The sequence below is a fragment of the Marmota marmota genome, unplaced genomic scaffold (assembly GCF_001458135.2).
Source record: "Marmota marmota marmota unplaced genomic scaffold, marMar, whole genome shotgun sequence".
Classification (NCBI taxonomy): Eukaryota; Metazoa; Chordata; class Mammalia; order Rodentia; family Sciuridae; genus Marmota; species Marmota marmota.
The window spans coordinates 33,309,949-33,382,037 of NW_025999932.1; the positions used below are offsets into that span (position 1 = coordinate 33,309,949).

Consider the following 72,089-nt stretch of genomic DNA (forward strand, 5'->3'; position numbering starts at 1 on the left):
GTATTTGAGCTCTTGCCCTGGACTCCTTTGGCAAAACAAAGCCAAGAAGTTTTAGGAGCCAACAACAGCACTCAGAGCAGGTCCCTGGGGATTCAGTTTATCCTCCTCTTATTGTTCAAAAACATACATATAATGGAGATGTAGGTTTTATTTCTAGTAACACATCTATAATCTTTTACCTCTTGTGGAGGAATGTTGCAAGTAACTGTTCGGAGATCAACTTTAACAAACACATCTATGCAGGGCAGAACCAGGATCAGACCTACAAAACAGAAAATTCATTTAAATTTTTACCTATTGAAAATAATTAAGGAGACCCTCATCACTTTACAAAACACATGTATGAAGATGTGAATTTGGTGTCAACATACCTTATATATAATCAGAGATATGATAGATTATGATATAATGGTGTATTAAGAATTGTAATGCAAAAATAAATAATTTTAAAAAAAATAAAAGAATTAAAACAAATAGTCTCCAGCTATTTGGTACATCATTTTCACAGGGCTGTATATGTTTCTAGATGATCTTCAATATGAACACATTCAACTTTGGGGATTAAAAAAAAATAAACAATTGCCTAAGAATTAAAGTCTTTTGGTACAATGCTAATGATCCTTGGCATTTAATCTTCGATATTTTAAAACAATCTATTTCTTTCTAAGTGTTTAATTTGATGTTGATTTAAAAGGACATTTTGGAAATTGGTTTTCTTATAATAAAGGTACAATATAAAAAATTCAGGAGACAGAATTTTGGTCTTGATTATTAGTGAGTGCCAAGATTCTCAGCATCTTCAAGTGTATTGAAGGAATAATTGAACTAAAATTTTCCCAAAGCTGGGCATGATTGTGCACACCTATAATCCCAGTTACTTGGTAGTCTGAGACAGGCGGACAAGGCCAAACTGGAAAACCTAGTGAGACCCTGACTCGAAACAAAATTTAAAAAAAAAANTCAGGGTCTCAGATTTCCTGAAACCAATGCTTGGCAAAACAGCCATATTCTGGTTCGAGGACAATAACATTCTGTGATTGTAAACACTTTTCCTTCTCTCTGCATTGTGAAACATTGGGGTTTGGTGTCATCAGGTAAGCGTGGGTATAAGAAAACTCATTAGAGGACCCTGTAAATCCTCAGCATTACCTTGAGGATGTTCTTTCTTTATTATAAGAATTACAAGGATTAGAACCACAAGGCATGTCAGCAGGATGGGGACGCTAATCCATTTCTGCTTATCAGGAAAGTTCTGTATGACTGTTTTCGTTCTCAGGTTAAGTAAGCACCATGAGAAGGAACAGCAGCACAGGCAGAGTACACTGCTGGAATGTTCTCTTTCTTTTGGTCTCTAAACATTTCTGAGACTTGTGGTAAGAACGACTGCCCTATTTATTTGCTTTTTTGGTATCAGGTCTCTGTGGTTAAGAGCATGGCCCTGAGAGCTTCTGGAGTTAAGTCCTAGCCTTGCCACTTTGTACCCTTGTGACAGGGAACATGCACTCAACTTTTCTGAGCTTTGGTGGCTTAATACATACAAGATGGTAGTAATAGGTATGTAATAGGTGCTCAAGGAGTCAAAGTTCTTATTGTAAATACTTTTTATTATTGAAGAATAATTTGCAATTTGCAAAAGTGGAGAAGTTTTCCGTTAGCAATTTGGCTCGTCTCCCTTTTGTCCTTATGACATGCTGAGGTAACTCATTAGCCCCAGAGACACGTATGACGAGGTTGGTTATCCTGGGACATTAAGTAGCGAAATCTTCTGGGAAAATTCATTTACAAGAGACACATTTTTCTCCAGAGTCTTCCAAGTTGTGGCTTTTCTGCCTCTTTCACATCATTATTATAATCTGAGCACCCAGGAACAGGATAATTTTGTTATATTTTTCCTCTGTTTGATGATTCTTACATTTGCTGTCTTGGCAAACTCATAAGAACATCCATAATGCATAATGGATGTTGCTCTCTTTTCCTTGGGTTCTTTATGAAATTCGACAAGTAAGATTATATTACTTAAAATAGCCAAGTGTCACTCACAAGTTTCACCTTTTGAAGCATCTCAGGTTTTTTTCATGTAGCAGATATCTGACCAAATACAAAATACACAGAATATCACTATGCATAAAAACCTTTCTAACCCCAGAGATTTTGTAGTGTAGATAGAAAGACAAAACTTTTACTTAAATATATCATAAGAGGAAGCCAAAAACAAATGTTACCAGAGAAATAGAGCTAAAAAATCATCTCTTAAGATGCTTTTTGATAGTCTTTTAAGAATATTAAAATTAACCACATGGAATTGCCATTTTTGTGAACCAAAACAAATAACAGCAATTTTGTATGGTTCAACTAAATATACACTGAGACTTTGTGAGAATTAAATCAATATCGAAGTTTAGAAATAAGATATTGAACTGACGCCCTCACCTTCACTCTGGTCAAAGAAAAAAAAATCTTTTTATAACATGAACAGTTTGGAATATTTTTCCTTCCAAAGTTTTAGAGAAAAGATGAAAATGAAACTATGCTAGATATCAAAAAGCCTGAAAGTTTATCTTTACCTCCAACTGTGAGAATGATCTTAGGTAAACCATCAGACCTATGTTGGCTTCAGTTTCCTTATTTTAAAAACCAGGGGACTGGACAAAGGGAGTCATAGTATGGCCTCCAGCTCTGTTGGTCTGTTGGTCTACTTGCCATGAAAGGAAATTACCTTTTACTCTTCCATTAGCCCTTTTCAAAGAGCAAGAATCAAATCCCAACCATTTGAATGTTGGCTCCAAACACCTTCATGGTCTATGTTGGCCATTTACTCTATTTTGGGGGAGGGGAGTAACCGCGGGTTGAGCTCAGGGGCACTCCCCCAGCCCTATTTTGTATTTTATTTAGAGACAGGGTCTCACTGAGTTACTTAGTGCCTTGCTTTTGCTGAGGCTGGCTTTGAACTCACCATCTTCCTGCCTCAGCCTCTGGAGCAGCTGGGATTACAGGCATGTGCCACCAGTCCCAGTCATTTACTCTTTCCCCTCGTTGTCCTGACATGCTCTTATTGGCCCAGGTAAGCCGTGTCCAGGGACATAACCACCAACTTGGCTCACATTCACAGCCCCTCTCAGGGGAAGAGTTTGGAAACAGATCCAGATTTCTAATCTCTCAAACTGGTGGCCACTCCCAGGAGGGCACATCCTTCTATTATACAGAAGAACTCCAGTTTCCTGAGATTTTGCTTTGACTCCCAGTCCGTGCCACCAGGAAAAATAGTGGTGGTGGCAGCAGAAGTAAGGGATGCCCGTGATCCACAACAGGAGTAGCCACTGTGTCATACCTGGTCCCTTGGCTTTGTCGGCTTGGATGCGTCCCAGTCGGAATACCACAGCACGCTCGTACTCCTTAATGATCTAAGAGGTTAAGGGACAGCATTTAGTCTTAATGGTTTGCTGGCTAATATGGAGAGCCCCATTTAATTCCCAGGGTATTACCTTCAAGCACATCCATATGGAGATGGGGAAGGTAATGATCATCAACAGGAAAGAGAGGGAAAACAGGATCCAGCCACAGACACCCAGCTGCTTTTTGTTGATGCCTAAGAAATGAGAAAGAAGCAAGCCTGTGATTGGTGCAATTCTTTCAGGAGGCCTCCAGCCGAGTAGGTGAGGAAACTATCCAGAGGGCTGGCAACGAGGAGACCCAAATCCATCCACACCCTTGAATGCAGACAAGCACACAATGTTTTCAGGTTTTTAGAAACTGAAACTGATCTGTTCCTTCCAAGAGAAGTCTCATAGCAATCAATAACAATAATTATCATTGTATTTCTATACAGCTGACATGGTTTATTATTCTCAAAAGAAATAAAATTGCTTTTCCCAGAATATGGTCCAATGGATCACCCACATCAGAACCTTCAGATTCTTGAGCCTCATGAATTCTCCAGGTGAAATTCAAAATAATTTATAGGTAGGTAGGTAGGTAGGCAGGTACTATTATCCCCAGAGGGCAACAATGTAGCACACAGAAAAACTTTTCTTATTTTTTTTTTTAACTAGGGACTGAACCCAGAAGTGCTTAACCACTGAGTTTATACCTCCAGTGCTTTTCATTTTTTATTTTGAAACAGGTCCTCACTAAGTTGGTGAGGCAGGCCTCAAACGTGCAATCCTCCTGCCTCAGCCTCTGGGGTCACTGGGATTACAGATGTGTAGCGCCTGGCTGTGGAAGTATATTTTGAAGAGCCTTTAGGTATCAGTTTCTTGCATAGAAATGCAAGTCTCTTAGCAACTATATGACCTTACATAAATCACTCAATCTCTGTAGGTCTCTATTTCTTCATCTGTAAGATGGGGATTGAAATTACCTACTTTGGAAGATTTCATGACTAATTAGATAACTCGTCATGCATTGCCATCTCCATTAGTAAACTTGGATTACCACTACTACTCCTATTTTATGGATGGACAGGAATTCCAGGGACTTGTCAGATCTTGATAGCTGATATTTTTCACTTTTCATGGAACTTTGTTTTATTGACTTATTGCATTAAATTTCTTTTGGTTAATCACACATTATGATGGCAAGGGTACTTTGTCTTCATGAATACTGTCTTGCAATGAGATGAAACTGAATTCAAATCCTACCTCAATCACCTAAAACTGTAGTTTTAGTTACATCAATTACATAATTTTTCAGATGTTTATTTGGAAAACATGTGTGTCTGATTGATCTTCTTATTTTAGAATTCTCTATGCTCACCACTCTGTGCCCTGCCCCCGCCCCCTTTCTTTTTTCTTTTCTTTTTTTTTTTTTTTGCACCAAGGATTGAACTAAGCGGCACTCAACCGCTGAGCCACATCCCTGGCCCTATTTTGTATTTTATTTAGAGACAGGGTCTCACTGAGTTGCTTAATGCCTCACTTTTGCTGAGGCTGCCTTTGAACTCTCCATCCTCATGTGTCAGCCTCCCAAACCGCTGGGATTATAGGCCTGCATCACTGCACCCAGCAAAGTTTCTCCCTTTCAATCCTCATCACCCCCATTCTTTTCTCCTTGACAACCATCCCCATTTTCATCCCTACATTTCTCTCCATTGAGACACATTCTCCTCATGGACAGGAGCACAATTATATTGATTAGTTATCTCCACCCAGGAAATTCCTTAAATACCATGTTATCTCCATCTCAGTAAAAGCTTTAACAACCCACCTGATTGCCCAGGTTAGAGACTCAGGGCATCATTTCCTCTTCCCTATTCGACACCAAAGTCTCTGAGCCTAAATGATATCTCCTCAAAAGCATCCCTACTTAGCCATTTTACTGCTATTGATTCATTGGGACCTGAGCCATATTTGTTAATCCTTAGAAGAGTCCTAGGCTTTTGCTCTTGCAAGCAGTGCTATGATGAATGTCTTTAAACATCTGTTGTTGTTTTTTGTTTTTGTTTTTGTTTGTTTGTTTTTGTTTTGTGCCCTGTGTAGGATAAATATCTAGCAGTGGAGGTGTTAGGCCAAATGAATTAGTATTTATGATTTTGATCCGTGGTAAATGTCCTTCAAAAAGTCTGTACCCACCTGTATCTGCACTAACAGTGTAGGTCTTATTCTTATAAGATAACTTTGAGTTTCTCAATTGTTGTATTCTCATAGGTGAAAAGTATCTAAGTTCTAGATACATTATTTCAGTACTAAAAACTTTTGAGTAAAAATATTCTTTTATAGGGTTCCTTTTTAGACTATTATGATGTGGGATAAAAAAGATACTTTGTGCATTCTCAAAAAAAACCAACTTTGTTGTATTTTATGGATTAGCACATTTTTTACCTTTTGTAACATAGCCCATATCTTCTCATTGAAAAAAAAAATCTAAAGATATAAAACTAAAGACTTCCCTACTTCCTCCTTCTCAATTCTGCTTTCATCTAGAGAAATTCCATAGTTATCATCAATTTGGTGTATGTCTTTAAGGACCAATCACTATATATTTGCACACTATATATTTACATTTAGAAAATATTTGGCTTGATTTCCAGATTTATATATTTATTTATTTATTTATTTATTTTTGATGAATGTACCACACTGTACCCAAGCAAATTGGTGCAGCCAATTTGGAAAGCAATATGGAGATTCCTTGGAAATCTGGGAATGGAACCACCATTTGACCCAGCTATCCCTCTCCTCATTCTATACCCAAAGGACTTAAAAACAGCATACTACAGGGACACAGCCACATCAATGTTTATAGCAGCAAAATTCACAATAGCTAAACTGTGGAGCCAACCTAGATGCCTTCAGTGGATGAATGAATAAAAAAATGTGGCATATATACACAATGGAATTTTACTCAGCATTAAGAAAGAACAAAATCATGGCATTTGCAGGTAAATGGATGGCACTGGAGAAGATAATGCTAACTGAAGTTAGCCAATCCCAAAAAAACAAATGCCAAATGTTTTCCCTGATATAAGGAGGCTGACTCATAGTGGAGGAGGGAGGGAGAGCCTGGGAGGAATTGATGAATTCTAGATAGGGCAGAGGGGTGGGAGGGGAAGAGAGGAGGCAGGGGATTAGCAAGGATGGTGGACTGTGATGGACATCATTATCCAAAGTACATGTATGAAGACTTGAATTGGGTGTCAACATATCTTATATACAAACAGAGATATGAAAAATTGTGGTATATATGTGTATTTAAAATTGTAATGCAAAAATAAATAAACAAAATAGTCTTCTGTAAAAAAGGAAAAAAAACTAATTAACTTTTATATCTTTCCAAGTCATTACATACTCATCTACCTTAATCATACTCTCCCATCTTAAATCTGTGTTTTGGCTCACTTAGCCATTCTCCTGTGGATTGACATTCAGTTTATTTGCAGTTTTCCCCCTTACAAACAAAGCCGCAATAACTGTGCTTGTACCTGCCTTGCCGGTCAATAGGCATTTCCATGGAATCTTGATAAAAGTGCTGAGAAGGCACATAGTTCTGCCATCCTTGGTGCCTTTCCTCCCTGCTGACACTGCAGTATTTGGTATTCAGACACCTTGGGTGATTCTGGGGTCTGATGTTACCAGCACAGCACAGTCTCACTGTGTAGCTGAGATTTCAAAAAGGATACTGCCTACATTTGATGCCTTGAGCTAAATTCTGGATATTTTCCAAAGAGCCTCAGTCTCAATACCAAGCTGCATAAGAATTTATCACAGAGAAAACTACAGGGCTCCCCAGAGTCCTAGCAAGCCCTCCCATCATTACATGTCCACTGGAGGCTGGACTCCGTTAGGTAAGAAGCATGCTGAGAGAGAAAGGAGATGACAATGTGATTAATTTTCTAAGATTTACACCTGAGCATTAGAATCATCAGTGCCTCTGCTGCTGGGAGCACTGGAGGGGCCTCCAGGTATTATCAGCTGTGCTAAAGTGGGGCTTTGAGCCTTTGTGCACCACCCTGCAGCCTCCCAGCTCAGCCTGAGGAGCTTTCACAGGCCTGGGGGAGACCCCAAGGTACTATCTTTGTAGCTTCCAAGGGAGCAAATCTTTCAGGTAACCTTTCCACCCCCTACATCCATTCCCACCAGGAAGTTATGCTGAGAACTGGATTTGAGGATTATAATTCTGAATGAAATGAAATGCTTTTGCTAGCTCTGGAAGACCTTCAGAAATTGCCCTACTGCCTTCAGGTCAATCTAGCAAGGCTCCTGCCAGAGCCCTCCCTAGAGACTGAGAGGATGATGGAAGAAAATACCAAAGCTCTGACCACACCCAACCGTCTGCTTTATCGAAATCCACCAATGTCTGTGCACTTTCCGCGGACAATTGCCACGTAACCATAAAACCATATTATCATATGCTTACTTCCTGGAGAGAACTAGATTTTGCTTCCTCCAACAAATTGCCTCTAACTCATGGATTCACTTAGCAAGTATTTTACCAGATATGTGCCAGGCACGGTGCTAGAGCTGCGGACTCTAAGAAGAATAAGCTATGGGACTCACTATCTGGAATCCAAGTACTGTGACAAAGAACAGAAGAGTTTTAGTCAACGACTTCCTTTCGGTCTGCAAGGAGAAAGGTAGAGCCACCACACAGGAGCTGAGGCCCAGGGCCATGACCCTGGGGAAAGGGACCTGGAGCCTCCACTGGAAGGACTTCAGAGGTCAGCAAGGCCAACCCTTTGCTTTGGGCCTCCTGGCAGCATTGTCACCATCATTCTGATTTCTCTTTAGGCAAGATGGCACCCATAGTTCCACAAACTGACAGCAATTCACGTCTCCTTTTCCTGACTTAGGCCGCGAGGCAAACCCAAGAGGACCAGCAGAGATAAGCTCTGGGCTCTGTCCTTGGTGCTTAGATACAGCCCTGTGTGCCAAAGAAGTAAGTACCCCCAGGTCGCAGGGTAAAGGCTCAAGGCAAGATTGGGTGCTGGCCTGAGGCTACAAACTAGGGACAAATATTCCAAATCAGTAGCCCCGTTGAAATGGCATCGGAACTAGGAAGGAATTACAGTAAATAAGCAAGTGAGGTGACCTGGTTGCTGGATTCTCAACTTTGGCTTGGTCAATGATATTTAAATATTAGATCGATACTACTTACGACATTGGACCACGAATCTGTTGCCGTGATCAACCTATTCAGATATTATGACATTATTTTAAAACGTCAAAACAGAGTGGTATACATTATATGTCAGGAAAATGAAAATTAAAGCCACAGGAGATATTAGCATGTAGTTCTCAGAAGAGCAAATATTAAAGATGACAATACCATGTTTTAACAAGATAATGGAGCAACTAGAACCCTGAGATATACTATCGGGAATGTGCATTGGTATAGTCATCTATTGGAAGTATCTACTAAACCTAAATATATACCTACTTTATGATCCAATGTTCAGCAGATAATACCTGAGAGAAATGAGTGCTGAGGACAGGAAAAACATGTTCTAGAATGTTCATCACAATTTCATAAAAGCCAAGAAACCAAGAGTCATTCAATTCATCAGCAGTAGAATAGACAAAGTTATAAATAAAGCTGTGGCATATTCATACAAAGGAATACTAACTACTCAGCAAGTAAACAGATAAAACTACTTTCTGCAAAATGTGGATGAATCTCCTAAACACGGTATTAGGCAAAACAAACCATATGCTATGTATAGGATCTGACTTATATTCTATGATTTATTCAAGAACAACAAAGTACTACTATGAATGAAGTCCGAGGAGTAACTATCTCTAAGAAGTGGGGTTGGGGAACTAACTAGAAAGGAACATGAGGGAGACTCTTGGAAGACCAGATGTGTCTGTTTATGTAGGCATCGAAAACATAAACTTACACATTTATGTGATAGTAGGAGCAAATGTGACTCCATTTTGTTTTATGACTTCATCCTGTAAAACAACCATGCCAAGTAGAAGAGTCATGACTGGGGCAAGATGTTCTTTTCCTTTTGCTATAGAAACCTTTAAGAACATGGAACTACCTAATGGGGCATTGTTTCTGTAACTAGGGTAACGGGGCTCTGTTTCTGTAACTGGGGTGACTGGGCTAACTGTGATTGGTTAGGCTTCCCTCCGCTTGACTGCACTGTCCCGCTTCTGTAACCTGGCTTGCTTGCATTGGCTAGACCCCCTGAACATCCCTTTTGCGGTTTTCAGGCTTATAAGGAGTGCCCTTGCAATTGTTTGGGGCTGATCAGGGGAACAGCTTTATGTTCTGGTCAGCCACCACCGGTGTGCTTCAATAAAGGCTTGATTCGATTATATGTGAGTGGTCTGGAAGTCAGTTTATGAAACCCTGGGATGAAGCTTTAACCATAACATTTAGAGTGTGTAGAAATAAATGAAGACCAGCCAAATGAGAAAAGCAAAGACTTTTTACTCAGAGCTTGCCATGGCAGGGACTCAGCCACCATCACCTGAAGAGACTCCAAAGCATCAGGAGTAGGAAAGCTATCAAGTGGGAAACAGGGAAGGCTCAGATGTGCACCCAGATGGAAACCATTGGTTTAGGAAAGCCGTAGGCGGCCAACCAGAAGTGGAGCATCTCTGGGATCGGCTATGGATACATGTTTGGATTTCTCTGCTGCATCCTAAGTTGGAAGTGAGGGCAAAAAGTAGGCAAGCTGTCAGTTTAAGTCCTGGCCACTTGGGGCTGATTCTTACAGAAGTTGTTTGGCTTCCTGGATTAGAGATAGCAATCTGGCTTTCTACAAATCTGAAATATACAGGCCGGCTTCCTGGGCAAATAGCTGCAAATTACGGGCCAGAGTTCCATGTTTATATATGGCCTGGCCATTGTCCCTTTGTACATTCAGTCTCCCAAGTCAAACACTCAAGATATATATGTCATGTTCCAATAAATAATTCAAATAAAAGCCACAGTGTATAATACTGGGCTAGTTCTGGGGATGGAATTTCACTACTTGCTCTGCATCCTTAGAAAGAAGAGAATAGAATATACTCAGTAAAGCCAGCCCGTGGGCAGACAGGGGACATGCAGAGCAGGGACGAGAAGAACAGGCCAGACAGCCTCTTATTCTGTTCCAGCCCCTCTCCTCTCACATCTTGGTTTCTTCTCTGTAGCATGACCATAATGACCATAATGACAATAACAGCTAGTTGTGAGGATTAGGTAAAACAATGCATGGGAAGAACTATTAGTCACATGACTGGGCTCTGTTGCCATCCCTACCCAGGATTTTCCAAGAGGTTGTGCTTTGAACCAAGACAGCCTTGGAGCCCCTCGGTTCCATTCAACTTTTGACAGGCATCTTTCCTTTCTTAGAGCATTTCCCCCCAAAACTTGTCAGTGTGAATTCTTCCTATGCACCTTTGAGATTTGATGTGAGGACTTCAAAAATTCTCTTCCCAGTTTTGCAATCTGAGACTCTCTTTCAGGATTTTTTTTTTTTTTGCATGTAAGCATCAAAGAAATTAGTGCATTTCTCTCCCAGTTTCTGTGGGGAGTAGGAACTCAGTTTCAGTGGGCACCTTTCTCTCCATCTTATAAATGTCATATTCCAATAAAGACCTGAGAAGCATATTAGTGAACTCACATGGCTAAGACCCCACCACCCACCCCCACACCACACACAAAGTCCTTCATAACTTTTCTTTTATCTCACCCCAACCTTTAAAATCCCAACCACTCTTAGTTTTAGTGAGTTGGGCTCAGACAACCTTCTGGCTTCTCTCCTCTGCTGAGATAGCTTTAAGTAAAATCTTCCTTGTTTGATTAACTGCTCAGTCAAGTTTTTCTTTGGCAATTTATATTTTATTCATTTATTTATTGTTACCAAATAAATAATATATTTATTTTGAGGAATTTATTTCACTAAGCCATATAATTCATGTGCAATAAAACTGACCCTTTGAAGTTGTGTACTTATGTGATTTTTCGTAGATTCACAATGTTGTGCAGCCACACCAATATCTAATTCCAGACTATACTTCCACAGCGTTCCCCTTTCTCAGCCCTTGGCCTTCTCTGTGCCGCCGCTTTCTCTGCGGGGTAATGGTTCTTATGTATGTGCAAGAACTAAATTTTCAATAATATACAATGAAACATTTAGATTGCTGAGGATTTTTATCCACTGAAGTAACCTAGCTACTGACATTTCAACCACTTTCAGAGAACTTTTGGAACCTTAAGAAAGAATGCAGAGAGGCAGTGACTCAGGAGGCTGAGGTAGGAGGATTTCAAGTTCCAACCCAGCCTTAGCAACTTAGCAAGGCCCTGAGCGACTTAGGAAAACCCTGTCTCAAAAACAAAACAACAACAACAACAAAAACAAAACAAAAAAACAGAAAAGAAAGAAAAAAATGCAGGAAAACCAAGTCTTTGGTTCAGAGCTACTAAATCAGAGGCGGATGGTGATCTTATCATCCAGGCTAGCCCTGTGAGAGCACAATATGATGTTATCCTGAGAGTCTTCTAAAAGATGTACATTTCAGTTCCAGAATCTGTGCTAGGCAGTTGAAACATACGGTTTCACAGTGGATGAAAACATATCATCCACTGTGATTGCCTTTCACCATTTGGTCTCTTTATAAAGAAATACTTAGGATATATTTTGAAATAGAACATTCAAAAAATTATAAAAATAATGTAGTTAATGCCTTACACCCACCACCCAGCTTAAGAATTTAAGCATTGTCCACAAAGTGCAAACCCCCTCGTATAGCCCGGTCCCCAGCACCCGTCTCCCCAGCATCCGTCTCCCAGTCATGCCCCACAGCTCCCTTTTTATGATGTCCATTCTTTCCAGCCCAATGCAGCTACAACCCCAAGGCTGCCACTTAGAGACCAGGCTTGACACACAGGCTCTTAGCACAGCAAGAATTCAGATTCTCAGGTGGCAGGGATCACAGTGGTCTCCATTATGGGTCCAGTGACCCAGCTAACATGCTAACATGACTAGAGAAGGACATTGAGGTTTTCGCACATATTTATCCTTTTGCCTTTGGGTCCCCAGCCCCCCTCTTGCATCCCACATTCTCCCCTATGTCACCTAGCCTCAGGGCTCAACTTACATCACTTTCTTTCCTAGGAAGGTGACTCTCATCCCCACCCTTGGATGCCCCCTTTTAATTTCTGAGCCTACCTCTGTCATCCCTTTTCCTATTTCATTGTCATTTTTCGTTAACTCCTGTGTCTTCCCTATACATTTTTAGTGCTTTGAAGGTAGGTGTTTTATTTTTATGTCTTCCCCTCCTCACCCACAGTAGATGCCATACAAGAGAAGTGAACGGTGCCCGTGTACCCACTTTGAAGTCTCAGAATAACGCTCAGTAACATAACAGAGTTTGAACTGCTCTTGTCTGGAAATAATGATCCATCAGACGAGATTCTGTTTTCTCCCAAGAGAGTCAATTAAGCTGAGAACCGTATGCCCTTGAATTTTCTCCGTCGTGCTTTCTCCCTCTCTGTCCCCGCACCCCCACATCATTATGAGAAGACAATAAAGAGAAAATGTTTTCCTTGCATCATTCTCCACTGTCCCCATGCTCCCCACACTTCCAGTCCTCTCTAAAATAACAGCACTGCTAACAACAAGTACAAGCACTTTGTCCTTAAGATTTAAGCTTAAATATTCTCATGATGGTGTCATTTCCACCGGCAGTAAAGTCGAAAACACCTGGAGAGCACAACAATGGTGGGATAATTAAGTGACCCCTGACACACACACACACACACACACACACACAGTTTCATGTTATGCATAATTGCTTTAAAGTTTTAAAAAAACATGGGAAAATCATTATGGTAAAATGTTAAGAGAAACATGTAGTAGAATTTTAGGTAGTAAGATTTTATGGCCAGTAAGACCCCAATTATAGCAATACATGCATGCATAGAAAGAATTTTAGAAGAAAATTAACCAAAATATGAAACGTGGTTATTTTTGAGTGGTGGAAATACAGTGATTCTGAGTTTTCTTTCTTTCTTTCTTTTTTTTTTTTTTTGAGTTTTCTTAATTTTTGATAGGTTTATAATTCTGAATTTTCTGGGTTTTTAATATAATTTTTTAATATTTATTTTTTAGTTGTACACAATGCCTTTATTTGTTTATTTATTTTTATGTGGTGCTGAGGATCGAACCGAGGGCCTCACACGTGATAGGCGAGCGTTCTACCGCTGAGCCACAATCCTAGCCCTTTAATATAATTTTTAAAAGTAAATTCAAAATAAAAAGCATGTCAAGTGAAAAAAAAATTTGTGTGTGTTTGCAGAAAAGAGAAGATCAGATTATTTCCTGGAGAAAAATAAAAAGTGTTCAGAGTGAAACAATCACCTTCCCTGGATTTGGGAAGATGTATTAACAATTCTCTCTATTCACCTTCAATCCTGTGAAGATTAAACTGGCAATAGAATTCAGCAGCTTTCTGGTTCTTTCTGCTGAGAATCAAGGGTTTTGAGCATCAAACATAAAATCTAAGTAAAACCCTAGGGGTAAACACTTTCTTTTCATCATCTGAAATTCATTTTCCCTCTTGTGTTTTTCTCTGAAATAGGTATGAACCTATTTCAAAAAAAGAACATTTTTCAGGAAAGTTCAAAATTGCTTAAAAGAAATACAGTGGTCACAAAGCATAGGCTCTGGCAACTTCTCTGGAGCTGGTTTAGTTGCAGGATCTCAAACCCAGCTGGACCTAGAGTACTAGAATTTTTAGGACGGAGGGACCAGTTTGCATTTAGACAAGCTCCCCAGGAAGTTACTTGGGTATTCTAGATTCCAATTAATTTCACTTTGAAAAAAAGGGGGCAGGAGTGAATGTCAAAAACTAGTGAGTAGCAGTGTGCTAGGAAATGTTTAACAATATGGTTACTGGGAGGGGGCAGCCTTCATTTGTAGGCACTTCTATTCATGTAAATGACACCTTCACCCCCCAGCCCCCAAGCACCAGTTGATTCTAATGCACCCTTGTGATATCATGAACTTGAAGTTAGAGATGTGCATTAGTGTTTTTTTTTTTTTATTGTTGTTTTGTTTTGTTTTTAGTAGGGGGTACTGGGGATTGAACTCAAGGGCACTTGACAACTGAGCCACCTCCTCAGGCCTATTTTGTGTTTTTTATTTAGAGACAGGGTCTCACTGAGTTGCTTAGTACCTCACTTTTGCTGAGGCTGGCTTTGAACTTGAGATCCTTCTGCCTCAGCCTCCCAAGCTGCTGGTATTACAGGCATGTGCAGTGCACCTGGCATGGGTCGTTTTTAAAGCTGGCACATGACAGCAGCAAACTACTGGTAAGACCATTGCTGGGTGCTGGGAGCCGTTAGCCAAGTAGGTATGACAATTTCCTTGCCAGCGTACCCCATGTTGCAGTGACATTGAATGTAGGTGACCTTGTTCAAGGACCAAGGCGGATTAGGGCGTTCCTGGTTTAGGTTCCAGGTTTAAGGTTTAAGATTATTCCTGCTGGGAATAGGGCATATCCTGCTGCCTGAGTGACCCTTGAATTCTCACGGGATTCAGACAGTATATTTTGGAGATAGAAGCCCAGTGGAGGTGGATTTGGGCAGAGAACGGGGATTTGGGCAGAGAACGTGGATTTCCCCAGAACGTGATTGTAGATGGCTGGTGTGAGTTCAGGAATAAAGAGTTGCTGTTTGAATCTACAAGCTGTGTGGTGGCTCGTGATTGTGTGCCCAGCCAGACTGCGGCATTTGTGCCCAGCCAGACTGTGGCAGCTGGGGGTGATGACAAGGACTCAGTTCTCATTTAATTCCCTCATCACCTGCAAGTAGGAATTTCCGTACTATGTAGAGGACTGTCTAGTGCATCCTAGTTGGAGGAAAGTGAGGGCAAACTTATTCCACAAACCTCAGAGAATGGTCAAATGATCCAAAGCACAGGAAACTGTAAACTGTAAACTAGAAGTCCTAGTCCTGGTTTTTCTGCCATAGTGCAAATTTTTCATTGTATTAAAAGATCAAAACCAAGAAAACTTACAAATGCTTTCAAATATCTCACTGGTGATGCAACTTCAATCATGCAATCTTCCCAGCCACTGTCTTAACCTGTTAGAATGGAAGTTTTACTGTCTCAAGGAACATCTTGTTTAAAAAGATGACAAAAGTTATCCTGGCAGAGACCTCCACCTCCACTACCATTTCCAGGTGGTATCTGCTGCCTGCAGCATATCAGTCTAGCTATATTTACTTCAACAGCGTAAATGTCTTTTTTTGTTTTTTAAGAGAGAGAGAGAGAGAGAGAGAGAGAGAATTTTTTAACTATTTATTGTTTAGTTTTCGGCGGACACAACATCTTTATTTGTATGTGGTGCTGAGGATCGAACCCAGCACTGCGCGCATTCCAGGCAAGCGCGTTACCGCTTGAGCCACATCCCCAGCCCCAGCGTAAATGTCTTTAAAGTATACTTTTTCTTTTATAAATTAATAATAATAAATGTGTTCTCAATTTCTGACTACGAATTTTTGGTCACATAAGGTATAGAGTGTGCATTAGATACATATGTACATGTGCACACCATCAACACCATCATCATGGTTTTCGGACCTTCAAGGTTTTTCTGGGGTTTTTGGTACCACAGATTGAACTCAGGGGCACTCGACCACCGAGCCACATTCCCAGCCCTATTTTGTATTTTATTTAGAGACAGGGTCTCACTGAGTTGCCTTAGCACCTTGCTTTTGCTGAGGCTGGCTTTGAACTTGTGGTCCTCCTGTCTCAGCCTCCCAAGCCTCTGGGATTATAGGTGTGCTCCACTGTTCCTGGTTGGACCTTCAAGTTTTTAAACCCTCTAAGTCTCAGTCTTCTCATTTGTAAAGTCAGATTATAAGAGGATCTACTTCAGAAGTACTATAAGATTTGAAAACATAACATAAGCAAACTATTCTCTAATATTTAATAGTATGTAAGGTAGCAGTTGGTACTTAGGGGCTGGGTTTCATTTTCCACAACTTCTCTCCATTTATCAAACATGATGAAACTCAAACCAGCATTTTCTTAATCATAGCATCGCCAGATGTATTTGACTACATCTTTAATATATCTTTGCTATTTAATGTGAAAAAAAGGAATGCAAAGACAAACATCAATTCCATCTCAAAATGAAGAGAAGGGGCAAATTATAGACGGTCACTCAAGAAGCAAATAGAACCAACATAAGCAAGGAATCCAAAATCATGGGCTCTAAATGGAATTGGAGCCAATTTCAATACCTATACCCCATGCTTACTCTGTAACTCTAAGCTACAATTCCTGCTTTCCTTCCTCTGTAACATTAACGTGCTTAAAACAGGAGAGAGGAACATACCCACTAAATTGTCTTTATCCTGCTTCTCAGGCGAAGACATCCCAGCATCCATCTCATGCTTGGGAAGCTTTATACTTGGCAACTTTTCATGGGTGTAGAGCCAGGCCTGGACTGTGGGCAGCACGTCAGATGTGCTTGCGAGAAAGCAGAACAGAAAGAGTGAGAGAGCCAGGGAAGTTCCTGCTCTTCAGTGAGCACCCTGAGGACTAGTTACCCTGGTGAAGGAAGCCCAGTAACATAAACAAAAGACTTATTTCATGAGTTCACAGTGTCTTTGTTCATAGAGGAAATCCAAAAGAATATGAACTTCTGGTGGTCGTGTTTCCTATAAGATATAACTGTATATTTTCTGTGTCATTTGAGTTTTATGAAATGTTTCTGTGTACCTTGTGGAATTGGTCACTCTAATGAAATGCCTGATACACAAGGCAAGTATATCCATCCTTACGTTTTAAAAAAGGAAGCTTAATCCAATTCATTCAACACAATACAGTGAGACATCTTTTAAAATTTATATCTAATCCTATTATCTTCCTTCTTAAAATAATCCAAGATGGTAAACTGTTAGGACAGTAAAGACCAAAGTCCTGAATGTTCTAGAAGATCCTGCTGGTCTGTCCCTCCCTCCTTTTCCAGCTTCACTCACATGACACCCCATTCATTCCCGCTACCAGTCCTTCTAAGACTTGATGTGTCTTCTTGCCACAGGGACTTTGGACGTGGTATCATATACATAAATATTTGACTTGAATCTGTTTTTTTTCTTGTATACCAGGGATTGGCAAACTACAACTTGCCTGCCAAGTTGGCTCTACTACCTCTTTACTTTTTAAAAAAGTTAATGGTTACTGGAACACAGCCATACCCTGTATTTCTGTATTGTGTACAGCCACCTTTGCACTGTATCAGTAGAGTTATTTGCGACAGAGACCATCTGACCTGCAGAACCTTTAAATATTGATTAGCTATCCCTTTGCAGGAAAAGCCTGCTGGCCCCATCCTACACTGCACATTTCCTTGAGGGTAGTGATTAGTTTTGGATTATTTACCAAAGCATCTGCAGCATTTAGAGCCACACAGGCCCATAGCTGATGTTCAGCAATTTTTGTTGAATGAATGAATGAATAAATAATTGGTCAAGGATTATGGCTCACAATGGCAAACCCTTTTCTTGAATCCAGAGTTAGGCTCCTGGCCAGGACTCTTTCTTTAATCACATCACATGGAATCAAGAACCATGTCAAGCTTATTTCAATACCAAAAACACCAGTTTTCCAATTTCCCAATATTTATCTTTCTCATAACAATATCCCAAATATTGTGTCTTCCTTTCTGTAAAAGCAAAACAACACAAAACAGACTCCGATCTCTCCTCATTTTGTCTCTTCTGTTTTCTTCCTAGCAAAATCATCTTAAAATATTTCCCAGAGTCTGAGTTACTTTCAACAAATACTTAATGATCTGCAGTGCGTTGTCCACTAATTCAAACTGCAGTAATAATGATGGCTGCCACTGTGGTTTTAAGAGCTAATGTGGAGCTTGGGAACTTCAGGGAAGGAGACTGGGGACCAGAGACAGATGAGAGTAGACACATGCGCATGGTCAGTGTGTGTCACCTTTCTACACTTTCTTCTGAATTGACCTTATACACCCTTGGTTATGGCTCAATATGGAAATGATGCCAGATGCATGGGGTAGGGGGTGGTAAGAAAGGAAGCTTTGTGCTCACATCACACTGCCCCATGGAGAGAAATTCTTGCTCCACTGTGAATCCTTGAGGTGACCTTGGGGTGGTTATATAACCCCTTTTTCTTTCATCTTTCTCATCTGTACAATGGAGATAATAATATCTACCTGAGTTGTCTGAGAATCACATAAAATGTTACATAGAAAATTCTCAGAGTAAAGACTGGCATTCATAGACAGTAACCATCATTACCCTGTGTGGGAGCTGAGCTATATATCTCAGGGTTCAGTTATCACCTAAAATAGGAATATTGGGTTAATTTTCACAATGTCTCCCTTTCCCCCTGGTTTCAAGTGAATGCAAGATTGGTAGTTGATTCAGAATGTCAATACAGTCAGCATCTCTTTGCTTCCTTCTGTAGTCTAGGGTTATTGTTTGCTACAAATTTGAAAGCGTGAGGCCCATTCCCGGCCTGCCTGCCTGTCAGTACATAGATCCCATCTTGTTTCTTTCTAGCCACCATGTCATCATCACTTTGTGATGAGAGCGACAGAAAAGCTTCCTGTTTCCAGCATTTCTCATGAATGGGCCATGCCAATCTTCCCTGGAATGGGAGGGCCCTTTGCCTTTGAATCAGATGCCCCTCCACAGCCCTGCTGCGAAGGCTCTAGGTGAGCTCATTTCTAAATACATTTCTCCTTCATATTGGCCAAATATCATTTATGCTGGCCCTGCCAGTCACTGAGGTATAAGGTTCAAAACAACACAAACAATAATTGTTCCCAAGGGACAGCTGGAAAGAACCTCAAGGGACCTTGCTACATACATCCCCTTGGAAGATGGCTAAGCAACTGTTTTTCTTCTTCCTGCAAAATGTTCCAATGTCTTGGCCTAGAAAGCATGAGAGGTTTCAACCAGTAATGAGCACCAACAAGCTGGGTCTCGGTACAGAAGGACCTGGGGAAATAACACCCAAGCCATTCTTAAGTTGCCTCCTTCTTTGTCCATAAATATCCACAATTACGCTTCAGATGATGAAGCTTTATGGAATTTTTCCCCACTTCATCTTGAAGGAGTGATGGTGGTAGAATTGCTGGAAGGTGCTTTTGATGAAGATTTTTCTGTCCCTACACAAGTCCATTCCTACACTAGTGAAAGTCCTGAAATGAGGAGTTTCCCCTACCTCCTCCAATGTTTGTAAATACTGTGAAGTTTCTACTGTCTTGATAGCTATATCTGCTGAACTTTCAATAACAATAATTGCTCATATTTACTGAGCTGGTTTTCTGTGCCATTTACTGTTTCTAGCTCTTTAAGTGCTATCTTTTATTGAATCCTTACAACAATCATGAGAAAAGCATATTATAAACTTTTTCCCTTCTTTTGCCTGTGCTGAGGATTGAACCCAGGACCTCATGCATGCTAAGGCAAATGTGCTACACCTGAGTGACATCCCCAGCTCTTTCTTATTTTAAGAAAGGGTCTCCTTAAGTTGTTCAGGCTGGCCTCAAATTTATAATCCTCCTGGCCCAGACTCCCCAATATCTGGAATCAAAGGCATGCACCGCTATGCCTGCAGACAGCTGTTTTTAAATGTTCAAATTCTAATCTCTTTTAACGCATAGGACATCTATTCCTAAGTATGAATATTTGCTTTTCCTTAAATGATCATCTTAGGCAAAACTGTTGCTTGCAACAATCCCTTTTATCCCTGAGTCTTTCTCCTTTCCTAAGCATCCAGTTTCAGGAACATTTTTTGGCCAGGTGTAATTCACTATGATTTCTTGCTAAAATGCACACAAATATTCCAGGATATTTGCTACTTCCTTAGAAAACTTTCCCTTTTCTTTAAATGAAGAAGTTCTCTGATTTCATTAACTCTTCACCATACACACCATTCACTGTATCTTATTTCTTCTCATTTCTTTTGGAGGGAGGGACTTTTTCTTAGTTTTATATATAATATATACATATACACACTTCATACATTATACTTAATATATAAATGATACTTGACAGTTATGAGTGGCAAATATGCTTTCCAAATTCTTTTTTTTTCCTTTTACGATGTACCTAATATCAAATATGTGAAGTTTCAATGTATTCAATGTCCAATATACTTTGTTTAAAAATCCTCCCCTTCCTAAGGTTTTAATCACCTAAACCTCTAAATATCAGTCAGGCACAGTGGCATACACTTTGAAGGCTGAGGCAAGAGGATCACAAGTTTGAAGCCATCCTGGACAACTTAGCAAGATTCTGTCTAAAAAAAAAAAAAAAAAATCTGAATGTTGGGGATGTAGCTCAGTGGTAGAGCACCCTTGGGTTCAGTCTCCAGTACCAAGGGTGGGGATGGGGGCTCTAAATATTGCCTTGATATTTGGTACAGCAGGTCCCTCCTCCATTCACTGTCTTCAGAAGTGTTTTGCTTTCCATCCTTTGGCTGTGGACATAAAATTTAAATTAAGCTTGTAAAGCTCTGTTGGGATTTTGATTGAAATTGTGTTGAGTTCCAAGGTTGAGAGATTTGATATCCTAAGTCTAGACACTACCGGCAACCATGATCATTGTATATTCTCTACCTTAAATAGGTTTTCTTTAATGATGTTCAGTTTAAAAAATCCTCCTTGAAGTTATCACTCATCTCATGTTGGATTTTTTCCTAGGTAACATGTCACAATTGCCTTTAAAAATTATTTTCTGGAGTTGCTCATGTTTGATAATGCAAACTGATCTTTGAATATCTGTGAATCCATTAAACTTTGTTAATTATTTGTCACCTCTTGAATATCGTCACATCTGTATTTTGCTTTTATACCTACCTACATTAGTATGTCTTGTTCAATGGTGGATTGCACTTTCCTTGATTTCTGATTTTATGCTGATATTTCTAATGTTTCATAATTAAGAATAATGTAAGCTATAAATACTCCATATAGATTTCCTTTAGCTGATAGCTTCCTTCTTTTCCTAGTTTGCCAAGTTTTAAAAAAAACTATGGTGAAGTTTATTACATGCTTTTATGCCTACGCTAACAGCATTTTTCTTCATTTGTTAAAGTGGTGAATTGCACTTTCCTAGTGTTATTTGACTCTTGCACTTCTGATACAACCCTAACTTGATAATGGTATGCCATTTTAAATGTTTGCATTTCTATATTTATTTATTTTACTATTCTCTTGAGAATACTATTCTCATACCATTCTTCTCAGAGTTTTGGTTCACTTTCTATTCTCTTGGAGAAAACCCCAATTCTTCTGATCCTGCTGCTTCCTTTGCATTTAGAAAGGTTGTGATCACTAGTAAATGGGAAGTTCAGCTAACATCTTCCTGTGTGCTTATTTCTTCAACTTGTCTGGGCCTTTCTTCTCCTGCCTTCTTTGGACTTTTTTTTTTTTTTTTTCTTATTTCAATATTCCTCTCTACCAACTAGGAGTTATAAACACCATTGATTTTTAGCTATTACCATACAATTTATTAGAAGTATTTAAATTTTAAAAAATCATAATGCACCATCTGAATACAAGGACCTTTGAGACACTTTAATTTTGATTACCCTTCCAAATTTACTGGCTAATCTTGTTCAATATTAATGTCTTAACTAAATTAGACATTGTTTAGTACTACGGTGTCACCTTCAAAATAAAATTGGAGGAAGGTCTTTTCTAAAATTGACATCAATTATATTTTATGAATACACAGGTTGAACTTATATGGGAAATCAAGTAGTGAGGATTAAATTTAAGTTTAACCAATTATATTAATCACCTTTACTTTATATGGACTATAGGACTTTACATTAACACTTCTGTTTTCTTTATAGAATGCCAGTCTTACAATTTTTATTTTTGGTTTTCTACAATAACCACCCAGTCTATCACCACTAATCCAACCTCCATGTTGCAGCTTACGTGAGTTTATATATATATATATATATATATATATATATGACCTTTATTTTTATGTGGTGCTGAGGATCAAATCCAGTGCCTCACGCATGCTAGGTGAGATCTCTACCACTGAGCCACAACCCCAGCCCTCTCTTGTCTATTAATTTTGAACTGTATATTGTGCTTCCTCATATACTACAGTCTATATACTATAGTCCCTAGTAATTAGTGTGAGTGTTCCAAATGTTTCCTTCACTTTTATATAAATCTCTGAGTGCCAAATATGTGCAAGATGCCAGAAATACATCTGAGATGAGGAGGATACAGTTTCTCTGCTCAGAAGCTCATAGGATAACAAAAAAACACCTCGCAGTAGCAGCACTCTATAAAGATCACTCATTCAATAACTATTTTCTGAATGGTCAACGTATATAAGCAATAATACAATATCATCTTTAAAAGTTTTATGAACGTAGACTTAAAATGAAAAAAATGATAAATTCTGGCAACTGGTATCATAAACTGTAGGAAATATATGTATTCAAAGACAATTCAATGTATTTATTCATCTGTTTCAATTGTTAGTTATAACTTTAGCATATTATTTAAAGGGTTGGGTAATCAGTAGTATAAGTAGGGTTTCAAATAAATTCAGACAAAGACTATTCAGTATGTTCGTTCAAGCACATACACAAAAACCCAAAAACCCTATCCAAGCATTTAATAAAACACAAAATATTTGTCATATCCATAAAGTTTATTTTAAAAAATTGTTAAAAACTAACCATACAGGAATATTTAATATACTTAAAAAGTTTGTTCCCCATGTTGAAGGAAAATACATTTGCAACATCTTCCAGACACCATCTTTATAAAAGTAAAACTTCTAGATGCTGAAATGTACTACAGTAGATTCTATAATTTACAATTTTAATCACAGGATTAGAATTCATTCTTCCTACGCCCCCCGCCCCCAATGTGGCAGTTGTTATTCTTAAATTAATGACATTCAATCATGTTATACTACCACAGGTCCTTAAATAGAGTACACACTGCATTACTAACAGAGCAAGTATTCTCTATTTGCTGTCACATAATTATTTCAGATAAGCATTTGACTTTAAGTACAAAGAGAAATACGACATCCCATGATTGTAAACATTCACCAAGAGCTTCCAGAGTACAATGAGTAATAGAGGTGGCCCAAGAGTCAGTCAAGTGTTCCTCACTCATTTGGATACTGCTGAGATTGGGAAAAATGTTTTGAAGGCAAATATTATCATAAGCCTTCCTTACTTATATTTCCGTAAGAAAGTAGTTCTGGATATATATTTTTAGTCGAAAACCTGAAAGTCATTCTAAAGACTACATTAAGCACCATTTTCACTTACCTGAAATATATTGAGTTAAATTCAGCAGTATGTATGATCATTAATATCAGAAATAAAAAATAATAGTGGGTGTCAAGTTCCCTTTTGCGTATACATGTGGAGTATTGAGTTCCAACTGATGCTAATAGGAACCACTCATGCATACCAAGGGTAGTAAGTCCCCCAGGGCCACATGCAACCCATAAGTCTGAGGCACAACTATTACTTCTGTCCATGGATGCTATACAAGCAGATTTAAGGCTGTATTCGGCTATAAGGAGTTCAGTCTCCTGCTTAATATTCTTTCTATGTAGATCACATACATGATTCAAAATTTTGTAGACTGGGAGGTGAAAAGTTCCCAAATACTTTTTAAATACTATTCTCCATACAATTTATTGTCAGCATATTTACATAAAGAAATGGGGAGTATTCATACTTAAAACCATTTTAAAAAATGCAACCAGACTTTTCAAATTCTTGCCACAACTTTCCTAGGATTATCCTCATTTTCATATTCTGACTTTTGGCCAACTTCACATTTGTCAGATTGTTCACTGCAGTTCTTAAGAAAATCTCATGTTGCTCCCAAGAATAATAAAAATTAAAAAATATTCACTGCCATCCACTTTGGGACAGGCTTGGCTGCAAAGAAAATGGAGTTCCTGGTGTTGAAGGATAGCTAGGAAACCCATCAGGCTGAGCTGGATAGCTTTCCAGAGCTGAAGCTGAATGCACCTGAAAGAGAGAACACACATGCAGGTTAGCACAGGGCCAAGCTCAATTAAACCTGACTTGCTTTGGCCTGTGCCACACTTCAGATAATCAGAATAGGAAGAACATATTTTGGGCAAAAGAACATTTGCTGAATCTTTTAAAGAAATATTCAGTCTTCTTCAAGTGGAGGAGAGACATAGAAATGCCAATTAAATAAAAAATATTCTTGCAAAGAAAGAGTAACAGGTTTTCTACAATGTGTTTGAAAGGCCTATTATAACTTAGAAGACAAGTTAAAATTTAATTTTCAGGAATAAAGATTATATTTTATTAAGTGAAATCTCCAAACAGATTTTTAAAAATCTGTTAAGTGGAAAAAACAACTCATACAGATGGACTTTATCCTACCCTTTTGTTATTCTTCTAAAAGATGATAAGCATAATTTGCAAGTCTGAGGAGAACTACATATTAAAACTCTAGGCATTCTGATAAGAGGCACTTTTTGCCAATACTGGGATGTCACAACATCAACACTACTAATTACCATTATATGGGTGACCATTTTATTCATGCAAGACATCGCCTGCCTACCTGCTGTAACAATGCTGACTGTGCCGCTGCTGCATTATGCTGTAATTCTTGCAAGGATGACTGTGAAGGATTCTGGGAAAACCCAGGGATACCTGGGAGGGACAGGAGGCCTGGAAAAACAGAACTGCCTGCAGCTTGAAGTCCAGACGATAAACTAAAACAATTGATAGAAAAACAGGTCAAACTGCAGACAAGATAGCAAAGTTCTTCTTAGATTTACCAAGTAGTATCTTAAGATATGGAAAACAAAACAAAAACTTAGAATTTATTCTTCTGTTGGAAAAAACCATAAAAGTCAGCCACTCACTAATGTAGAACTTACTGTTACGAAGTGTATTATTCTGAATTCATCAGTCTGTGTTTTACATATAATTCTTCCTATTTTGAAAGCAAGTTAAATTACCAAATATAAATTCTACAACTTTGCTAATAAGTATTAATATTTTATATGCATCTAAACTAACAGTCCAAGAGCCATAAAACATTTTTTGAGCACTGACGTTTTGGCCCAGAAAGACATAATTCAGCACGACTGAATGACTACATTTTGACTTTCATTTGAATAACTTAAGACAATGAATTACATGTTAGGTGAAGAATGATTCAATCCTATTCCCACATTATTCACATACCCGGCTTGTGCAACAAGAGCAGAGTTGAAATTAGAACTAAACGCTGAAGCGAATCCCGGGAGGACAGGAGCTGGTGATGGGGCCGTGGCTGCGACAGGTAGTTGTGTGACAGCTGTGACTGTGGAGGGCGCCTGCAGCCCCGGGAACGAAGGGAGAGCAGGGGTAACACTTGGGGTATTGGAGACAGAAAAGCCAGGATAGGAGGGATTTGAAGGGGGAAGAGGTCCTTGGGTAACTGGAAAAAGTGAGGGGACGGCAGTGGATAAGTTGAGGGGGAAAGGTGCTGCCGAGACTGGTGCTGAGGCAGAGAGCCCTGAGAGAACAGCTGCCGTGGAGCTAGGAGGAGGCATAGCTGCGGAGGTGGCAGTGGTAGATGAGGTGGCTATTAATGACCCTGGAAGAGACACCGATGGATTAAGAGACGGGTTGCCAGGTAAAGGAAAACTACTGGTCAGAGAAGTAAAAGGAGGAAGAGCAGTAAACACGGGAGCAATAGGAGTGGAGGAAGCATGAGGTGGAAGGGAAATAGAAGAAAGGGGATTTGAGCCATTTAAGGGAGTACTCAAACTGGAGAGACCTGATAATGCAGGATTAAGGCAAGTAGATAAACTGACGGGCACTGACGCCGAAGTATATGCACGACCCAATGTCCCTGACAAACCTAAAGTGCCATGAGAGGGAGTCACAGAATGAGATGGGCCTTTGAAGGCCGAGGGAGTAGGACTTGTGGGCTCTGTTTTGATCATTACAGGAATGGTAGTAACTGCAGGGGTAGGTGAAATATGCAGGTCTGAGGTACCTGGGTGGGGGCCATGCAAAAGGGAGGCTGAGGAGCCACAGCTAACGGGCACTGATGTTGAGGAGGACGTAGCAGTAGCCAAAGGAGACTGCACAGGCAGCGTAGGGGGAGTGGAAGTTGGGTTAGCCACAGGGGACGGCAGGCCTGGGAACATGGCCAGCCCAGGAGTGGAAGACCCCTGCGGGGTGGGGACATTTGGGGGTGCATAGCACTTGCTAGGCGCTGAAGCAGGAGAATCAGAGTTTCGCTTAGTAAGAGAGGATAACGAAGCCAGCCCACTCGTGACAGCAGATGACAAAGCAGAGGAGTTGATTAAACTGGTGTCATTTGATGTCAGAAAGCCTTTTAAAGCAGACAGAAGAGGACTATTTACACCAAGTGGACCAGCAACACTGGGGGCAGAACCACCCGCAATTACAGAAGGAGTCGGGTTGGATATACCTTGGGAGGTTGGCGTTAAGGGCAAAGGGAGACCTGCAAAAACCGATGATAATGAAGCCGAATTTGGATTGTTGGTAGAAGCAGCAGCAGAGGTGGCAGAAAAGGAGAGGCTAGTGAAAGGAGCAGAAGTAGAAGCAAATGATTCACTGGAAGCCAGAGTAGCCCGAGGAGTGGTTGTGGCCTGAGGGGCTGGGTTAGGAGTAGCAGAAGGACCTGGCAGTGGCACCAGGCCAGAAAAAACAGAAGGAACAGGAGCAGATGTTGTACTGTGGATGGAAGTAACGGGTGCCGTAGGCAATGAGAGGGTCCTGATAACTGTAGGGTTTGGCGTCGATGGCTGAGGTGTATGAATGGCTGCGGAGACCTGCCCTGGGAACACAGGGAGGACAGTATTGGGCATGTTCATTCCAGAACCGGTGGCAGCTGCTGAGGCTGATGGATGGTTTACTGTCTTGACTGGGGATGCAGTAGGGACGGGAGTCGCAGCAGGTGTTGAAGGATTAGAACCATGGGGAGAAAAGAGTTGACTTGCTGGGGTAGAAAATGCTGTGTGAGGAAGAGAAAAAGGCAAGAATTTATTATGTCGAAATGCCCAATTTGAACTCCAAAGAAATGTATAATGATTTTTGTCATATTTCACAAATATATGACATCTATAATCAGCTCTTGTAATATCTAAATTTCTAGATTCCACTATCCTATCTTCACTCTGAAGTCTCAGTCAGATCCAAATGTCTTCTAGACAGTGCCCAGAACATCCACCAAGTCACACTGAGGAAGCCTTGAGAAGCTAAGAAAATTTCATATTTTTCTACTTTTTTAAAATAAAAATAAAAAATCATTTAATTGTGATTAGTGTTAGTACATTGACTTTCTTTCTTTCAAATCACTTAGAGTAATAATAACAAACCAGTCCTCTTCTCAAGAGCTTTCAGGACACCACTTCCCTTTCAGGGACATACTAGGTCTTCCAGGATTCACGTCCCTCTCTCTCAGTATTGTTTGCTGCCACCCAGTGAGGTGAATTTAGTAGTACATGTTATTAATATGTACGGTCCCCACTTGCTGCATTTGCTAATACTGACCAATATTGCACTCATACTATACTTATACTATTTCAACAGGGAATGTTCCTTCTGCAGTGATAATCAACTGAAATCATTTTTATGAACTAAAACAGACATTTAAACATCTACGCATACGTAAAACTATTTGATATGAAGAGATGACATGTTAATGAAATAATGCCATGTTAATCACAGGGGAAGGACATCCAAGGAATAATAGAGGTAAACAAATAGACCTAATTCATTTGTAATGGTCAAAGAGTGCACTGGGCTGAATAAGCATTGCAGTTGTTTTACAAAAGAAACATAGGAGGAAAAATTCACAAACCATAATACATAAATGCATAAAACTGCAAACTCAAAAGGCCAAGCCTAAACCATAGTCATGCCTTTGTTTTTTTGAGGGCAAGCTTTGAGACTGAACTAAAGCACACATTCTACATCTGAACTATATTCCAGTCCCACCGTGTTTGTATTGTTAAGTAGTGATTTAATTTCAGGAAAGCTAGACTATCATTTTAGAGTACCTATGAAAATGGATTTAATCTTATTTCATAAGAACTAGACACATAAGAAATATACTTCTAATTTTGATTTTGTAAATAATGTACCAAAAAAGTATTTAAGTCTACAGTGGTTGGAATTTGAGAATCCACTATCCGATTTAACTATGTGCTGAAGACTATACAGTCAATGATAATCTCAAGAGAAAACCAAGCTAATCCTAGAGTGATCTTTATAGCTACTTCTACTAGATACTTTTTAATATAATAAAGCACAAGCTTTGCCCTATTAATAATTGTGCCTACAGTTAAAAATGAAACAAAACAAGGTGCCAGGGTTGTGGCTCAATGGCAGACTGCTTGCCTGGCACAAGATCTTTATTTTTTTTTTCTATGTGGTTCGATCCTTAGAACACATAGAAAAAAAAATAGAGATATTGTGTCCACCTAAAATTAAAATAAAAAATTTTAAAAAAAGAAACAAAAACCCCTATAAAATCCCAACTACATACTATGATAAACATCAATTTCTGCTATATAATTTAGTTAATAATTAAAACACTATCTGTCACAACCCCTGCTAGTAATCTATAGCTATCATTTCATTTGTTCCCAAATTAATCCTGAGATAGACAGTAACACTTCCATTTTATAGGCTTAGAGAGGCTAAGCAAGCTATTAAAAGATCATGCATCTATTAAGTGGTAAAGCCAAGATCTGAACCTAGTCCTGTCAGATCCTTACTCTTAACTATTACATTAGTTTGTCTTTATTAATGTTTCCTAACATGGTTTAAAAAAAAAATAAGAAAAAACTCCTAATCACGTTCACATAACATAGCATAGGAAATCAAACTATGCTACTCCTACCAATGGTATTTATGACACCCTGGTTACCTCTTTCCAAAAACAGATTCATGAATAAAGCTGATCATAAAGGATGAAGTTTCCCTAATCATCTTTCCATAGAAATTAAATGAGTCAAGGTCACAAAACCTCGTGGTTCCAGAGACAGGATGAGAAACTAGGTATCCTAACATCTTACTTGGTGTTCTTTTCACCCCATTTTGCTCCTTCCTTTAGAAACCAGCTCAAAAGCATCCTTTTTACGTACTGTTCTCAGGGAAGGGAATTTCCCCACTGAAACCATCTGCTATAGTAATTAGATTCATATGCTACTCTGCTACATAAGAACTTACTCCAGGTCTCATAGCTGAAACCATCTCATATCCTCCAAGAAAGGAAGAATACAATGGTATCAAGCTGCTGCCACAGGACAACACTGTCCTGGCCACACTTCAATTTACTTTCTGCTTTGGCATTACTTATTCTTTTCTACATTCAGTTATGTTTAATAATACTGAAATAATTAAAAGTAGAATCCAAAATAGCACTTGTCAAAAAGGATTTTTATCATTCCATGTGTTTATATCAAAAAGAAATGAGGCTTTCAAAATCACACAATGTATATATGGATCCACATGCTACACAGCACTTAGATTTCATTACAAGTTTTGCAAATAACATTAAAGTAATATGATTAATTTTAAATGTAGTTATTATATGCATTTCATTAAGCCACTTTTAGTAAGTATCAATTACATTCTTTATCCAGGAACTTTTCTTAGAACATTCCAAATATAATCAATTCAAACTGTCCTCAGTGAACAACAAAGAGCAGACAACCATGACAGACATGTTATCTCTGGATCAGATCTGGTACTTACTTTGATTTTGTGTAGGTTTTGACTGATTGGAAAGGTCTTCATTTTCTATGTAAAAGTAAATAAACAGAAGTTGATTTCAAACTTTAATCAAATTTTTTCACCACCATAACAATCAGAGATTGGTATCAAAATGAGAAAAACAAAGGACATGAACATACAAACACTAAGTTAGAAAACACAATGAATACCTATGGAGAAATAAAGGAAATACACAAAAGTCATAATGAATCTGAGAGGATTATAAATGATTGTTCTTTCCTTTCTCGTAACTCATTCTCTTCCCCTGCTGGTCTCCCCTGAACTTGTCAAGGTTTAAATTCACATTGTTAAATTCACATTATTGAAAAGGAGCCAGCCTGAGTGTAAATGCAGGAGAGAGTGCAGACACCATTTTTATTGGCTAAGCTACCAGCAGGCCCCTCCGCACTGCTGCCTATAGGAGTGGAAGACTAGGAAGACCGAAGCAGGAGGCGGCTGCTGGGTGAATGAGAGCAGAATCCACTGAGTGTAAGAGGGCAAGTAGAGTAAAAGCTACATATTTAAAAATCAACATTAAAGTAACGTGAGAGTATACAAGATACTTTCATACTTTTGGGCTGAGGAAGGGTGTCCTGATCAAGGCACAAAAACAAAGAGCTAAGTAAAATATAATTAATCCAAATAAAAACTAAATTTTTGTCACACACACACACACACACACACACACACACACTACAGTCTATTACTAAATTGGCAAAATTAGAAAACTGATTATCTACCATGTTGAGAAGGTGTGAAGAAACCAATTCATATATGCTCATGGGCAGAAGTAACTGGTACAGGGTTGCTGGAGAACAGTTTGGCAATAAATGAAAAAATATTTATTCTTCATATACGGTATGAACCCTTCTCATCACGCTTTACTTTCTCTTTTTTCCCCTCGATGTTGGGTCTCAAACTGAATGCTCGCACTACCTTTTCAAAGTCCTTGCTCCCTATGGTAGGAGAAATTTAGCCAAACTGTACACTGTACCATTAAGTTAATTACTTCTTCATAGTTTGTCAAAAGTTTATCACCCATGAGAAATGGTTCTTTTTTCTATAACAACCTGCCCCTGTTCAAACATGTGGCTCAAAGGCACTCAAGTAGAACCCTTGTCATTAAAGAATGAGTGGGCACAATCATGCCAACTGGCAGCAGAGCTCAGGCTACAGGAGGACAGATTCCAACTCCCTTCCTGTCCCTCTAAGACATGGGGTGTCCAACTCTTCCATAGGGTTTTACCCTTCCAAAATGCACAAAATAAATTATCTTAGGGCAGAGTATCCTCTGCTACTCCACCCTCTGCTCCACATACCAATATCCATCAATTCTGGTTTCCCTCTCTATCACTCCTTTGGCAAAGCAGACAGGCATCTGTCCTAGTGTCTGAAATTTTCAAAAAATGTTTGGAGGCAGAACACCCTCGGTTCTCTTTAACTTTGCAGTTAATAGACAGTCTTTTAAAAAAAACCCTGATATGCTGATACTTTGGGAATTCTGTGTGCACAGATTCTAGTATTTCCCAAACATGCTTGAAGATAAGAATCACTTGGAGTCATTGGAAAACTGAAGATACCACAGCACCACCTCTCATCCACTGAAGCAGAATCTCTACTGAAGATGTTTTTAACTGTGCCCCAGGTATTTCTAGGCCACAGAGAAACTACCTTATTGTCACCTTGTCATTCCTCTCATAGTATTTCATTACCAGTCCGTTTTTACCTGTTTGTACTTCAACTTAGGACATTACTGAGTCAACAATGTCTACTGATACATGACACAAGCAACTCATATTTATTTTAACAAGACTGGTTTGGATGCCCTTCCTCTGAGATTGCACACCACCTGTACTTTTTCACAGAAATAAACATTCTTCTATCTCAGAATCTAAGCTGCTATTTGCTATAAAGCACATTCCAATTTCAGAGAAATTAAACTATAAAAATGTGCAGTTTAGAATGAATGAAGTAAAATAAACTGAAATTGTCTTCTCCTTCCTCGCCTATATTTCTCATTGATTGCAAATTCTTTGCAAACAGGACTTTGTTCACATTCTTTCATTTACATATATATAGCACATTGCAGATCATCTCTCTAATGTTAATTGAATGTTACTAAACAATAGTTTTTAAAGTATTATTCTGTATTTCAAATGGAGAAATGGAAGTCATTAAGATTATGAAAACTGCCCAATGTTACCAAGGACTCACACCACACTGGTAAGGCTCTTGAGCTCATGCTCCCATTGTTAGGACATGCCATGTCAAACAACTGTGCCTGCCAAATGTATGTTTGTGAATGACTAATTTAGTTACTTTTAACACTCCAAATATCATGACTTTACCTGTTCCTACAGGATTCGGAGTATATGAAGATGGAGGGGGTACACCTGGAGCTATCATGTTGGCTAACGGTACCAGACCTGCATTGTTGTAAGCACCTAAAATAATAGAATATATGTAATTTAGTATTTCTCTGTGGTTAGGAGTTCAAAGTATATTAATGCAGCTATCTCATTTATTATTTGAAATTATTTATATAATGGATTTGCAACTTATAGATTTGGGTCTAGGGTTAAATAAAAACTGAGATAATGAGATAACAGGAGATGGCTATTCCCATTACATGTTCATTTCAGGCATAAGTTCACTGAATGGCATGGCAGGCAGAATCTGCCATACATTTAATTTAAATATCTATATTTGACAATATTGTAAGTTAAATTACCAAAAAAAATAAAAAAGATTCAAGGTCATTTACCACAGTGAAAACCCATAATAAGGAATGATTAAAAATAATCTGCAACTAACTTATAGTAAGAAAAATAAATATAAATAAATATTAACAAATATAAATAAATACCACAAGGAAAATAAACTCTGCCTGATATAGTATTGCAGACCTAGAAATTGGTAGCTGACTGTGAGCAAACTCTCAGAGAACTTCATAAGTGCTGCAGGTTTCCCAATTACATAAAATTAGAATTTACTCTCAAATTAATAAACAGGAAAAAAGAAAAAGAAGTAAAAATAAGAGAACTCCTTACTTGGTGCAATGGTTGCATGTGGCCGGCATGGAGGTATGGGATAAGGAACAGGTTTATGTGGGTTGTATGTCGAAGGAGGCTAGACGGGACAAGAACAGCAGTTAGAAGGAAGCCAAGTAAGATGTCTCCTGGTAAAACAAAATACAACCTGCCTTTTAAAATGTTTAGTTCTAATAGGCTAAAAATGTCCCCAAAGATCAAATGCTACTGGCCTAAGAAATGGCATAAATGAGGGAAATTTCTTTGCTTTAATAAAAGTAGTTTCTAGGTACTCTGAAAAGTAAATTCTGCCAAAGATGGCCAAGTATTTTTTTTTTTTTTTAATTTCACTACCCAATCATCTCCAATGAAGGGTCAGAACTTATCCTAAATAGCAAACTACCCTCTGATCCAGACTAAATTAATCCAAGGATTCCTCTCCTCTTATATTAACTAATGCAATAAATCCACTAGGTTTTAGAATCTCAGCTACATAAGAACCCCAATGGCCATATCCTCCTCAATTGATTAGGAATTCATCCTATAATTCTTACCCTCTTTTCTTCTTCTGGAAGATAAATGCACTGTTTGTTTTAGCATTTGGCATTTTGACAACTTTCATAAAATGTATACTAGAACTAGGAATTGAATATTTCAGGGTTTTTTCATTTTCTAAAATTCATAAATGCACAAATATTTTTATAGTTGATGGCATTACATAAATAACAAATATTCAAAGAACGGGTTTTTAGAGAACCGCAAGTATTTGAAGCTAAGGCAAATGCTGTACTTTTTACCTACAGAGAGGTGGGCGAGCATGAATGCCTTTAGTGCAGAAGGGACCCACTGGGGGAAAGGGACCCAGTTTCTTTCTAGCTGTCACAAAAAACAGCCACTGGCATTCTTGTCATATGGATGGGCAGAGATTACAAGGTGGCTGAGTACAGGCCTCTAATACTTCAATTCTAACAATACTTTAAACCCATAGGGCTACCTCTGCCTGTTCAGTTTACATTCTAATCACCATAATCACACCCTTGAAAAGACTCTCAGTCTCCTGGTGTCATTCTTGTTTCACTAAAATTAACCCCAGTTTTGTTAAACCAGAATCTGTTAAAGCAGACATCACACTTTGAACTGAACAACTGAATGTGTCCAGAGAAAACAATAAAAATAATTAACTCATCTCACTTTAAAATAATGCTTAACCTCAAAAAGGGTCTTAACACTGCTGATTACACTATACTTCTCTAGGCTACTCTCTCTTACTCTTCCAGCATTTCTAACATAATTAAACTTTGCAATACAAAAATTTAATAGAAAACTACTAGGAGTTAAGAATTATTTTCTCTTTTATTTTCACACATACTGGCTTGGATGGTCCAAGAATCCGTGCAGCTATGCCTTTGCCCTCATTTGTACATTCTTCACCATCCTTTTTCAAAGGGGTTCCCTGTGTTATTTAAAAAAAAAAAAAAAAAAAAAAAANGTTTTGAACAACCAACAATAAAAAATTTAAAAAAAATGAAAAAAAAAAAAGAGGGGTGAGGTGGGGAAGAAAGGTAATTGAGATTTCAAATAAACCCAAGCCAGAACAACCACACTGTATTATACTAAAACAGAAAACAACGATAAGAGATAAAGCTGGTAAGAATAAGACTTGAATTCCAGACCCAGTTCTGCCCTGGCTGGCTGCATGATCCTGATGAAGTTCTTAAACTTCCTCTTTGCATGCAAAGTTTCCCAAACATATTTAACTGTAAAACTGAAAATTACTGACGATTTGAGAAATTTTCCTTTATTAAATGTAAATCAGTACTTTTAAAATATGGAAACAAAATAAAACAAAATCATCATCTTTTTTTGTTTGGCTTGAAGATTTTACACAAATGTTAATGAAATTTACACATGAACTTTCAATCAGTGATGAATCCATGAATTATGCTGATGACATGATGAAATTCCTTTCCTTTGCAGAAGCATCATCAACTGGTATTTTCCCTTAAATATCATTAACTTGGGTTATATTTCACACTTAGTCATGAGAAGTTTCATATACAGTCATAAAAGTATGCTTACTGGGAAAATTCCATTTATACGACTAGGTCTTCCTTTGGGATATGGATTTCCTGGGATTGTTCCACAAGAAGATATCATAGCGTGAGGAGCTTTGCAGCCCCCCTTAAAAGCCTGTAATATACAAAAGAGGAGAGTGGTTAAAAAAAAAAAAAGTCAAACCCATAAAAAAATCAAATATTTTGGATACTAGGAATCCCAGCTAAAAAACATGAATTAAGGAACAGCATCACATTCAATCTGTTAACACATCAGTCAGCACTTGCAATGATTAACATGTTCAAAGGCAATATGCAAAATCACTTTATTTAGGTGGAATTATTAAAATGGTATAATATACTTAAAATTGCAACTAACAGACCCTTAAACAAAGAAATCTTCACAATGCATTCTGTAAATTATGTGCAAAAAAAAAAAAAAAAGTCTATTTATTATCAAATCTGTTCCATTTCACCAACCAACAAGAAATAATACAGTCCAAATCTCTAAACACCAAGCTCATTAAAGGCAAGGCAAGAAAAACACAGGGGTGAAAGAGGCAAAGTCCTTGCTCTGAAAAAGTTTACATTTTAGTGGGAAAAATGCAAACAAATAACAGAGGATGCTACTATTCAAAGAACTGCATTGCTCAATACACTTGACCACATGATGTACAGAATAATGTTACACCCTTGAGACACAGTAGCAGAAGGGATTTGGGTCTAGGCTTTTCATTACTAGATCTCTGGCTTCTAAAATGATGCTTCACATATACAGAGTTGGAGCTCAATATTTATTAGATGAGGTCTGGGAATGTGGCTCAAGCGGTAGCGCGCTCGCCTGGCATGTGCGGGGCGCTGGGTTCGATCCCAGCACTACATAAAAATAAAATAAAGATGTTGTGTCCACTGAAAACTAAAAAATAAACATTAAAAAATTCTCTCTCTCTTAAAAAAAATTATTATTAGATGAATGATAAACACTGTAGAAGGCAAATATATTCCAACAAGACTATACTGTATTACAGGAATATTCAGTTATATATAGACATGTAAAATATAATATATATGTGATTGTGATTAAATGGTTTTACATATATATAAAGATTTTACAAGTATGCATGATTTTACACACATTTTTATAGTTATATCGGTTTCATAAATTCATCCACAACACATATCATATCGGTGATATAATCCAGCCCCCTACTAAACACTTTAGCTCTAAAAATCATCCCTATTTTTGGTTATTATAAATTTATGTAAAAGCATTTAGATAAGACTGTATTTCTAGTTGTTCCACTGGAAAAAATTCTTAGACGTGGAACTTTTGTGTTAAAAGGTAACATCAACAAAACACTTTGTAAGGAATAAAACTACAGTGGCAGAGGCATGATACCATAAAGATTTCAGTCAAGAAACCCAATGAATTAATTAAAAAGTAAAAGAATTGTAGGCTCAGACCTTATCTCTACTACAATAACATAGGACTAAAGCAAAGTTGCCTACCCTCCCTAAGCTCAGAGGAAGATATAAGAATTAAATAGGACAGAGTTACAAGAGCAATATGCATCTTCTTCAAGGAGGTTCTGAATTATTAATTCAATTTATAGACATCACAGTCCCAGGAACTTACTAACTTAGATGACCTATCAAGTTTTCTAGGCTTGGACAAGAACTGCTTTTCCCACTTTGGTAGGTTTAAATAAACCGGAACTTGGCTTTGGTATTAATCTCTTAGGAATCTAATTAACATAAGCCTGAAAACAAAGCAAATTTGAAAAAATCAAGTTCCTAAATACATAAAATTAAAAACAAAAATCTGCAGCAATGGCAAAGCTATCAAAGGACCAAGACGTAACAGCTTCATGGGGCACAATGTGATGCTTTTCACTCTCAAGCCATCTCTCCCTGCTCTACTATCCCCTTCAACCAGATCTATTTTAGTCCATGAGCTGCAGGAATGTACACTCTTAACTCATCACATACCAGCATTCGGGTTATTCTCAAAGTTAACAGAGAAAAAAGACAGGTGCTTTTTTCATCTGCTACCATTCAGAAAAAACGGCACAGCAATCTTGAGAACAATTACCTGTTCAAGTACTCTTTTGCATCGTTTCTTCTCAGACATATTTATCCTGAACAAATCTTCAATGGGACGAGAATTCTGCGCATCGACAATGTTTCTACCAAGAAAATACAATTTAGTTTTTCATTTAAGAATACACACAGAGTTCAGCAGCTTTTGGTTACCACACAGACAAATCTGAGTAAAGCTTTCCCATGACATAGGGAGAAAATGTGATTATTTACTTTTAATAGGTCAATTTATATTATAAAGATAAATATAATAACTGAACTGAGGTTTATCTTTCTGATTACTGGAAAGCGACAAAGTAATACTGTAAATAAAATGATTATTTTGAGAATCTTGAAAATATGCCCTCTCTGATGGTGTTGAACGTTATTGCAATAGAGCCAAACCATGTATTTTTTTTTTTTTAAAGAGACAGTGAGAGTGAGAGAGAGAGAATTTTTAACATTTATTTATTTATCTATCTATTTTTTAAGTTTTCGGCGGACACAACATCTTTGTTTGTACGTGGTGCTGAGGATCGAACCCGGGCTGCACGCATGCCAGGCAAGCGCGCTACTGCTTGAGCCACATCCCCAGCCCCATAAACCATGTATTAAATGCATAAAAATTACAGTTAATCTAAAAATGAAGTTTTACCTTATGTTTTATTTTAATTTTGTGTATTTATGGACATGCATAAAGACATTAAGGACTGTAAAATATATGCTCCATAAATAAACAACTAATACATACTTTTCAATCATGCAAAGAATTAGGTTAGGTCCTCTCCGTTTCCCTTCATGCTCACATTTATCATGATCACCTATCAAATGCTGCCCTAGGTAGAGACATTTTAAAAGCTCTTCAAGTTTACCTTCCAGATAAGTTGTACTAATTTACATTAATCAGAAGGACTATTCCACAGAATACTTAAAATATTTACATATTGCTCATAGTGTTTAAAGTATCCCCAAATATGCTATGGGTGAGCAGAGAACCTCTGCTGTAAGTTGTTTATTCTATTGACAATTCTTAAACTCCTATGTCTTTACCAACTTGCCTGTTAAGTCACTCAGAATATGAAGGCAAAACAAGCTACTAAAATGCAGAAAAGTCAAAGTAAATAATCTTGATAAGCCCCACTATTTTCTAAGTTACAACCATATGTGTAATAAGTAAATTGAATGTTTATCCAAAGAAATCTGAATTCATCCCTATGCTTTCAGACTATATTTTATGAGAGATTTGTTTACTTATTGTTATATCTTAATGTATTCAAATTATATAAGTTAGAAGAATTAAAAAGCATCCAAATTTGAAGTAAATAGAAAAAAGAAATACTTACGAAGCTAACAGTTCAAGAGCAACTAGCTTATCTTTACTGAAGGTGAAACAGTTGAGTATATTGACCACTTCTGCTGGGTGAACAGCTACCATTTTCTATTAATATAAAAGATAATTTTATTTTCAATGTAAAATCTTCATGCTGGAAATTGCCATATATATATATATATATATATATATACACACACACACACACACATACATACATATATATGTATACATACTATATATATATTTGTTTCAGTTGTTGATGGACCTTTATTTTATTCATTTATTTATATGTGGTGCTGAGAATTGAACCCAGTGCTTCACACACGAGGCAAGTGCTCTAGCACTGAGCCATAATACAAACCCAAAATTGCTCTCTTTTTGAAATAGTTAAATACTCTTAATGTAAACATTTTAGTTATGTGAAATATTGTATATTTTCGGTGAAACTTCAAATGAAAGTTCTGAAAATATGTGAATTATCCTTACTTTCTTTCAATGTAACAATTTCAGATCAAGATCTCAGTTCTCTTATGAGCTCTCTTTTAATCCACATTTCTCAATGTGTTCATTTATAGAATAAAGAAACTAGCAAGTACTACCTTCTCAGAAAAGTACATATCTAGGAGGCTCAATTGGTCAAGGAGTAAGAAAAAATTATATTCCCGAGTTGGGAGGTGGGAGCAGGTATGCCACAGATCACTTGCCAAAAAGCTGTGCAAGAGGCTAGTGTTACACAGCAAAGGACATACTAGTCACAAAAGCTAGACCAAAACTTAGCTAAACTGGGCTCCCTGTTGAACAGCCATCATAAGATTGATACGTTAAGCATACATTGTGACTATCCAAGATGATGTGAGATGTTACATAATTATTTTTCTAGGGTATCTCTATTTCTGAAGAGTATTCAAAAAATTTGAGCTGGGCACAATGGCGCACACCTGTAATCCCAGGGGCACAAGAGACTGAGGCAGGAAAATCTCCAGTTTAAAGCCAGCAACAGCAGGACACTAAGCTGTCTCTAAACAAAATAAAGTAGGGCTCAGGATGTGGCTTAGTGGTTGAGTAACCCCAAGTTCAACCCATAGTACCAGAAAAAAAAAATTTTTTTTTTTTTTTGGTCGATTCATAGTTAGTTAACAGTTATGGAAATTCAAATACAAAAATCAATGAAGAACTAAGATTGGTTAGGATTAATACCCTAGCTCCTAAAACTCAGAGCAGTGATTTTCAAACCCTTTTATAAATGTACTACCAAGGAATTGATTTATGTACTCCTGATAGTGTATATCTGTAAAAAATACAGAACTGCTAATTTAGCTCATTTAGTTTCTAGAAATGTTCATTATACAACCTTTTTGGCAAAGTTAAGTCTTCAGTGTGAAAGCACCAGTAAAATCCAATTTTTTTTTTTTTAATCTCTCCTTTGTTAGAAAAGGTGAGATTTAATCTAATTCAAGTAAGTGTATTGAGTTGTCCCTGCAATGTACTTCTCACCTCTAAATTTTAATCGTAAAGTAGGTAGACAGGCAAGCAGGCCTCAGAGTTGTCATGGGTTTGCTGTCCTGATAAAACAAGGCAAAGCCCTCCCAGATATTTCTTGCTGAATAACTGTACTCTGCTTATCTTTTTGGTTCACAAAGATTTTCACCCTTTCTTTTGTAAAGTAGAAAACAAGCAATTGTTAAAGAGGTAGATAGAAGCATAACACACCTAAATTCTTTCTTAGGCAGATCAGTTTAAGGAAGTTAGGTCTTGTAAATTGATTCTATTAAAGTATTCATGCCAATCACTTCTTAGAAAATCTTCCTCTGCAGCCAGCTAACACTGTATAATCTACATACTGTTGTTGATCTAGGCTCCAGGCTATGTTATCTCATACAGTAACCACAAGGCACTTGTGCCCATTAAATCTAACTACAATAAAATAAAACTAAAATAGTTCCTCAGACTAAGTGTTCAATAGCCACATGTGACCAGTGGCTCCCAAAATGGACTGTGCAGATATAAAAATTTGCATCATCACTGAAAATTCATTTGAACAGTGCTGATCTAAAGAATGTAAGTGTAACCTGATGACTCTTCTAAGACTAAATACAAGCAGGTAAAGATAAGTATTGAACAATAGAAGAAAGTGCATAAAAATACTTAAGAATTCAAATCCTTTGTTTTGTTTGTCAATGTGCCACTTAGGACATTGTGGCTTACAATTTAATGATACAGTATATGCAATTTAAATTTCACACTTTAGAAAATTTTGTAACATAGTTTTGAATAATCAAAGTATAAAATTTAAGGTTAACTTTTCTAATTCAAACATATTACAAGTTAAGATGAATCCAAGAAAACTGGGAGAAGTAAAAATACTTAAGATCTGTATTCTAAGCAAAAACAAACTACTTACATGCTGTAATGCTTTCATTGCTTTCAACTGAGGCTCAGCCCAGGAAAAATATCTCAGTAAATCAACTACCTGAAAGCAGAGAATTAATTACAGTGTGGTTTACAAACATTTCTTTAAGATTTATTTCAATATGTGAAATTCAACACAGCCCAAGTCCAGGGGATGAGCATGCACCAGAGTCTCCACCTGCTGTCAAACACAGTTAAGTGTGGTTGTTCAAATTTAAATCACTTAAAAATCAAAATTTAAAAATTCAGTTCCTGGCTGGGTGCAGCACAGATCTATGATCCCAGTTACTTAGGAGGCAATGCAGGAGGATCCCATGGTCAAGTCCAGTCTGGGCAACCCTATCTTAAAATAAAAATTTTAAAAGGGGGATGGGGACTTAACTTAGTGGTAGAACACTGGAGTAGCATGGACAAGGCCTGGGTTTATACCCCAGTATCCTCCACCACCACAACAAAATTCAGTTCCTTTTTAGTATAAGCCACATTTCAAGTGCTCAACAGTCATACCAAATTTATGGCTAATATAAGGGACTGTAGCTGAAGAACATGTCTATCATTACAAAAGTTCTATTGAATAGCACTGGTCTAGCAAGAAAGGAAGATATTCAATGGGGGGTTATCCTAATGAGGGATATCTGAAAAGTACTAGATAGAGATAAACATGACAGCTTATGAACACAAAGATGTATTTGAATGAAAAACTTTAAAACAATAATGGAGAGTGGCATAGTTTTAATCATTCACAATGGTGTGACAGTATGATTCAGCGTAAGTCCACTAACTTCTACCTTTTTATTTGGATCTGTAATACTCGTAAATCATGTAAGAACCACCAAGATTTACTCTCCCAGTTCACAGTTCAGAGAACCAGGCTACCATCAATTCCCACCACCACAAGAGAACTTCAAATGAATGAAGGGGACATTGTGAGATGGGCAGTAAGAGGTGAGCAGGGCTTCAAGATCACAACTTTCAAGTCTCAGCATGATCAATACCACTCTGGTTCACAGCCTCTGAGGATACTCCAAAAGGGAGAAGAATTAAATAGGAAGAGTCTTAAAATCTGAGTTTTTTTACCCTGAATTCTTGAAAATGTGCTAGGAATTTAATTATTCCACAAGAACCAGTCAATGGTGTAAACTAGAGTGATATGGGAAGAAAGTGAAAATACTTTTTATTGCTTATAGAGAGATGCATAAATAACATATTAGGCATACTCTCCAGTTACTTTGGGAAGAGTTTATGTCCTTATTTTATGGGAACAGTGTTCTTACTATACAGTGAAGGCTGTATTTTACAAACCATAAAACTTAACTATCAATCTTCAATAAGGTAGACTCAGAATGTCTCAGTGTTTGATAAAGTTTTAAAGGATGTCAGCAAAGGCATCACTAAAGGAAGATATTTTCTACAAAATGTCACATGCATGTATGTGGAAAAAAAAAGCTGTTAGTTGTAAGAAATCATAAATCTTTCAAAACATTTAGATTTAAAAAAAAGAGCATAAGGCAACTTGTGAAGCAAAGGGAAAGCTGAAAAACTATCCCTAAAAAGGCACTAACAGATGCAAATCCTAAGAAGAACTTCGGGCGTAAAGTTATTCAAGCTGACATGTATTCAAACTCTGGAGAAATAAAAAGTTGGTACTGTCTCTGAGTCTGCAGATTCATCCATGATTCACCCTTTCCCAACTTCTTTCTAAATGTACGTTTCTATGTCTGCCCGATTTTGCTATCAAGAATTTTCCTAGTGCCCTTCAGAAATCCTTCTTCTGTGTGTTTATATACATACACAATTTTTTTTTTCTTAAATATGATCAAAGTTGCCCAGCACACTGGCTGCACTTCTTCTAATCCTAGCTACTGGGGACCCTGGGGTTGGGGGAGGCAGGGGGATGATGGGCTAGAGCCCAGCCTGGGGAATATGGCAGATACCATCTTGAAAAAAGAAAAAAAGAAAGAAATCAAACTCCTAATGTGGGGTTAAAGTTTTCATTAAACTATTATGCTTAAAATACTAGTCTTCTGGCTATGACAGAAACTACTTATTAGACACAGTGTTTATATTTCCTTATTGCTAAGATTTTTATTTAGTGGCTTCACATAAGAACACATTTCATCACTTTTTCATGTTTTCTTTTGAATTTTGCAATTACTGACATTATATTGTAAGTTTATCATTAAGGTTATAACTTTTGATTACTGTGTCCAGACTAATTCACACTTTTAACTACTTTCAGGCTCTGTCAAAACCACAAGCTTCTAAAGTTCCTGAATAAATATAAAAACAAAGTACAAGCAATTCTGAATTTGAACAGCTGGTAAGTTGGTATTAACCAGAACAATGGTGTAAAAAAGTTCATTTAAACAAATAATTAAAAGTACCTGTTCACTAGAGAAGTATCCATGCACATATTCAATTGCTTTTAATTTATATTCTGTCAAAACAGCCTAAAAAATAGAAAAAACATCATTAATATATGTAAGCAGCACAGTAATATGCATATATCAAAACTGCCCAAGCAGCTCAATGGTGGCAGGGCTTCTTTAGCCCTGGCACACAGCAGCAGCTAAGGTCATGTGGTGACAGTCTATCCTTTCAGGTCCCACATTGTAGGGCCTCCCTACTCACTTTTACAAAGAAAGGGAATAAAATTGTAATAGGCAGATTCCACATTAGTAGAAATTACACAGATAATTCCTGAATATGGAATCAATATCTGAAAACCAAACAAATTTTCATTGTTTAAGAGTAAATGTATAATTTATCTATTATTTGTCAAGTACCCATTATGTGCTAAGTTGTAGGTAAACAAGAGGACAAGGTCTAGCTGAGGCTTGGTATTTCACCAGGGAAATGAGAAAACAAAAAGCCCCAAAGTCCGTGAATTCAAGGTCTTTGCTAGGCATTTTAATTCCTTTAGGGCTTCCTCATTCACAAAAGGGAACAGAATTCACCACCTATTTCAAAAAGTTACATTTAGTTAATGGTTCCTTTTCTGCACAGAAATCTATCAGTAGGTGAAAGAGATGTTGGTGGCCTTGACCTCTACTATCTAGAGCTCAATTAAATCAAATATCTCCCCTTGCAGGTATATGCAGAGCTTAAAGATGGAAACACCAGGTTATCACAGCTTTGTGGCTCTAATCATTAAAAATAACTAATCCTTTTGCTCTTACTACAAAACAATTATACACTGATATCCTGTATCATCCAAAAATAGAAATCTGCTGGTCTAGAACTATTTTCTCATAAACAGTATTCACAAATTAGCTCATGAACAAATTGTGACAAACTCTAATTTTACACAGTTAGCAAATTGGTATTTGTTTCCAAACTTGTGGACAAACTAGATTTACAAAAGTAGAAATTTGTTTTAAAAAGAGCATTCAAAAGTATCAAATATAAAAAATAAAACATGTCAATTAAAAAAAGATTTTATAAAAAACAATATGAAACAGCAGCTCCAGAAACAATTTTAGTAAAAAACTCATAAGCTGATATAAATAATAAGCATGGAAGCACGTGGTAACAATTCCTTTGGTGTCAGTTAATGAGCCACAGAAGTGCTCAGAAGGCCGAAGCAAGGCACTCAGTTAACAGAATAATGGTACTAGAAGTCCTTTAAATTCTAAATGGGTAACTAATTTTTGAGCTTCAGATAATGCTAGGCTCAAAACTACATTCCAAATTTTTTCCTGTGTTCACTCCTAGAGGCAGGATACCCAACTATATCTCAAAAAGAATCACGAAAATAAGAAAAAAATTGAAACTCAAGTTATCGATGGTCAATTTATCAACACAGTAAATTTAATCACATTTAATCATCAGAACATTAACTTTGTTCTGGCCGAGGCAGATATATTCTGCCTATCTTTAGATTTGGGGGGGGGGGGACATAATTGCCGTAATAGAAACTTTCCACCGTGGTACTTCTGGTTTTCAGTCACTTTCGTGTTACAGAAAGGAAAAAAGTAGCCGCAGAAATATTAAATTACTTATTCGAAAATACACAGCTGTTAAGGATTTGCACAGAAGGCTTCACAACTGAGGAGTAATACAAATTCCACAATGCCGCGCTGATTCTCAAACTGGGATAACATAATTGCTATCCGTACGGTGAAACCTATCAAGGCACAAGCTCCTGCACTACACGTGAAAATTCAAACCAATTTGGCAATGCTCTGATTCTTATTTTGTGCAATCTACACACAGTACCTCCAAGAAACTAAACCACGATGATTTCTACTCCGCAGATTAATTTAAGGCATCAAGTGCAATTACCTTTCTAATTTCATCCAGCACCGTCTCGAAGGACTTTTTGTCCATCTTGACTATACTATTTCGACGTGGTTTTTAATGGTTACACTTTCAATCACAAAACGTTCATCTCTGGTTTGCTCCACTGATAGTAAAAATGTTTACAGCTGAGGAATAAACCACTCCAGGAGCAGGAGAAAGAAGGCGAAGAGGTAGAGTGTAATGCAAACTCCGCGAAAAAATTCTAAAAACGGAGACTTAAAAAAAAAAAACTTTATTAAAAACAAAAATCCCTCCTGTAGGCTTCTCCAGATGCTTCACACAAAGCTTCGGGGCACCTCGGGGAAGAGCCAGGTCCTCTGTGTCCTGCAGAGAAACCCGGGGTCTCGGGCCGGGGCTGAGCGCCGTTCCTTTGCAGCTGAGGACCAGGAGCTGCCCGGGAGAGGCCGGGAAACCACTTTCCCCAGTGGAGCGGCCAGGAGAGCAGAGGCACCAGCTCCGGAGTGCCGCAGGCGGCGAGGAGTGGAGCGCCGGCGTCTCGGCCTGCACCAGCGCCTCGGCCGCCGGCCGCGCCCCTCACCGCAGTGATCTTGGACTCATGGCTCGGCTCGTGGTCATTCCCAGCCACTCCTCCAGACTTCTGGGTCCCCCAAACCGGGCAGCGGGCGGCCCAGCAGGCTCTTTGTTACCAGTTTCTGTGGCTTCCGGGAGCGGGCCGCGACCTGAGAGCACCAGAAGCCGGGGAAAGGGGGACACGGCCTCGCACAAGGGGGCTCGCGAAGACCGCAATACCTACAGCGCCAGGCGCCCTGCCAGCTTACCCCTACAGCCCCCACCGGCTCCTAGGGACCTTCAATACAGCCCGTCGCGCCCGAAGAAACTCAACTCTGCGCCGCCAGCAAGGGCCTCACTTTTCTGGAAGCCAGTGAAGGGTCCTGGTGTGGGAATGTAGGCATCCACAGCGGATGCCTGGATATTTTGGAATCGGGTGTAGCTTAAATCTTTCTCGGAGCCTAAGAATCATTTTTTGAGTGAGACTCCTCCCTTATCACTCAGGTGTTTGGTGTGAAGCTTTGATCGTTAAACCTGAATTAAAAGCAATCAACGACAAGAGGATAAGGCATATCTAAGGGAGCCGCGATATGGGTGGCTGGGAGAAGTCAGATGCAGAGACCTTCCGGAGGGCGGGGAAGGGTGGTCACTGGTTCGGCCCTCTGGGCACCTGACATGGGGCGGGAACCTGGAAAGTCGCTACAAACCCGGAACTGGTCTTCCTGGACTTGAGTTTCTTTTGCCTTGTGTTTCCTTGTACCTCTGGGAAGGGGGTAGGATATAAGGGTCTTCAGCCGGGGCATCCAGACTGACGCTCTGCAGCTACCAGCCTCTCAGGCTTGGGGGGTTGTCCGGCACCCCTCACCTGTGGACCCTTCCCTCCCGTAACTCTGGTCATGGCGAGATTTTGGGTCTGCGTGGCCGGTGCCGGCTTTTTTCTTGCAAGTCTGGTTTTGCATTCGCGTTTTTGTGGCTCCCCGGTGAGTTGAGTAGTGAGGAAACGACTGTCAGTGTTGTGAATGGCACGGTTGGGATGAGATGGTGGGCCCTGGCTCCTGCACCAGCTTGTCCCCCAAACCTACACTTGAGGCTGAACCAGTCGCCTCTTGATGTTAAAAAGGAGTGTGGATGCTATTTTCGCCTCTTCCCCAGCTCTAGAGTTTTATTATGTTCGTTTTGGTCTTTCGATGCATAACCTCATTCTTTGGAATCTTAAAAAAACAAACAAACAAACAAACAAAATAACACCTGGAGGGCACACTGAATCTTTATCTTCTAATTTGACTTAAGGTTTTAAGGAACTTTGCTTTTCAAATTTCCTGGAGATCAGAGAAAGTTGCTTACCGGCTGGATTTGGATTGGCCTAAGTATTCAGACTACTTTACAGGAACAACCTTTTGTGTTACAGTTGACTCACTCAACGGATTGGTTTATGTAGCCCAAGTAAGTAAAATGAGGATTTTTTTTTTTTTTTTATGACAGAGGAAACGGCAGACTTCCTGTTTCACTGCACTAAGTATACATGTACACGCATATTATTCGAGCTATGCAACTTTTTAAAGTTGGCTTAAGAAAATATTTTGGTTTTAAATGTGATATATATTAATATTGGTGGTTTTGAAATTGGTTTTTTTAAACATTACTAAATTTCTCAATTAACTTCATTTTTGTTTCTCTCCGACAAAATAAAGATTACCATTCCTTAAACCGATGCCATCTAAGCAATTATTTTTGTATACCTTCAGAGAGGGGATAACATCCCAAAGGTATTAGTGTTCACAGAGGATGGATATTTCCTACGAGACTGGAATTATACAGTTGACACACCTCATGGTATGTTTGCAGCCAGTGCACTACATGAACAATCCGTCTGGATCACAGATGTAGGAAGTGGTATGTGTAGTAATATCTATTAAATTACCTTGCGGAAAATCACATCTTTGCCCATGTTCTTGCTTGTACATTTTAAAATCAGAGTTGCCAAATCTAATCGAAATTTCTTTTATAATTCATTGAAATCACTGGTTCCTAAAAATCTTTATATTGTACTCCTGCAGAATCAAGAAATTAAGCAAGGAGGCTGTAATCATTATGATCTTTTAAACTTGTCAAGGTCCTTTCCTCTTTAAATCATTGGTGGTTCGTCTCAAGTTAAATAAGACTACACCTTTTAATGAAGCCCAATAAGACAGTGATCCTTAAATGGAATGACTGGAGTCCTTAGCTCTTATTTTCTTGCGCCAGTTCTCTTTCAAAAGAGGTTGTGCTAAGAAGTCTTAATTACTTTGTTGCCCAGAGTACAGAGATTTATAGAAACTGGTGTTAATGGTTTTGAATTTCCGCTGACTGAAGCATGTCTGAAATCTTCTGTCTCAAATATTTTCAGTAGACAGTGCAGAAAAACGAAGTAAGCATAATTTAATTTGCAGCTATGAAGAAACTTTTCAGAGAAAGCAGTTCACTTGGACTGGTGGCTAAGACCACACCAGAAATAGCCTGTCATTACCTGAAGAATTCAGGAATGCACGGGATCATAAATAGAATATTTCTAGTGTTCCTGGGCCCAGTTATGTTCTTGACTTAAGGGACATCCTGTTTTCCCATGCTAGCTAGTTTAGATATTAGGTTTTTTTTTTTTTTTTTACTTTTTCCCCCTATTTATGTCATTCTTTTTTTTTTTTTAACATTCCTTATTTTTTTTTTTAACATGACTTCACTTGTTCCCAGAAATAAAAAGAGCAGATGAGCTTATATTTCCATAATTTATTTTGCTACCCATGGATCTGGAAAGCAGGTTTTTTTGTTATTTCCCCTTTTTCAAAGGAGAAGATTTCCTCTAATGAAAATGTGACTGCAAGTCAATCATTTAAAAAAAAATTTACTAGTATTCTATCCTTTTTGTCAATTCTTGAGAAATTTTGAGGTTTGCTTTCTCTGATAATACTGTGTTCTCTTATTGCGGCAAACTTTGGCTCAAGGATCCAAAACATGCATTATACTAAATGCACTTTTTAAAATGGAATGCAAGCTGATATGCTTTATTTCTGGTAAGCTTAGGGTATCCAATTAGTTTGTTGATTACCAATCCATTAGTTCCTTCTTATATGCCTTCAAGTTGATTTCTGGTAACTGCTTTATGATTTAACATTATTAATTAATGTTCTGCTTTTTTCTTTTGCTTATCAGATCATGTTAACTCAAATTTCAATGTATGTGAGAAAATAAGATGCCAGTGATTTGGAAAGATTTTTTTTTTTTCCATGGGAAAAAAAATCAGTGGGTTCAATTTTTAATTTGTATAAGGAAAATATGTAATTTAAGAAATCTGTGTTATAGGGGCTGGGGCTGGGGCTCAGCAGTAGTAGCACACTTGCCTGGCATGTGTGAGGCACTGGGTTCGATTCTCATCATCATATATAAATAAATAAAATACAGTCTATCAACAACAATAAAATATTTAAAAAAAAAAAATCTGTGTTTCAGAGAACTTTTTCTTGCCTACTGAAATTTAAAATCTGTACATTTATGATTGAAATAACAGTTTCCCATGTAAATTGTACATTTTAAGTTCCTTCTGATTTGCTTTTATATTCCATCTTTTTTAGGTTCCTAAGATAAAAGAAAATAGTACACATAGTTTGTTAACATTATGAACATTCTTTGTAGTGAGCCAGTGTTTTTTATTTTTTTGAATTTAGAATTCACTTATGTTGGAATAACTAAGATTTTAATTCATGAACAAATTTGTAATTTATAAAGAAGCGCTATTGCTTATCAATTATAACATTTAACTATTTCAGCCATTCAACCTTGAATTACTGTTTAATTCTATCAGGGTTTTGCCCCCAGTTTATTTGAAAACTGAATGTTGTACAGTAATTTTATTTGTGAGACATTCATGTGTATCTTTACAGGATCGTATGGCCATACTGTTAAAAAATACAATACCTTTGGTGATCTTGTTCAAGTCTTGGGTACACCCGGGAAAAAAGGCACTGGTTTGAATCCTCTGCAATTTGATAACCCTGCAGAACTCTATGTAGATGACACAGGAGATATTTACATTGTGGATGGAGATGGTGGATTGAATAACAGATTGATCAAACTGTCCCAAGGTACATGGCCTTGTTTCTCTGGTATTAAAATAATCTCATTTTTAAATTGGATTTGTTTGCTATTTTGTATAATGTTGTAATAATGGTGGGTATAAAGCTGCTTATAAAGAGCTAAAATGTATTTCTGGGAGAAAACTAGAAAACTACGGGTGGCATTATCAACAATAAATGATTCTACTATAGGTCTACTTGTTCTTCATCAAGGATAGGGGTTTTCTTCAAAAGCAACTGGAAGTGAAATGGGAATGTATAATGGGTGCAAGAGATAAGTACAGCTGGGTGAAGTGGCACATGCCTTTAATCCCAGTGGAAGCTGAGGCAGGAGAATCAAAGCCAGCCTCAGCAATTTAGTAAGACCCTATCTCAAAAAGAAAATAAAAAACCAGGCTATGGATGTGGCTCAGTGGTTAAGCACCCCTGGGTTCAATCCCTGGTATCCCACAAAAACAAAATAAAGAGAGGGCTAAGTGGATATCCTATTCAATTAAGAATGGAGAGTTAGGAGCCTGGAATACCACAGTCTGTTTTAATGTAGAGTAAAAATTAGGAGATGGAGAAACTAAATTGGTGAATAGGACAAGATTTTCTAAAGAAGTAGTCCATCAACTAAACTGGTTTCTATGGGAGGCAAATAGAGGAACGGGCAAAAAGTTCTGGGAGGCTTTATTTTGCAAATCCACAGGTGGTAGATCTCAGCAGGAAAGGAGCTTTGTGTTTCAATCAAATCTCCTCTTCCTTTCTCTTGCAAACTGTGAGAATACATTTCTGTTGGCCACCTGTTTGTAGCCATTTTTAAAGGGAGCCACAGGAAACTAATATACCCATATTCAATCTGTCTCTTAAATTTGGTTGGTTGGTTTTTTTCATCGGATTTTTTAGATTTACCACGCCCTATTTTCCTTTAACTGTTACTGAACAAATTTACTACTAAATGATAAAATGACTACATAATCTCCAAATGATAGAGCTCACTAGAAATATATCCTGATATAGTCCTTCTCTAAATTCAGAATAATCTCATTTCAACTTAATTGCATCTCCAGCATCCCTAATTCCAAAGTCGGTTACATTCACAAGTAAAAGAGATTAGGACCACAGTTAATCTCTAGAGAATTGATAGTAAAGGAGACAAACTATAAAAACATAATGTTAATTTTTAAGCTCAGTGAAATGATAATATGAAATAAAAGTTGGGAAGGGAACATATTTGAGAGAGAATGATATGAACCCTTAATGGTGATTTTGAAATCATTAAAAAATTCAAATGGAGATAATGATTAAAGAAGTAGATTAATTGCTTGAAGCATTGTAAAAATTAGGCAAATTGATGATAGAAAGCCAGGAAAGCATAGTTAAGTGAATGGGGGCATAATTAGTTTTTTGCAATTTATATCACAAAATGTAATATACAAATACTTAAGACATTCTATATATTGCACTGACCACATAAATTTACTATTTATAGATTTCATGATCCTTTGGCTGCATGGACAAAATGGGACAGGGCCTGCTAAGTTCAACATACCTCACAGTGTTACACTTGATTCATCTGGTCGGGTAAAAATACAGTGTCATTTGTGTCTGGGACAGTTTCTGTGCATGTGTGTGTGTATGGGCGTGTGGATCTGTGTGTTACTAGGTATGTCTGGGCACATGTTCTGGTGCTGGGTATGCACTCACACTCATGCAAATGTTGGGGTCCTGTACTGAAGGGGTTCCCCAAGTATTTAGAAATGAGCACAGTAGATTAGAAGGAACAAATAAGGATCCAAACATAAAGTTAGGTGAAAAAAATGTTGCCCTAATGTTGAAAATAGAGGAAAACTATTTCCAATTCATGAGAAAAATGTATTGATCATAAAGGGGCTGGGAGAGGTTAATCTTAAACATGAAAAAGAGCCTCATGGGCGAACTCTGATTTCTACTAGTTCCACTCTGAGGGACAGAAACCTTTAACCAAAAAATTTCAGTCTGTTCTTATCTTTTCCACCCCTACCTACTACCACCTCCTTCAGCTTTTACTCACCTTCTGAACAGATATCACTTCTTTGGGATTACCTTTCCACAATCAAATCGCCATCAAATATTTTTGTATTTCTCTTCATGTTTTCTTACAGTAAGTAGCTTGTACTTCCTCATTATAGTAACTGTCATGCTATATTATCATCATTTAATTGTCTCCTGTAATAGATTGTAGGCTGTGTGAAAGCACATATTGAGTCTCTCTTGCTTTGTATGTTAGTGCCTGCACATACTAGCCACACAGACTTATTAACAGCTATTCCTCTTGATTCACAGTGCTTCAGTTTGCCTTTATGTCATTAGACATTTCTTCCATTTTCATTTCTGATTCTGTGTGCAATGAAACCTGTCTAATTATGATTTGACTTTACATATTGATGAAGAATGTTTTGATCACTAAATCTGCCAACCATAAGAACTTAACTGACCACATGAACTTTGTATATAAATTGAGAACTAGAATGTTAGAATTCTAGTTTTATATATTATCCTTCTGAGTTTGGTTAATTGTTCCCTTTGTGGACTAATAAAAAGACCAAATTTCAAAGCGTGCAAGACCTAGACCCATGCAAATAAAGAATGGTGAGGAATGTTCCAGGAGGCCTTGGAGATCATTCAATGGGAGTACTCTGTACTTAGTGATAAAAAGTGAGTGTTAATTTCTACACACTTGTGTTTTTATAACAGCAGCAATGCTATTCTAAGCATTTTACATGATTAACTCATTTGATCATCATGACAACTTTATATAAGTTAATTCACTCCAGAGTTGACAGACTTAGTATTTCTTAAACAGGATTTCCTATCATCAAAATTTGTTGAGTATTAAGAAGGAAAGATGTTGCTAACAATATAAAGTGTCAGTCAATCCCAGAGTGTTAACTTTATTTACACCTTGGTCATTTGTCTAAGAGAGTGATCCCAAAATCCTTGAACAGACCTGTCCATAGTAAAGAATCACAGATCAGGAAAATGCCTTGAGAAATCACCTTGCATCGTGTTTCTGCTTGAAAATGAAGTCAGTGGCTATCAAAATTCACATGTTGATGAAGATAAAATCAGAATATCACTGCAGAAAAAGTCCCTAAATCCATAAACGCAAGAAACCAATGGACCTGAAGTGCAGGGTTCGGGGCAAAGATCAGCAAAGTTAGCTCTCCCCTCCTGTTCATTCTTCATACATCTCTACAGCCCCTAGGCACATATCATCAAAATTCTTATACTTTATGCATGATGTAAATTGCACACACACATGAAATGTCATTTAGAATGAATCTAACTTCCTATTTTCTACCAGGAATTCCTTAATAACTCATTACCTATAACAAACCTAAATTAAGCATATTATTATAATAGTTTATGTGTTACTAACATCCCACCCTCCTTTAAATAGTTCACTTTGGACAACCCTTAGTAATAACAGCAGTTTTAATGATATTGCAATATGAATGAGTAAATGCCTCATTCCCCACTATACTGAACTGCTGAGGGGCAAGGCTGCTTTTACTTACTTGTGTCTAGGAACTGGCAGACCAGCAGTGCTCAATGAAGGTAGATGCTTGTTCAAGGATTGAATGAATGTTGTCTTTTCAGTACATCAATCCTCAGCATTGTGTCCAGTTTTTAGTTACTTTCATGTTTGGTTAAGTAGACAGACCATTACAGCCTGTGGATTAAGACACTTGGCCATAGACTGTGGCTTTCTTGCTTGTAAGAGCTTTATAGACAATGATTTTAACCTTTCTTCCCTTATCTGAAAATGGGGTTGATACTCCTTAGTAACTGTAAGTACTAAGAGATAATGTGTTGGAAATGGATGAAAATAAACATTTATTATTCTTTTTTATTGTATCGTGGATCTTTTTTACATTTCGAGTGTTTTCGGTTTTTCAGGTATGGGTTGCTGACCGAGGAAATAAAAGAATCCAAGTATTTGATAAGGAAACTGGAGAGTGGTTAGGAGAATGGAATAATTGTTTCACAGAAGAGGGACCATCTTCAGTTAGGTAACTATTTCTTTTTATTTTAAAATGCTTGTTTTAACTGATTTATATGATTAATTTCCTCTGAAACTAGCTAAAGTTTATAATATTGTTAACTTTAAGCAGGGGAAAATGGACAGAAAAGTATACAGAAATATTTGATGTCTGGGATTTTTAAATCCCAGATAAAGTGAAAACAGTTAAATTTCCAGTGCTCTGTGGAATTTCAGTATCAAAGATAATAAACATGTGTTAGACATCTCCTACAGCCTTTGGCAAATTTCTCTTTTTTTAAATTTATTTGTTCTAATTAGTTATGCATGGAAGCAAAATTTTGATTCATAGTACACAAATGGAGCACAATGTTTCATGTCTCTGGTTGTACACGAATTAGAGCCACACCATTCTTGTCATCATATATGTACCTAGGGTAATGATGTCCATCTCATTCCACCATCTTTCCTACCCTCATTCCCCCTCCCTTCCTCACCCTCCCCTTTGCCCTATTCAAAGTTTCTCCATCATCCCATCTCCCTCCCACCCACCCCCACCCCCTTTANCAGACTGAAATTTTTTGGTTAAAGGTTTCTGTCCCTCAGAGTGGAACTATTAGAAATCAGAGTTCGCCCATGAGGCTCTTTTTCATGTTTAAGATTAACCTCTCCCAGCCCCTTTATGAATCAGCATCCACTTCTCAGAGAAAACATTTGGCCTTTGGTTTTGGGGGGATTGGCTTACTTCACTTAGCATGATAATCTCCAACTCCATCCATTTACTTGCAAATACCATGATTTTATTCTCTTTTAATGCTGAGTAATATTCTGTTGTGTATATATACCACAGTTTCTTTACCCATTTATCTATTGAAGGGCATCTAAGCTGGTTCCACAGTTTAGCTATTGTGAATTGGGCTGCTATAAACATTGATGTGGCTGCATCACTGTAGTATGTTGTTTTTTAAGACCTTTGGATAGAGACTGAGGAGTGGGATAGCTGGGTCAAATGGTGGTTTTCTAAGGAATCTCCATACTGCTTTCCAGATTGGTTGCACCAGTTTGCAGTCCCCAGCAATGTAAGAGTGTGAGCCTTTGGCAAATTTCTAAGCAAAGAAGGAAAATCAAAATTTAAGTCTATAGTATTGGACCCAGCCTAATGCCAATTCTCTATTTGTTTCTATTTGTTTGCGGCTATCGTTTTTCTTAATTTAAGCTAATTTTGGGCCACAAGTACTATTTTAGATGTTTTCCCCCTCAACAGAATTAGACCAAATTAAAATTCTTCTTAAAAGAATATTTCTGGGAGTAGCTGCCTATTGTTCAGTATTGTAGGGGAATAAAAATATTTACAAAAGTAAGCATTTATCTTTCTTCTGTATAAATTTATGTAAAATGTCTTTCTCCTTAGATTTACTCCAGATGGGAAGTACTTGATTGTGGCCCAGCTGAATCTCAGCAGGCTGTCCTTTCTGGCAGCACCCCCGGTGGGAAGCATTGGTGACTGCTCTGTGATCAGCACAATCCAACTACCAGATCAAGTTTTGCCGCATCTCTTAGAAGTTGACAGAAAGACTGGAGCAATCTATGTAGCAGAAATTGGGGCAAAACAAGTTCAAAAATATGTCCCTCTGAATAGCTATCTTCTTGCATTCGATGTATAGAATTTTATTCCTGGCAATACTTGAGGGCATGGCAGTTCAGCTTCATAGATTCATTAAAGGTTTACCATTGCTATCCAAGCACAAACATTTTGTTTATTTTTACCTAATACATTTGATCAGAAGTATTGATTTTTGATTTTATGCCATTAAGAATCATGTTTTGTTGATATTCTTGGGATTTAATTTTACTTATTAAGTGCATAAGGACATTTTAATGAAAGAAATATAACTTAAAAAAATAGTGTCAGAAAGAGGAACTAAGATTGTAACCTAGTTATTTGTTCTGGCAGATTAACTTCCTTGGTTTACAAAAAGTGGGAATCAGATGAGTTCATAGGATAATTTATTGAATATCACATGAAGAACTACATTCATTCAACTTATATAAAATGACCCCTTGAGAAATTGTGAATAGAAAGGGCTTTTGAGTAATTTTGAGTACCTGCAGAGTGCCAGGACCTGGAGATTCAAAAATGAGGCAGCAGGATTGTCTGCCTTTTGAGTAGCTCAGGATCCAGTGGGGGGAAACAAGTGGACAGTCACAGCACAGACAGCAACGCACAAGTGTGGGACTTTAGTAGGAGCGTGGTACTCTGATTGGATTCCTGGAAACTGCAGGGGAAGTCAGCTTGAGCTTGAACTTCAAAACTCAGAAGGATCTTGGCAGGGGATGCAGAGGGGAAAACATGTTTAGAAACCCAAGTTGTTTTTTGTTCTTTAGCTAAAAGATGCTTAATGACATCTTTAAATATAGGAGTAAAATTACATTTCATAAGCACTTTACTAAGAGGAGTTTTTATAAATAAGTAGAAATTTTTTTAAGTTAATGATGGAAATAGGGCCTATCCTCAATTTTTCCTATTTTTCTTTTCTATTTTTAGCATAAACTAAGTACATTTCTAATATTTGCTACCTCAAAATTTTTTTTCAGGAGAATTATTTGTATGGATATGTGCCAAATATTTGGAGCAATTCTGCCGTTCTGTTTCTGCTTCTATTTCTATCCTCTTCCCTCACATTGGTCTGAATATTGGCTTCCAAAAAAGGGCCATTTTTTCAGTTTGTTCCAGTTTATTCTAGGTTTTGGGGGAACCTTATCATTGTGATCTTTCAAGATTCTTCCGCTTTATCTAGTGTTGTACTGTGAATTGTATAGCATATGAAGAGTCTTGAGCTGACTTTGCTCCTCCCCGTTATGACTGGAGTCATAGTGAATTTATGACTGAATCTGTACTTGTTATATGCATGGATCATAATGTGGTTAGGAAGGTAAATCTACCACCAGGAAACCCTAACCTGTATTCTAAGGCCATTGATAAATGTGTCTGTGCAGCTTGAATGTGTTGTCTTTGTTGAGTAATGTGGGAGCATGATGGCTTTTCCTCCTCCTTGAAGGCTGTGAGGGTGAGGTACAGAAGTGCCCTTCAAATCTTATAAAACTTGCGGAAAATGTTTTTCTGTATATATGCAAAAAGTGTTTATTTGATTGGTAATTTGCAATCACAGTATTACACTTTTTTCCTTTGGATTAATTGGTTAAATTAATGAGAAATGTGTTTTCCATTTTAAAATATGCATATTAAAATTTTGAAAAAAAGTTATTATCTGGCTTTCCAAATAAAGATTGATTTTATTGTCATAAAAAGCAGTTTATGAGACTTCTTATTCCATTAAATATTCAGCAATCATAATATCACTGGTTGGTGCTAAGAGAACATATCCATCTTTATAAAATGTTAACTGCTCTGCATAAATATTGATAGAGGTTGCTTGGAAGATTTAAACAGCGTGGCTTCATTTGAGGTGGCGGGTGGTTACGACTGGGGGTACTAACTACCTAATTGTCTTATGTTTCTACAGCAGAAGTGGAACCTCTTTATGCCTCTACTTTCTAGATTCATTCTTGGGGTAGAGAGGAGAGGAAGTGTTCCAATCAAAACAAAGGCTAAGGTTTTTTGTTTTTGTTTTTTTTACCTCCTCTATAAGAGTAAATCTTTAGAATGACATATTTGTCATGCAGAGAAAGCTTGGGTACAGTCTAATGAGAAACAAAGAGGACCTGTTAATTTGTGTGTAGGTCTCTTAGCAAAAGACTGCTTCAGTCACTGGCTGTAAGGCTAAGACAACAAAATCCTAACTTTTTTGACTTTTGCTGGTTTTAAACACTTAGTTTTTGAAAGCAGGATGGATTGTATGTGCCACCAGCATTAAAATTGGGACCCAGCCTAATGCCAATTCTCTATTAGTTTCTATTTGTTAAAATTGGGAACTCCTAGGATTTTACTTCTTAAACTCCCTAAAACATGTCTATCATTTTTTAAAATCCTGCATTTATGACTTTAAATTGCTTTATTTTCTGCAATAATTAAAAAAAATTAAGTCAGAATAAATAAGCTTTATTCATAAAAAAGAGGGGGTTGAGCCAAAAAAAAAAAACTGGATAGAGTTACTCAGGTAAGTGTCTTCTGCCTTAGTAGTTGGCAGCTGGTTAGAAAACAACCTACTTAAGCCATTGCTCTAATTCTGGGAGTTACCCTGTTTTGCACTTGGGTTGCATTACATTCTTCATACAAAAGAGGGCACTAGAGTTCTGCTTATGGTAAGCATTTCTTGAAATAAATGTGGGCAAATGTCGACCTCTATAACTTTGACTTTAAAATTGAATCTACATTAATCATATCTATACTTTTTGTTCATCTTGCTTACATCTTGAGGAAAATTGGTTTATAGAGGACATTTTTCAAGGATTGGAAATTCACTGTTTAATTGAACTTTTCTACATTTAAAAAAAAGTATAAATTTAATTTTCAATAATTCAAACTGACAGATTGAGGTGAATAATTCCCTTTAAACAAAGGAAAAACTATAAACTGATTATGTGAGTTCAGTACAATAGGAAATGCATTTAATCGGCAATTCTTTTTCTTATACTAGTTTTTTTTTTTTAAACAATTTTGCCTTCTGGTTTATGATTCTTTTACATATAAGAAAAATGGGTTATTTATAGAAATGCCAAATCATTTCTGCACCTGGCACTTGATCAATACAGTCTGAGTTGATAGAGTGAACTAATCCTCGAACATGTAGATACTCATTTTATACAAAAGAGCTAAGTAGAATTGGAACAATAAAAACAGCATTTCTTAAAACCTTTACTTTCTGTATTGTAAATAATAATAGTTAAAATTTAATTCTGCTTTTGTGTAATTTGTAAAGAAAAGATAAGTGGTTTTTGGTGTTGATGTATACTATCTGTTGATGTAATAAGTGTTACAGATTTTTTTCCCCTTTCATTTACCATTGGAAAAAACTTTTGGTCATATTGACTTGCTTAAAACTTTCATTCATGAAACAAAGAGGGCAGTAGAGTTCTATTCATATACAACTTATTATGTTCTACATATCACCCAAAGGAATTATGTTTCCTTAATATAAAATATTTAGAATATATTAAGGTAGACTGTCAGACATTGTATGGGAGAGGGGATAAAAGTACATTTATTCAAAACCTTAGTTAATAATAGTTACAGAGATTAAGCATTGAGTTATTTCTGAGTAGCTGTAGGAAAGAAGGAAATAAAGATATGTATCTCTTACCTGATTAAAGAATTAATTCATTTGCTTTAGAGAGCAAGGACTTTTTTCTCTTTTCATTGCAGGCATCCTTACAGGTGAAACAAAATAGCACATCTTCAAATTTTAATAGAATATGAAGAAACTTTTATTTTTTATGTGATGAAAAATCAAGGGCAATGTGAGAAGGGGATAAAGTCTTTAAACCAGTAACAGTAAATGTCAAGTATTCCTATTTGGTGCACACGCCATTCACTGCATGCAGTCTTCAGCACTATCTAATAGAAGTGATGGTGGGCAATGACCTGTAACTCTGGCATTCAATATGGTAGCCTCTCGCTCATGTGGATGTTGAGTACTTAAAACATAATGTGGGTTTGAGGAACTGAATTTTCTACATATTTTAAATTTAGATGTCATAGGTGGCTATTGGCTACTGTTTTGGATAGCATAGGAGGTGACTGCAGCTTTGTCATCCTAACTACAATTTATTTTCATTCAATTTCTTTGTTTTCAGAGCCCCAGCTAAATTGGGGTTTGCAATACTAGAGCAACTAGTAATCCTACACTGATGGGAAACAGGGGGCTGGATATGGGTGTTTCCAGTGTGCCACACACAGGATATACTTTAACCTGCTGGGTAGCCTAATACTTAGTTTTCAAACCAGAGACCAGGTGTTGTGTCACAGGAGAACCTGTTCATCCACCAGATGCCCTTGTGGCTCTTATCTGACCTGTGTCCAGCTATGCCTGCTTGACCATCCTGCTTGCATTTGAAGCTCAATCCTACGTTCTCTCTGGTGTCCAGGGAAAATCCAGCCTGGCACAGTCCCTGGTTCTTCAGGTAGAAGTCACCACTACAATAGGAAACACATTCAAAGATTTTTGCCTTGGAGATGCTGGCAAAGAGGGCATAATGAATCAGGGAAAACCTCTTTCCTGGATTGCATAGGTCAATTTAAGTTTTAATGAAATGCCGGAATGTTCTATTTAATGAAAGCACCAGTCTGCTAATGGGGAGATGCCTCTAAATTTTCCTCTCTGGTTGCTGACTTGAGCCATTTGGGTGTGGTGTAGAACTGAAAACTGCATTAAGGGAAACTGAGTCCAACTTCAGGTAGAGAAAGTTAAATTTGTGTTCGAAGTTGATGCTGACGCAATATAAAACTATAAGAATTCACTACAGCCATCTCGTAACCCCTTGAGATCAATAATTATCTAACGTGATCCTCCTGATTTGATATTTGAGTTGCAGCTGTTTGGATTTTAGATTTTCACTGGATATAAGCCCAAGGATATGGTCACAGACAGAAAAGACCAAGCATCTTCTCAAATGTTATTTTGGAATCTGAACCAAAATGACTCTAAATTTACCATGCCAGAGTATAAACAATACAGATCTTTATTTAGTAGATAAAGGCAATTTAACCAAGAAAAATTTGGAGAAGATGGTGTCTTGTATCCACTTAACTTTTTCAAGGAGCTCTGCTGATTTGAGACTTTCAAATTGAGTTAGCTACAAAAATGCATGTAACTGAACAAATGACCTGTAAAAGGGTTGTTCAATATTTTTCATTTGAACTTTACAAAATACCTGTGCCCCTTTCCCTCCAGTGATTTTCACTTTGGTATGATTAATACTGGACTCTTACTATTAGGAGTAATTATAAAACATTTAGTTGTTGTCAGAGGATTATCCTTATATCTGATTGTAAAACTATGTTATCAGGCTTTTATTCATTTTATTCACTTGACAATTTTTGGCACATGCCCTGTGCCAAGCCCTGAGGGTTTTTAACTTTTTAAAAAAAATTTAATTGTAAAAAAAATCCATTATAAAGTCTCCTTTCTAATCATTTTTAAGTGTATAGTTCAGTGATATTAACCATATTCACAGTGTGATCTAACATCTCTAGAACCTTTGCATCTTGCAGATCCAAAACCCTACTCAATGAAAAGCTCCTCATTGCTCTCTCTCCAGTTATTCCTATTGTGGTGGTGACTTCCACCTGAAGAACCAGAGACTGTGCCAGGCTAGGTTTTCCCTGGACACCAGAGAGGACATAGGTTGAGCTTCAAATGCAAGCAGGATGGTCAACCAGCAACCAGCTGCTTTCTGTTTCCATGATGGTATGCACCCCAGATGTCCCACATTAAGTGAAATCACAGACTATTTATCTTTTTGTAACTTACCTATTTCACTTAACATTTTGTCCTTAAGCTTCATCCATGTTGTAACATGTGATGGGATTTCCATCTGTTTAAAGGCTGAATAATATTCCATCGTGTGTCTGTATCACATTTTCTTTATCCATTCATCTGCCAGTGGTCTGTTGGCCTGCTTCCTCTTGGCTTTTGTGAATAATGCTGCAATAAACATGGAGTGTACTAACATCTCTTTGAGATTCTGCTTTCAGCTCTTGAGGACATATACCCATTAATGGGATTAGTGATGCTATTTTTAAGTTTTTCATGAAACTCCATACCATTTTGCACAGCAGCTGCACCATTTTACAATCTCAACAGCAGTGCACATGGGTTCTCTACATACAATCTTACAATATTAATTTTTTTTAAACAGTGGCCATCCTGAGAGTGTGACTTCTGACCTAGTAATTATACTTCTACAAAATGATGTACTTTGAGTGATATTCCAATGAAAACTGATCGTTGAACTGTATTAAAAACTTAGTACTTGAAAGATACTGCTCTCACACTTGCTATCCATTAACTCACTAAACCTCGTGATGGCCTTGAGGTTGAGAAGGCATTATTAGATGAAGAGACTGTCAGAGATGGGATTCAAATCCCAGGTAGTCTGGCTCCAGACCTGTGCTCTAGCCACTACACTAATGTGCTTTTTGTGACTAGACACATCTAGACACATCTCTGAGTTCAAGCAAAGTTTTATTGACAGAGAACATCTGCCAGGCTGCTACCCTTCTGCAAGGTGTAGCAGACTGCTGAAAAACAACTTCTGAACTATATAGTCAAGTACAATGGAGTAGCTAAAAAATAGGCTGCCTGGTCCTGTGATTGTTACTTGGCATCTTTGCTGTGGTTTCAGTAGTTAGGGACTCTTGCAGGGTGGGCCTAATGCGAAGGTCATGCTTGAGTGGGCAGGTGGTGATTTTCAAGATAGAGTAAATAGAGTTACCTTGGCCTAAGGACCTAAGACTTTTCTCTTAGAAGGATGCACATATACATGTGCACAAATGTATGCATGTATTAAAAAATATCCAGGACCAGGGTGTTTACTAATTAAATAGCAAAGAATTAGAATTGCCAGTGTCGCAAGACAACAATGGTTTGTTTATCCTACAGAGAAAATAGTGATGAAGAAGAGTGAATCCACATGGAAGATGATTGGGAAATTACATGAAGCAAGAAAGACTTGGAATAATACAAGACTGTAAGATGTTCTTTATGGTTATGTGGTTACAACTAAATAACAACATATGCAAAACTTTCTCTGAACCAAGCTCTGTGGACTACTTAATCCTTACAGAAATCCTTTGAGTGGGCATTGTTACTGTTCTCATTTTACACCTGAGGCAACTGAGCAGCAAACAGACTGAAGTCAAGGTCTCACAACAGGAAAAAAAGAACCAGGATTTCAACCCAGGCATTAGCTCCAGATCCTAAATGTTGAAAGAATGATCTATGCATTCTATCAACAAATGCCAGGAGAGATCAGAATGATAATAATGATATTGTTTACGTGGTAGTAATATGGAAAATATGTATTGTCCATATACTCCCCAAAGATTTTGATCTCCTTTATAAATACAACCAATAAAGTAAAAGGAAAATCACCTTTTTAGATTGCAACCCTCCCAGGCCAACGTCTTTGAGCTGCTTCTCTGTTTCTCCTTTCTTTCTCCTTTTTGAAAGTTACAGTCTAGCAATCCCTAATCAGTGCATGTTTATACTAATTTAAAATATAGTATAAAAATCTGCTGGTAAATGTTAAAAGTTAGAAGTCTGATTTTCCAAATTGCATTCTCTTGAAACATATTTTTCACATGGCTTCCAGCTTTCCACATTCCTCTGGATTTTCATTTATTCTTCTCCAGTATCTTTATTTGGGACTGCATCTCTCTTCCTGACTCGTAAATGCTGGAGTGCCTCAACGCCTGGGGCTTATTCTTGCTCTCTGTCTGTACTCAGCCCACCTCATCCAGGCCAATTAAATTAATTATCATCCAAATCCAATGACTTTCAAATTAGAATCTGTAGTTCCGAGTGCTCTTCTCTGCTCTGGACTTGGATAGACAAGTCCTTGACATTTCCACTTGGAACCTTAATAATTATTTCAAATATAACAGGTCCAAAAAAGATATTTGATTCCTCTCTCTCCTTCTCGAATAGAATAGTACCACCATTTATTGGCCTAGCTGCTCCTCTGTCTCTATTTGGAACACCATTACTCCAGATCTTCACTTGGCTTAATCCATACATTCTTTCAGGTTCTTCTCAAATACAGCCTCCTCAAAGAGATATGTATTTAGTGCTATCCTTTGATCTTAAATATTCCCCAAATGTCCATGTGTTAAAGATTTGGTTTCCATTCTGTTCCTCTATCAGGAGGTTTGGGAACCTTTAAGAGATGGGATTGAGTGGGAGGAAGTTAGATCACTGGATATGTTCCCTTGAAAGGGATATTGGGACCACAGTTTCATCCTGTCTCTTATTTTTGCTTCCTGACCACCATGAGGCCATCATGTGCTTCCATCATGATATGTTATGTCACCGCTGGTCCAAATTAATGGGGCCAAGTGGCCTGAAATCTCTGAAACCATGAGTGTTATAAAATACCTAAAATAATCAATGTAAATAGAGGAAAGGTTTATTTTGATTTATGATCTCAGTCTATGGTTGCTTGGCCCCATTGATCAGTGCATATTTATACTAATTTTAAATACAGTATAAAAATCCACTGGTAAATGTTAAAAGTTAGGAGTGTGATTTTCCAAATTGCATACCCTTGAAACATATTTTTCACATGGCTTCCAGCTTTCCACATTCCTCTGGATTTTCATTTATTCTTCTCCAGTATCTTTTTTTGGGGCCTGTGACAAAGCAGCCTAGCATGGTAGGATGCATGTGGTAGAACAAGCTGCTCAACTCATAAATGTCAGGAAGCAATGAAAGGAAGGAGTCTCTGGAGTCCCTAAATCTCCTTCAAGGATATGGCCCCAGTGACCTAAGTTCTTCCCACTAGGCCCCACCTTTTAAAGTTTTCTTACCTTTTTTTTGAGTATCAGGGATTGAACTCAGGGCCACTGAACCACTGAGCCACACCCCCAGCCCCCAAAGATATTTTAAGCAAATAAATGTCAAGGATATTTACTGCCATCAATTATGTACTACAAAAAAATATTAAAGGAAGATCTTCAGGCTGAAAAGAATGGAAATCGTACCAAATTTAAAAAACAAAACCAAACCAAATGAAATTTGATGCACACAAAGGAATAAAAAGGACCACAGTAATAAACATCAAAGACATTTTCCTTTTAAAAGTTTTCTTTTAAAGTTGAATATCTGTTGGAAACAAAACTAATAACAATGAATTGATACATTTATATAACATGTAAAAGCAAAAAATATGATAAAATAGCACAAAGAATGAGAAGTGGGAGGTGAGAACTTGCGATTATAACAATGTAAGCAGTGGTACATCATTCAAAAGTAGACTGGCGATTTGAAAAGGAGCGTTGTGAATCCTAGTGCAAGCAATCAAAACGAAAACAAGAACATAATGATCATAAGGCAACAGAAGAAGGTAAAAGAGTATACAAATAGTCAATTCCAAAAGAAGCTAGAAAAGAGAAAAGGAACAAAAAACAATTAGGACAAAACAAAAACTTAAAACCAATCATACTAAATATCACATTTAATATAAATGATTTAAACACCCCCGTTAAAATCAGTGATTGTCAAAGTGGATTAAAAAAAAAGAAAGAAAAGCAAACTGTGTGTGGTTTACAAGAGATAGACTTTATATATACAGAGTTAAAAGGTGAATGAATGAATGAGAAAGGATACATCATTGCAAATGGTAATTATAAGAAAGCTAAAGTGGCTGTATTTTTACCTGCTAAAGTAGATTTCAAATAAAAGTTTATTTACAAAAATTATACATCCAACCACATGAATGAATGCTGAGCACAAAAAAATAGAAATCAAAGAATACATACTGTATGATTTTTTAAATTTTTTATTTATATATGACAGCATTACAATGCTCATTACACATATAGAGCACGATTTTTCACATCTCTGGTTGTATATAAAGTATATTCACACCAATCCATGTCTTCATATATGTACTTTGGATAATAATGACCATCACATTCCACCATCATTTCTAACCCCCTGCCCCCTCCCTTCCAACCCCTCTGCCCTATCTAGAGTTCATCTAAATTCTAGAAAAGGCAAAAGCTCATCTATAATGACAGGAAGCATATCGTTCTTTGTCTGAAGCCATGGTGGGCATTGTAAATCAATTGAATGATATGAGGTAACTTTTCACACAGTGAAAAAACATTCTCTTTCTTCATGTTAGTTTGATGGATATATACACATCTGTCAAAATTCATCAGATGGTACTCTTAAATTAGGTATATTTTATTGAATAAAGTTAAACATCAATAAATTTGATTAAAAATAAAGCAGAAGATTGGAGAATAAGAAGGAAAAAAACAAAACAGAAGATTGGAGAGTAAGAATGAAAACAGAACAGAAGATTGGAGATTGGAGAATGAAAACAAAAAAGTGAATTTTAGGTGGAGAAATGGTAGGTGAAAGAACACTTGCTCAATTACCTTGACCTAGAAGTCAAGGTTAGAAGGGGATAAGAGGAGGTAAAGGGGGTTTGGATAGCTGTTGCATAAAGCATGTTAGGAAACACAAAGTCAATGAATTCCTTACTAACTGGAATCACAGAGTAAGAATGTTGAATATGAGCAGGGTCTGGTAGTCCTTACTTGTAATCCTGGCCACTAATAGGCTGAGGCAAGTTCAAGGCCAGCCTTGGCAACAACATAGGAAGACTCAGTCTCAAACAAACAAACAAACAAACAAATAAATAAATAAAGATTGTTGACTGTGTCAGGTATTCCCATTTTCCTTACTTTCTCTGGCTGTAATTTTCAGCCCAGAGAAAGTAGAGTAGGAGTTGCTAAAGATTAAGGATTTCAGAACATATGATCAGTAAGAAGCATTTTATGTTAAGAAAAGCAATATAGATATGACTCAAGAGCTTGAACAGGGCTAAGTGTGGTGGCACATGTCCATAATCCCAGAGGTTCCTGAGGGTGAAGCATGAGGATTGCAAAGCCAGCTTCAGCAACTTAGCAAGGCCTTAAGCAAGTTAGCGAGACTCTCTCTCTCTCTCTCTCTCTCTCTCTCTCTCTCTCTCTCAGTGGTTAAGCACCCCTGGGTTCAATCCCCAGTGCCCACCCGCCAAAAAATACAAAAATTTTTGAACAGAAAACTTAACAGTTGGAGAATGAGAGGGAATGGTAAATTTCAGAGTGAAGAAAGGGTTAAGCTCATATGAAAGACAGTAAAAAAGTAACAAGTAAGAATTATTTGGACTAGGAAAAATTACTTTCTATGATAGGTTGACATGTAATATGAGTTTACCAAGTTACGCAGCAATTACAGGCAGCTACGCTAAAAATACAAAACACTTCTGTCGGGTGCAGACTTATAGGAAGTCCTTCTCCTTTCTATAGAGAATATCTATAAATGGAGAATGTCTTATTAGCTTCAGTTCTGGCAAATAAGTATTTGGCATCCTCCTTAATTTATAGCTTCTAAAGACAAGATTGCTTATCCAATACCTGTAATTCAGGTGGTACTCCAGAGTACAACTCCAAAAAGATAAGTCCATTGCAGAGAAAAAAAATGGAATATAATGTCCTCAACCTTTCAGGCCCTTAATAGGGTTGATGATGGATGATTCTACCTGAAAAAAAAAAGAGGACAAAGAGGCTTTCACTCATCAATAAAATGTCCAACTCCTTGGAAATAACTGGAGATCATATTTAAAGTCAATCTTAATTTGAAACAATGCATATAAAGGTTATTACCTACTTCATTTGGATATGTCAGACTTTTAAGTATCTACGTAGAAACAACAGCTTATAATTAACACAGGGAAAAAAATGAACACTACTTTTCCTGTTTAGAAGAATATCAAAAGGTTGGGTACTGTGGCACATGCCTGTAATCTCAGGGCTTGGAAGTCTGAGGCAAGAGGATCACGAGTTCAAAACCAGCCTCAGCAACTTAGTGAGGCCCTAAGCAACTCAGTGAGACCTTGTCTCTAAATAAAATACAAAAAGTTTTGGGGATGTGGCTCAGTGATTAAGTGCCCTTGGGGTAAATTCCAGTACAAAATAAAGAAAACAACAACAACAACAAAAAAAAAAAAAACAGAATAATATCAAAGGCAAGTTTTAAACCAGAGCACTATTGGTGCATTTGATGTGACATCAACGATCAAGACCATTATGTTATTTTTAAATAGTTTTGAAGTCTTTAAGACTCCTCTTTGCCCTTTCTCAGTTCCTACAATATTATCCTTCATTCCTCAGTTTGCGCTTAACTAGATCATATTCTTCATTGTGTCCTTATATCTTAACCTACATTGTGTTTAATAAATAATTGAGAACAGAATCTTGATATTGTCCAGGGGCCTCACCCAGTACCATGCACTGTTTCTGGATTCAAAGATCCTTCAGTGGTAGAGAATAGGAAAGCTACATAAATAGAATTCCCCCATTTCCTCAGAGTCCAGCAAGGGACCACAATGCTGTGTCAAAGGGTTGACTGACTCTCACAAGTTCCATGAGTGCAGAGAAAGACAGGCAGTTCCCCTAGAAACTAGGTTGCTAGTTCCTTAGGCCCAAAGGACCTCTCTGTTGCTAAGACAGCAATAGAGCCATAAGCAGGTTTTTTCCTCACATTAACACAAAAAGGTAGGGAGACTTACCCCTTCTCATCAGGAAGAGATGGAAATGGAGCACAGAGGTCTGGCATGGACATGAGCTACTTGATTCCCTGCAGTCTCTTATCCCCCATCTATGGGCCTTCAGGACCAAGGATTCCACCAACTGCTACAATTCCTACATAGGATGAAGCAGGGAAGTGAAGAGTTGGAGAGAATTCTTCCCAGATATAGTATCCCACTCACTGGTCTGCCATCTTCCACCTTTGTGCATTTAGTCCTCAAAACATCAATACATTTTAAATAAATTGCCAACTCACACAGGTACAGAGCAAGAAATGTCTTCAAGGCACTGCCCCTAGATAGAGAACAATTCTATTCAGGGATAGCTCCATGTCCACAGATACCTAGAAGTACAAATTTTCATTTTAACTATACAAATCCACTGATAATTGGATTACTTCTGAGTAGGAATCAACATTTCTTCTCATGGAGTCCTTCATCTTAAAAGGAAAGAATTTGTAAAAGCAGTGGGTGATGGCCCAGTTTTCACCTCTACTTGAAGTGCATCTCAGGAAAAATCACTTAACTTCATTGGACACTAGTTTTCTTCTCTTTGGTGAACAATAACTATTCATGGTGGGGCACACTTGTATCCCCATTACTCAGGAAGCCAAGGAATGAGGATCACAAGTTCAAGGCCAGGCAGAATTTATAAACTTTGGAATTCCCTTGAATTCAGGTGAGTCTGGGGCCTCATATTTGCAAGACCCCACCACATATCATCACAAAAGAAATAAAATATAATTTTATTTCTGATGTCTTTTTTCATTTTGGAAAACAAATGTTTAGGTATAAAACATTTTTAAATGATAATTTCTAATAGCTCTTGAATACTTAATACCTATGAATCATGTATTAAATCATTTCATCTTCACATTAGCCACAAGATGGGCACCTTTATCATGTCCATTTTTACAGATAAAGGGAAGAAAAGGCACAGAGCTTTACACAGCTTCCAAAGATGGCACAGGTGGTAAGGTGGAGCTCAAGAATGACATTCCAGCTCAGTTAGTAGCGTGCTTGCCTCACATGTGCAAGGCCCTGGGTTCAATCACCAGCAAAAAAAGAAAAAAAGAAAGAAAGAAAAGAAAAATGACATTCCTCTTAGAAATAGAAAAAGAAGTCATGAAATTCATCTGGAAAAATAAAAGACACAGAATGCCTAAAGCAAACTTTAGCAAGAAGACTGAAGTAGGTGGCATCAGTATACCAGAATTTAAACTATACTACAGAGCAATAATAACAAAAACAGCATGGTATTGGCACCAAAATAGACTTGTAGGCCAATGGTACAGAAAAGAGGACAGAGAGACAAATCCACATAACTACAGTTTTCTTATGTTAGATAAAGGCGCCAAAAACATACATTGGAGAAAAGATAGCCTCTTCAACAAATGGTGCTGGGAAAACTGGGAATCCATATGCAACAAAATGAAATTAAGTGGATCAAGGACCTAGGAATTAAACCAGAGATCCTGCACCTAATAGAAGAAAAACTAGGCCCTGTATTCCTTAATAAGACTCCTATAGCACAAGAATTGAAATCAAGACTCAATAAATGAGATGGATTCAAACTAAAAAGCTGCTTCTCAGCAAGAGAAACAATCAGTGAGGTGAATAGAAAGCCTACATTTGGGGAGCGAATTTTTACCACACACATATCAGATAGAGCACTAATCTCCAGGATATATAAAGAACTCAAAAATTTTAACACCAAAAAACCAAATAGCCCAATCAATAAATGGGCCAAGGAACTGAGCAGACACTTCTCAGAAGAGAATATACAATCAATCAACAAATATATGAAAAAATGTTCAACATCTCTAGCAATTAGAGAAATGCAAATCAAAACTACTCTGATTTCATCTCACTCCAGTCAGAATGGCAGCTATTAAGTATACAAACAACAATAAGTGTTGGTGAGGATATGGGGGGAAAGGCACACTCATATACTGCTGGTGGAACTTCAAATTGGTGCGGCCAATATGGAAAGCAGTATGAAGATTCCTTAGAAGATTGGGAACAGAACCACCATTTGACCTAGCTATCCCACTCCTTGGTCTATACCCAAAGGTCTTAAAAACAGCATACTACAGGGACACAGCCACATCAATGTTTACAGTAACATAATTCACAAAAAAATGGCTAAACTGTGGAAACCAACCTTGATGACCTTCATTTGATGATGGATAATGAAAATGTGGTATATATACACAATGGAATACTATTCAGCATTAAAAGAGAATAAAATCATGGCATTTGTGGTAAATGGATGGAGTTGGAGAATATAATGCTAAGTGAAGTAAGCCAAAACCAAAAAACCAAATGCCGAATGTTTTCTCTGATATAAGGAGGCTGATTCATAATGGGATTGGTGGAGGGGCATGGGTGGATTAGACAAACTCTAGATAGAGCAAAGGGGAGGAAAGGGAAGGGAGGGGGGATAGGGGTAGGAAAGATGGTGGAATGATATGAACATCATTATCCTAAGTTATGTATGAAGACACAAATGTGTACAACCAGAATATGAAAAATTGTGCTCTATATATGTAATATGAATTGTAATGCATTCTGCTGTTATACATAACAAATTAGGGAAAAAAACATCCTGTTAAATAATAAAATAGTAATCTGACTTGATCAAAAATAAAATAATAAAAAAGAAAGGAAAAAAGAAATGTCCCAAACATGGCCTGTTAATGAGCTTCAATAATTTTCCAAGATGACACAACTAGTAAGGGCAAGAGTTTAAGTAGCTTATTCAGGATGGTACTAGAAGTGGGGTAAAGCTCAAATAACTCGCCCAAGATGGCAAAACTAATTAGATGTGTGGCTAAGGAAACTTGTCAATATGGACATTAACTGGCAAGTGGCAGATCTCAAGTACCTAACCAAGACAGTCAGGAGCAGCTCTCAAGTAACTCCTCCAAATTCCACTTCTAGCAAGGGGTAGACTCAAATAATTTGCAAAGCACAACAAAACGTGTAAGACAAACACTTAAGTAACTTGACCAAGGTGACACCACTACTAAGAAAAGACTTGTCCCAAATCGCACAACTAGTAAAGGATGGTACTTAAGTAACTCTGTCACATTGCTGGTGAGGGGTGGACATGGCAGGTTGTCTAGCACCATGCTCTCACCCTCTCTACCTTCCACTTGCCAGGCTCAGCGGCTCTAGGCTCTGTGCAGGTGACTCCTAACAGATATGATGTCCTCCTTCATTTTACAATTGTTTTACCCTTGTTTCTTCAAAGAGTCTATAAGTCATGAAGAGCCTGAACTTCAGAGGCTGCCTCCCACTGTACCTCCAGTCTAGAGTTGAGACTAGAATGTCAGATTCCAAGAGGAAAAGAAAGGATACGGAGACATGGGGCCCGCAGGAAGGAAGAAGCAGGTGGGGATCAGAAGGAGAGAGACCTGCTTGGCTCGGGTATAAAATGATTACCCCCAAATTCAGTAATTAATATAAATAATATGTAAACATTTTAAAATGGAAATAATGTGAAAAAATCTATGGCAAATAAAATATCAAACTCGCCAAGACAGGATCTGACAGAGCCAGTGCTATAGGGAGGCAAGTGAGGCTAAGTCCTGTAAGCAGAGGGCTGGATCCTCTCTTCCTATAAAATATTGATGTTGTCTTCATCATGTGTTTTTTTTTTTTAACATTGATTTTGATTTTTTAAAATATTGCATTATCATATCACTTATCTTGATTGACACGGTTTTTACCATGTCTTTACATCTTGAGTACAAGTGTCTCGTTCTCTTCATCGGGTG

At 37.6% G+C, this 72,089-nt stretch overlaps 3 protein-coding genes across 3 annotated transcripts in view; 1 reads left to right on the top strand and 2 right to left on the bottom strand.

Moving 5' to 3' along the window:
- The window catches only part of Stoml3 (stomatin like 3), a 22,294-nt gene extending 5,341 nt beyond the window's left edge, over positions 1-16,953 (bottom strand). The window contains exons 1-4 of the mRNA XM_015484021.2: positions 16,779-16,953; positions 3,483-3,586; positions 3,329-3,401; positions 180-262 (exon numbers count right to left, since the gene is read on the bottom strand). Coding sequence (XP_015339507.1) covers positions 180-262; positions 3,329-3,401; positions 3,483-3,586; positions 16,779-16,830 — 312 coding nt within the window. The 5' untranslated portion in view covers positions 16,831-16,953. The remainder of the gene's footprint in view (positions 1-179; positions 263-3,328; positions 3,402-3,482; positions 3,587-16,778) is intronic.
- A 6,140-nt stretch (positions 16,954-23,093) lies between these two features.
- On the bottom strand, positions 23,094-45,720 carry Proser1 (proline and serine rich 1). Its single transcript, XM_015484235.2, has 13 exons — positions 45,409-45,720; positions 43,509-43,574; positions 41,117-41,185; positions 38,726-38,820; positions 37,396-37,489; positions 35,329-35,439; positions 34,619-34,702; positions 33,271-33,349; positions 32,569-32,664; positions 30,203-30,247; positions 25,667-27,452; positions 25,035-25,188; positions 23,094-24,463 (listed from the first exon to the last, which is right to left on the bottom strand). Exons 1-13 carry the CDS (start codon positions 45,451-45,453, stop codon positions 24,341-24,343), a joined length of 2,847 nt encoding a protein of 948 aa, XP_015339721.1. The 5' UTR covers positions 45,454-45,720; the 3' UTR covers positions 23,094-24,340.
- Positions 45,721-46,561: 841 nt separating this feature from the next.
- On the top strand, positions 46,562-55,785 carry Nhlrc3 (NHL repeat containing 3). Its single transcript, XM_015484236.2, has 7 exons — positions 46,562-46,916; positions 47,227-47,379; positions 47,682-47,829; positions 49,851-50,051; positions 51,517-51,608; positions 53,967-54,079; positions 55,460-55,785. The coding sequence occupies exons 1-7, from the start codon at positions 46,833-46,835 to the stop codon at positions 55,710-55,712; spliced, it is 1,044 nt and encodes a 347-aa protein (XP_015339722.1). The 5' UTR covers positions 46,562-46,832; the 3' UTR covers positions 55,713-55,785.
- The last annotated feature ends 16,304 nt before the right edge of the window (positions 55,786-72,089 follow it).

Coding starts and splice junctions, on each gene's coding strand:
- Proser1 (XM_015484235.2), bottom strand. CDS start 45,453: ATGGACAAAAAGTCCTTCGAGACGGTGCTGGATGAAATTAGAAAG. Junction 38,821..41,116: donor CAATGAAAGCATTACAGCAT/GTAAGTAGTTTG, acceptor TTATATTAATAG/AAAATGGTAGCTGTTCACCC. Junction 25,189..25,666: donor GCTCTTGTTGCACAAGCCGG/GTATGTGAATAA, acceptor CAATTGTTTTAG/TTTATCGTCTGGACTTCAAG.
- Nhlrc3 (XM_015484236.2), top strand. CDS start 46,833: ATGGCGAGATTTTGGGTCTGCGTGGCCGGTGCCGGCTTTTTTCTTGCA. Junction 46,917..47,226: donor CGCGTTTTTGTGGCTCCCCG/GTGAGTTGAGTA, acceptor ATTTGACTTAAG/GTTTTAAGGAACTTTGCTTT. Junction 47,830..49,850: donor GATCACAGATGTAGGAAGTG/GTATGTGTAGTA, acceptor GTATCTTTACAG/GATCGTATGGCCATACTGTT.